The sequence below is a fragment of the Aplidium turbinatum genome, chromosome 6 (genome assembly GCF_918807975.1).
Source record: "Aplidium turbinatum chromosome 6, kaAplTurb1.1, whole genome shotgun sequence".
Taxonomy (NCBI): Eukaryota; Metazoa; Chordata; class Ascidiacea; order Aplousobranchia; family Polyclinidae; genus Aplidium; species Aplidium turbinatum.
The window spans coordinates 8,813,821-8,885,909 of record NC_137477.1 but is presented as its reverse complement, the minus strand read 5'-3'; the positions used below and the strand labels follow the sequence as shown (position 1 = coordinate 8,885,909).

The 72,089-nt window shown below is 38.0% G+C and overlaps 3 protein-coding genes and 1 long non-coding RNA gene across 5 annotated transcripts; 3 read left to right on the top strand and 1 right to left on the bottom strand.

The window, feature by feature from the left end:
- The first annotated feature begins 20,659 nt into the window (after nt 1–20,659).
- LOC145772675 (alpha-(1,6)-fucosyltransferase-like) lies at nt 20,660–31,148 on the top strand. 2 transcript variants are annotated; one of them, XM_082584544.1, is made up of 10 exons: nt 20,660–20,856; nt 21,148–21,254; nt 21,467–21,644; nt 22,455–22,563; nt 26,366–26,594; nt 27,367–27,483; nt 28,314–28,455; nt 29,348–29,530; nt 29,935–30,085; nt 30,338–31,148. In XM_082584544.1, exons 1-10 carry the CDS (start codon nt 20,708–20,710, stop codon nt 30,635–30,637), a joined length of 1,665 nt encoding a protein of 554 aa, XP_082440670.1. In that variant the 5' UTR covers nt 20,660–20,707; the 3' UTR covers nt 30,638–31,148. The 2 variants fall into 2 exon arrangements, with proteins under 2 accessions (XP_082440670.1, XP_082440672.1); XM_082584546.1 differs by having other exon boundaries at nt 20,664–20,756.
- A 1,785-nt stretch (nt 31,149–32,933) lies between these two features.
- On the top strand, nt 32,934–54,999 carry LOC145772722 (uncharacterized). The gene is made up of 8 exons (XM_082584595.1): nt 32,934–33,086; nt 34,338–34,490; nt 42,184–42,333; nt 47,658–47,825; nt 48,912–49,028; nt 51,393–51,479; nt 53,144–53,242; nt 53,956–54,999. The coding sequence occupies exons 1-8, from the start codon at nt 33,011–33,013 to the stop codon at nt 54,087–54,089; spliced, it is 984 nt and encodes a 327-aa protein (XP_082440721.1). The 5' UTR covers nt 32,934–33,010; the 3' UTR covers nt 54,090–54,999.
- LOC145772792 (uncharacterized) lies at nt 44,136–45,982 on the bottom strand. The gene is made up of 3 exons (XR_014289323.1): nt 45,865–45,982; nt 45,487–45,679; nt 44,136–44,765 (listed from the first exon to the last, which is right to left on the bottom strand). It is a non-coding gene; the product is annotated as an uncharacterized LOC145772792 (long non-coding RNA).
- A 14,442-nt stretch (nt 55,000–69,441) lies between the features above and the next one.
- LOC145771548 (vitamin D3 receptor-like) lies at nt 69,442–71,071 on the top strand. Its single transcript, XM_082583251.1, has 2 exons — nt 69,442–70,211; nt 70,323–71,071. Exons 1-2 carry the CDS (start codon nt 69,491–69,493, stop codon nt 71,069–71,071), a joined length of 1,470 nt encoding a protein of 489 aa, XP_082439377.1. The 5' UTR covers nt 69,442–69,490.
- The last annotated feature ends 1,018 nt before the right edge of the window (nt 71,072–72,089 follow it).

Genomic DNA, 72,089 nt, shown 5'->3' with positions numbered 1-72,089 from the left:
ATGGTTAGGGTTAGAGAAACCTGCGGAAAAATGTTTGCGGAAACTGCGATGAGCGAGGGTTAGCGTTAGGGTAAGGGTTACGGTAAGCGGAAACTGCGATCAGCGACTTCGGCTTTGTGCTATCTTTCTCTCGATCTTTTCATGGGGAAAATTTAAAAATGTTTGCGGAAACTGCATTCAGCGACTTCCGCTTTTTTTAATTTTTTCTCTCGATCTTTTCACGGTACGAACTGTTCAGGGTACAAACTATGTTGCATTCGATGACAACGAAGTCATCCCATGCCGATGTCGTACCCCCGATGTCGTCCCATCATACATCGGGACGTGCAATCATTCACGCCGTCAGAAAAAGCTTCATATGCAGTGGGCTGTTGGATTTCAGCTCAAGCGTCAATGCCCATGTCGTACCCTGTGAGTGATTATGAATAACGTTGCCGAAAATCAGTTCAGTTCAGTTGTTTTTTTTATTTCTGACCATCATATCAAAACAATACACATCAACAATCAACATAGCAAAGGTCAAGAAAAATTTAGAAGCGACAAAACGCGAACGTTAAAACGTGCTTGTGATCGAAGTAAGTTATTGAGTTGAAAAAAATTTGGCACGGTCGCAACACCTTCAGAAAAATTTAAGATATAAATGGAAAATAAAAAAATAAAAAATGTTACAAAACAAATAAACATATATAGGCTATAACTTTATTAGCCTACATAACTTTAGCTGATATATTGAAGATTTGTATGGACAGTTGCTATGAAGATCGGCCATGGTGCGTTATCAAGAGTGCTGATGGTCGTAAGGGGAACACGTCTTGATGCGTTTAGCTCATAGCAAAGAGCAAGGCAGGCAAAGAAAACCCCACAAAGAAATCCTACCACGGGCAAAGCCATTTCAAGCGCAACGCACCAGGCCTTGCACGACTCACAAAATAGATAGGCTATAACTTGACGACATGAAACAATGACAAAAAACAAATAAAACAAACTAGCAAAAAACAACATCATCATCTTGCGGAAATTCAATTATACCCAGGGAAGTTATGTCTTAAAGATATCAAGCGTGCTTTGATAAAAGTTGCGTTGATAAAGCGATAATTTTAGACGCCTGTCAGCTAAACTCGCCACTTCCACACCGATCCAACGTTGGCTAACGTTGAATTAATGCAAAAATGACAGTCATCGCCAGCTGGGATGTAGGTAGTGGTATGTCCCAGTAATATGATAAATTTGGGTTACCGTAGGCTATGTTTTACACGTTAAACCATATTAAAGTGACAAAAAATATCCAATTTGGCATATTACGTTAAAAAAAATAGATAAACAATCAGACAATAGCATGACGATCCAGTCCAAGATATTGAAATAAAACAACTGGTTGGAACACATGGCCACCGCTTCACCGAAAGATGGAGATTGGTCAAAAAGGATGGAAAAACTTCTGCAGACTCTGTAGAACTTCTGTGGACAAAAAACACAAGAACCAGAAGGCCAGTAGGAGTACTTACAATCTTACTATTTAGCTAATAAATCTACACACATTGGCTAATCATTGCTGGGCAATAAAAAAATAAAAATAAATAAAAAATATTAGTATGTTTGGTGCATGATGTAATACTTAGATGGGATTATTTCAAGGAAGATTTAGCTTGTTTATTTTTGATAGACTTGATATTTGCTGGGAATACGCTTTATTACTGAAGCGTAGGCGACAAAAGCAAAATTGCAATAGTAGGCTATAAAATTTGAAATATTTATTGTGGTGTTTGTTATGTTATTCTTTCAGTTTGGTCCAGTTTGTAAAATGAGTTGATAACCAAACAAAAAAGGAAGTGGCTACACTTACGGCGCCGTAAATACAGCCGTTTCATGCCTTTTTTTTAATATTTACGTCGCTTTTACTGCGCATGCGCGCTGTTGCTGCGTCTGCGCTCTTGCTGTGTTTTTTTTTTTTCTTTTTTCACCTTCTCTTTCTAAGCGTAACACATGAAAAAACGTGCTTATATAAGTTCTAAATGCAACTGTTTTTGCCAAGTGAATCTGTGGCTCGTGCGATCTTTGTCTGGCTCGAACTCAAAAGGTATGAGTTCAATTCCACCAGTGGTGATTTTTTTTGAACTAAATTCTAACCCGCTGTGACTCAATCGTTAGGCTACGCATTTTTATGGCCGTTTTGAGTTCTGACCATCACAACGAAAAACAGTATATGGCAAACATAGCAGAGGTCTAGAAAAAGGTAGAAGCGACAAAACGCGGAGGTTATAGCGTGTATGATACCAAAGCAGGACAATCAGTTTGAAATGTGGCATGGTCGTAACCGTGGCATTGTCGTAACATCTTTAACAATTTTTTTTAAATTTAAAACAAAGAGAAAAAAAGGCTAGTGAGTTTTTTTTCTTTAACAATTAAAATGAGTAAAAAAAATCTAAATTTATAAAATTTTTAAGTGCTACGACGGTGCCATATTTTAAATTGATTGTCCTGCTTTGCTATCATACACGCTATAACGTCCGCGTTTTGTCGCTTCTACCTTTTTCTATTCCTTTGTTGTGTTTGTCATATAATGTTTTATCGTTGTGATGGTCAGAACTAAAAACAAACTAAACTGAACGACCACAAAAATGCGTAAGCCTTGCGATTGAGTCACTTCGGGTTAGAATTAAGTTCCAAAAAAAAAATACCTTTTGGTGGAATCGAACTCATATCCTTGCGAGTACGAGCCAAACAAAGATCGCACGCGCCTCTGATTCACTTGGCAAAAAACAATTGAATTTAGAAGTTTATTTTGTTGCTGACGAGTGCAGAGTTCTGCACAACCGAGTGTACAGTTTGTTTATATGTTATTATTTCTCTGAAATAACTGCCCCTACTGTTCATTTTTCTTTGTATAAGTAATAATGAGTTGAACAATATTGTAACCAGTATAACAGTAATGATGAATTTAACAATAGAGTAGGCTACATTTGAAACAAACATTTGAAACAAACATTTGAAACAAACATAAGGAAAAGGCAGTGGCTATTTGACCGGTCATGACGTCACTAGGCTATACAGTCACTTTTTTTTCTTTTTTTCTTTCAAAGCAAAAGACGAGAAGCGCGCATATAAGTTCTAAATCCAACCGTTTCATTCAACTCGATACTTGGCGCGTGCGATACGTCGCCGGCTTTTGTTCTAGAGGGACTGAGTTCGATACTACCCGGAAGTGTTCCTTTTTTTATTTATTTTTTTTTTACTAAATTTTGACACAAAGTGCATTTTTGTAGTCAATTTTAAATTTGAGTTGACTACAGCCCAATTTTTTATGTCTGTTCAAATGTGAGTAATAAAGTTAGAGTTTTTTTAATTTGCTGGAATTTGAGAATTTCTCTGGGTAATTTTCCGTTTGTGGCCGTGCTAACTACTGATATATAGCCTACTACATAATTTTTCATTCAGACACGTTTTAAACCTTTCAAGGTTTTGCCACAGGTCTTTTCCCGTTCATTAACGTGCTGGTAGGCAGTGCCGGATTAACTATAGTAGCAGATGTAGCAGCTGCTACGGGCCCCGCGCTTCACAAGGCCCCGCGCTAGGTGAGCAAAACAATGTTTTTTGCAAAAACCGTCGAACATAGTTGGTAAGTAATTTTTGGCTTGCAAACTGGAATGACATGGGAGAATATTAAAGTTGTAGGATTAAATTACTTAGTCCCAACGGCTTATCCCTTCCTAATTACTGTAAACTTCAAAAACCGGTAATTTCCGCTGGAGGCAACTGCCTGATCGAGTGCCACGAGCCCACTATACTACCGGTAGTTGTTTGAAAGATTATTCGACTGTACTGTACACCAGTGAGAAGAGTATCAATCTTTCCGATTGCCTAGGACAGAGTTACTACAACGGGTCCAACATGAGCGGAAAATATAACGGAGTAGGCCTACAGGCACTTGTCAAAAAAAAAATGGTGCTATTGCAGAATATGTTCCATGCTATGCTCAATTGCTCATTCATTGAATTTAGTTGGTGTATGCGCTGCACAATCGTGTCCAAAAACAGTTCAGTTCTTTGACTTCGTTGAAAATATCTAAGTTATGTAGGCTATTCTTTGCTGTTTCAACACACCGGTGGTCCGTTCTGGACTGTTCAGGTGGTGGAGTGCTAAAGAAGCTCTCTGAAACACGATGGTCCGGAAGAGTTGATGCCATTAACGTAATTAAAAAACGTTTTTATTTCAAAAAGGAGGCACTGGAGAAACTTTCAAATGACCAACTGCAAAAGGCAGAATGTCGACAGCAGGCAAATGGACTCCTTGAGAAAATGGAGTTGCTCGAAATTGGAATCTTAGTGGCTTTTTGAAATAGCTTACCCGATCGCTTCCAGGAAAGTCAAACCTCTCTTCAAACAAAGCGGCAAAATCTCAACATTGCTTCAGCGTTGTGTGCCTCTTTGGCAGGATCCTTACAGACTTTCAGAGAACAATTTGCTAAGTTTGAGTCAGAGGCGCAGAAGCTGACTCAAGTGTCGGATTACCGACCAACAAGCACAAGAAGAATTGTCCAAAATCGAAGGCAAGATCAGAGTGTAGGCAGTGGCCGTTCAGTTTCAGATGCAATGGATATCAACTAAAGACAGATTCCCGGTGGAAGTGTTCCTTGCAGTATTGGACAGCTTACAATCTGCGCTGGAGCAAGGCATACACCAATTCGTAAAGCTATCGATTAATGATTGCTCCTCTCCAGAACTCAACTATTTCACTTCGATTAAAGAAAACAATATTGACACCACGTTTCCTAACATTGACAATTTGTTACGCATTTATCTATGTATGATGGTAACTAATTGCACTGGAGAGAGATCACTTTCAAAATTAAAGTTGATTAAAAACTAGCCTATCTGCGAAACACGATGGGGCAAGAGCGGCTACACTACAGTCAGGGTTGGAAGTAACGACTAGTTGTCGCTATTCGATAGCGTTATTCGTTGCCTTCTGAATATCGAATGCTTATACCCATTCCTTTTAAAAATAAATATCGAATGCGCGTTATTCACTGCTTTTTTATGCAAGCAACGAAATCATTATTCGTTTTTCACTAATCGATATTTAGGAGAACTGCTGAATCATTTTTTGTTGTTCACTTACTTCGTCGTCAAAACGAATTTACGAGATTTAGTTTTCGGATTACTATCCGACCTAGTCCCCTTCCGATTTTCGAACTTTAAAGGATTAAGGAAATTTTTGCGGCAACACAGTTCAGAAAAACCATGCCAGTGAGAGTCGTTAACAGTGTTGCCAACCTTGTTATCCCTCAAGTTTGGGCTTGTTTTTTTCGAGTTTGCGTACCTTTTTTTCAGTTTGCGGGTTGCTAGTTTTTTGGCCAGTCAAACTTTTTTTAACTTGTTTCTGACACTGAAATTGCGAGGTTTTTATTGTAGTCAACATTGTATCCCTTCTTTTCAAGATAATTATTTCTTGGAATGGCGTAAACAAATGTCATTCTTGAAATAAACATGATGTAGGCTATGGACTGCAAAGGTTGTATTGAAAATTTTGAACTGCTAAACTGCGTGCTTTATGCTAATTGGTATTAGTTGTAAATTATTGGAATTGATTTGCCTATTTTGGGCTTTTTTTTTAGATTCAATTGCTTGTTTTCAAAAAACAACCTGGCATCACTGGTCTTTAAATACGCAAATGCAATATTTTTAGTAATTGCTAATCATTGCTTTTTTTAAGTATCGATAGCGGAAAGTCATTGCTTTTTTGGACACTATCGAATAGTGAAATAGTCATTGCTTTTTGACTATAACGACTTCCAACCCTGACTACAGTATAATCACAAAATGTCAAATCTATAAAATATTCAATTACTTCCCAGTCATTATCGGTACATCAAATCAATCTGCTACTGGCCCCGCACTTGGTTAATCCGGCACTGCTGGTAGGTCTATATCGATTTTTGTAGTTAGTATCTTTTTCGTCCCGGACGCGTTAATGACGAAAAATAAAATGATTGATTGATTGAAGTGACCGTGTTTGCCGAACGAAGCATTACATTTTTGCTCTCAACAAGTTAGTTATATATAATGTTTCTTTTAAAAAAATGGTAATGGTATGTAAATGTAATGCAACTCAAATTAAAAATTGACTACAAAAATGCACTTCGGGTCAAAATTTAGTTAAAAAAATAAAAAGGAACGCTTCCGGGTAGTATCGAACTCAGTCCCTCCAGAATAGGAGCCGGCGACGTATCGCACGCGATACGTATCGAGTTATCGTAAATGAAATGGTCAGATTACAACTTATATACGCGCTTCTCGTCTTTTGCTTTGAAAGAGAAAAAGAAAAAAAGTGACTGTATAATGACGTAATGACGGTCAAATAGTGTTTCAGATTCAAAGACCGGCGCCGGTCAAATAGCCATTGCCAAAGGAAAAGGTGGCCATCAACCATCAAATGAGATAAAATATTGTTTTATAAAAAAAAAACTCTGAATGTAAAAATTTCAAACCATGTAGAACAAGATAGGAAATTAATGAACAGAAATTTCTTAGAAATAACTTCAGGAAAGAAAAAGATAAAAATCTGAAGGCAGTTTAATGCCAAATATTAGCAAAGAACACCATCATCAAATTTTCAAGAAAACAAATCCATTAGCCAACCTTTGGAACACTGCATAACATGCTGTTCTATTTTAGGCCTAGACTATAACTGTTTCTATTTTTAGCCAATATTAAACGACACAAGAGTTGCATCATGTACACCTTGAGCAGTGTTGTACGCGTCAATAAAATAAATTGACGGCGTCAGCGTCAGCGCGAATCGCCTAAAAACTTTACGGCGTAAAGTATTGCGTAAGCTCCTAAAGAAAATGACGGCGTCAGCGTCAGCGCTAATTTCTAGCGCTATTTTAGCCAGGGTCTCACAAAACGGAAGTATTGCAACTAAGTTTAGGCGAACAATGGCTATAAATAAAGAGCAGGTTTTATGTTTTGAGACGGTATTGTAATTAGTTGCTTAGCTTATTAGTTATTTACTTGTAGAAACACAAGCATTTCAAAACGTTTGTCTGACAATCTGCTGCGTTTGGGACGCATGATGTCCTTTCCAAGTGAAAACATGCGTTCCACAGTAGCGCTGAATGGTACTGGTGTGTTGTATGTCAAGAACAAGTCTTGAAAACGTTTACTCGGAAAGGGATCACTGTTCCAAGCGTGCTGTGATGGTTTAGCATATATAAATCTTTTAACGAGGTCCACTGCACCAACATCGCTGTTTTCAAGGGTAGGCTATAGAGCTCTTGAAATAATGTATTTTCAACTTCCGCGATGACATTCATTGATTTTCCTCTTTCTCTCTTTGATCCCTCCTTCTCGATACTGCTCACGATATGAGTGATCACCATTTGGCGAACTTCTTCCGCTTGTATTTTCCAGGTAGCCATTCCAACCAACGCGAAAACGGGTAATTCGAATGAGTCGCGATGGCCAGAATACATTGTGAAACTCTGATTGTGAAATGAGATTTTCCATGAAAACAAAAAATGACGCATAGCGCTTGACGCTTAAAATCGGACAAATAGTTGACGGCGCTATCACTTCCGTCAACTAAAAAATAAATTGACGGCGCTAGCCTCAGCGTCAACAAAAAGTTGACGCCGTCAAATGACGCCGTCAAATTGACGGCGTCAACGTACAACACTGACCTTGAGTTAGAAACCTAGGTAGACCCAAACAATACGATAAATAAAGTGTCATTGTTGACAATTCCTGGTAAAAAGCATCTTTGCCAAACAAAAAGTATGGTGAAGCCAGATTACCATGCACAGTTAAGAAAGGTTACTCACACAAGAAAATAAGTTAGTGATTGTCTACTGCCGAAGCTTTATCTGTTTGAAGAAAGGCTACAGACAACGGGTCTGCTACTATTCGGTGAGTCCGATTCGGTGAGTTCGATTTGGTGAGTTCCTAACCTCTAACCCCTAACCCTAACCCCAAACCCCTAACCCTAAAACGGCAATGATAATTAGGTTACGGTACCCGATAATTAAAAAAAAAAATTGAAAAAATCCCCCGTTAAGGGATCGGACTCACCGAATCGGACCATTCCGACAGACAACCCTCCCCAGTGCTCACTTTACACACTGGACTGGAACTGGTTGAAAGATCAATTTGATTTCCAATAACAGAGACAAGAAATGATTTATGAGCGGATTGATTGATTGAATCTTTATCCTCGGACTGGGAAAGCTTCTTGCAGAGCTTAATCCTGGCAGTTTCGCATACTTGTAGAGGCTTTGAATCACTGACGCAGGCCCGGTCACCGAGATTGACAGAGTGAAGTTTCCGATTGTTGAAGTCTTGTTGCCGGGGAACTATTCCATCCATTAGATGCCGCTGAATGGAGAGCAGTCCTTAACGTGCGTTGCTCAAGCGCACACCCCGAGAGTCGAACCAGCGCCGCTTGATCTTGAAGCTTCTTCGTTCCAGAAGTGACGCGCTAACCAATTGAGCTATCGGGGCGGCGGAAGACGGAATAATGAAAATTATCATCATGATTTATTTTAGGAAAGACCATAACATTTCAATCATGCAAAAACAAGCGTTTATTTAAAAACTTTGTTGGATATTTCTCCATGTGTTGGTGTTTTAAAATAAAACCCTAATTTGAACTGAACAAAATTTACGAGATTTTTATTGAAACAGAAATGTTTCGTTGGGAAAATTTCCATCATCAATTTACGCAGCAACTTGGGATGCGGAAACAAAAGAGTTCTGCTATATCCTTAGAAAATTTCTTGCCCAATATGATCAAAACTAACCCAAGGTTGGGCCAATTTTGTTAAAAAAAGGCAGAAAAAATAAACCAAAAACCTTGTGATTGTGCATGCAAACTAACAATAAAATGATAGGTTATGCATAAGTTTTAATACGCATTGTGTTCATTGTGTCATTGTGTTCTTTAAAACATTGTGCAGAGATTTCGAACGTTATGCAGAGTTGCAGACACTCCGATTACTCAACAACGTTTTTGTTGAGGTAAAGTTTTCAAATTAAAACTGCTTTCAGTTTGGTTCTCCTCCAGGACTTTGACGAGTTCTCCTGAGCATATGACCTTTGAAATAAGATTTATATGCTGTTTTTCACAGATAATCTGTAGCCTACTATTTGCAGGGGTTTTCGGTAGGCTATTATTTGTATTAAATGTTTATTCCCCCCTGATGACAGCAGAACCGCTGCTGGCGTAAAAAAGCTTCGATGGCAACAGACGTAACGCAAATGAGTCTCAATAATTTCTTTATTTGTGAGTTCGAATTGAATTTAGAACGCAAAAGTTTTAAACTATAGCGTTTTCAGAATGAATAGATTTTTTGAATTTATTTTATGCTGTTATCATTATTATTATTATGTGTGAAACTTGTTTGTGCGGCTGTATATAAAGCACTTTCAAAAAAAGGAAAAAGCAAGCAGTTACGTAATTAAAAATGGGCAAATTCCGACAACATGTTTACGAACTGAGGTTGAAATTCCGTTGCAGAGGTGAACTGAGGATACAACGTTTTGTTAAGGCGGAGATTGAAAGCGATGAATAGCCATTGAACAGCATCACCCGGTAAAGCTGCGGGTGAGAGGTTATTTAAGTAGAAAATCATTTATCAAAATTATATTTGTGCACAACAAGTGAGTTTTTTTTAGAAACATAAATGTTATGGGAGAATTATATTTTGTATATTTTGTAGAACGTTAAAAACAATGGAAAAGCTTCGTACGGTAGCAGCTAATTATGAGCTGGATGAAAAGAAAAACAAATGAATATGTTACCCAACAAATAGACAATGATAAAAAGTCTGATTAACAATTAATCTCAGAAAATAAAGATATTTTGGATATATAGCAAGAAGCAACTCGTTGGAAAGTTTTACGTTGCTGTAAGGGAAACAAACAAAGGGACGACAAGAAATGAAATATTTTGACAATATTAAGCAAATTACCGGAATAAAAAATATGCCAGAAGTAGGCTACTAGCAACAAAAAAAATGGAGGGAGTTCATATGCGACGTCACAGTTGATCAAATATGATTAATATGTTAAAGAAGAAGTAGCTAATCGTCACGTCAAGTGGCCTGTTAATTTTGTATTTCAAATAAAAAAAAGCTGTTCAAAAAGAAAAGTAGACTATTTGTTTGATGAAGTTGTTAAATTGAGTCCTGAAAGTAAAGAAAACTCTTCTTCTTCAACAGATTGATCATGTTTGATCAGCTGTGATCTCCCTTATGAACTGCCTCCATTTTGTTCTGTCTTTTGTTTTTATTAGAGCTTCCGGCATGCTTTTTATTCCGATAATTTGCCTAATATTGTCAAAATATTTCATTGTTTGTCGTCCTTTTGTTCATTCGCCTTGCACCTTCCCAGTCAACATTGAATTTTCCAACGAGTTGCTTCTTGCCATGTGTCATAAATATCTCAATTTTTCGTTTATTTGTTGGGAAACAAATTCATTTGTTTTTTTTTTCCATCGAGCTGATGCGTAGCCTAATTGTCTTCTGTGACACCACATTTCAAAACTTTTTAACTTTTAATGTCACATTTTTGTATGTCCAAATTTCACATCCATATGTGGCAATTGGGAAAACGAGAGTTCGCAGCAATCTTAACTTTGTGTTTTTACCAATTGACCTCTGTTTCCACACAGTTGTAAGTGATGTCACAGCTGATTTTGCCATAGCAATTCGCCTTCTAATTTCCGTGCTTTCATCAGTTATGACTAGGGCCATTTTTATTTTGACCTAAAAAAAAATTTTGACTTTATTTTTATCAAATTTTCACTTTATTTTGACCTAACAAAATTGCTTATTTGTAGAAACCACAATTCTTTCTTGAATTGATGCCAGTTACTCAAACATAATATTTTGTTGATTTCAGACCCAATTGATTTCAGACCCGAAGGCTAGTTTCGTAGATTACAACAGTCAAACTTGCTTATATCGAAAACATTTTGTATTGTATTATAGGACATAGTAGCCTACAGTCGACTATCATGCGATAACGCTTTAGCATTTATTGGGACTGTCTTCGGCAGTGTTAACATCTAGGTTTTTTAAACGTAATCTAGATGAAGCTAAAAAAAAGACCAGAATAAACCAATAGTGAAGCAGAAATAAACTAAAAAATAAACTAACATACAATACTGATGACAAATCGCATTACGATAGGCCTACATGAAGCTAAACAAAAAAGACCAGAATAAGTCAAATTGAAGCAGAAATAAACTAAAAGAATAAACCAACATACAATACTGATGACAAACCGCATTACGCCTAGGGATGGTAAAAGTATTCCATCGCGTCCTCTGGGCTTGCCATCTTTTTCCCAATTCTTCCTATCAACCCTGAAGAAGGTTTGTAGGACTGCTGGATTGACCATTGCATGGAAGTCGTTTAACACAGTGATGCAAGAGGTGCTCTCCGCCATGCCGTTAAGCACCCTTACACACTGCTCGATTTCGTGGTTCGAATGTCACATAACATTGGTTAAGACGTGCCGTACCTTACCTCGCCTGGGCCTATGACAGCTTTGGTCTGTCCCTTAACCAACAATTTCAATGGATAAGTCAATAGACCTGGCTTATTTTTTTCAAACTTGAGATTGCAAAGAGCCTATACTACCTGCCTTCGCATAAAAAGCACGTGCAACAAGATCGAAGCAGCGACAAAAAAAACTCCTTCCTCTAGACAGTGGTCGGCAACCTGCGGCTCCGGAGCCGCATGCGGCTTTTTAGCTCCTCTGAAGCGGCTCCCTCCAGATTTGACATGATTTGGTATAGCCTATGCGTTCGACTGTAATAAAAAAAAAAAAAAACGTCATCAAAACGTTGTTTACTAGTTGTGCAAGATGATGCAGCAATGAGCCAACTCTGATCGAGTGATACTCTATCAGAAAATAAGACTTTTTTTGCAAGTTTGTTATTCAAGTTTTGACTTTATCAGGTCAGTTTACAGCTTTTGGCGTAAACACTGAACAGCATACCTTTTTTTATCAGTAGCCATGCACAAATAAAAAAGAGAAAAGTTTTAGGCGAAAACAGAGATATTACTCAGCTTAGACAATTGGACATAAACATGAACTTTGCATTCAATGCAAATGATGTTGGCATATCTGCATGCTTAATAGCCTATGTGGGAAAAAATCCCAAAATAAATGACTTCAAAAGGCACTGTCACAACAGCCATAGAGCATTAATTTTGCTGCACATTATCCCATTTTGAAGATTAGTTAAAGTAGTCAGTATTGGAACTTATGCAAAGATCGGAGCAGAGTAAGGAAGCTTTCAATAAATGGATAACAGCCCCATGCCACACCAATGCTGCTAGTTTTGTGGCAGCTCAATAGATTGTTAAGCAAGGAAAGCCGTACACAGATAGAGATGACGGCATTAAAAAGAATTGTTCGGTAGCAAAGAAACTGTGGTCTGATCTACTTGAAATACATATAGGCCTATTACGTTTTGTGGCTCTCAGCTGGTCATATCTGCCAAAATATGTAACAGAATCGCTCTTTTGTTAAAAAAGGTTGCCGACCACTGCTCTAGAACAAACACAACTAAAGGACTTGCAAAAGTGATTCTCGCTTCAGTCTGACTCCAACTGACGTCATAATCAGCGTGTTGCGCAATGCAATCCGCCATTACAGAAACGTGGCCAAAAATACAAGCGCGTGGAAAACCATAGTTTTGATAATTTTTATTGAGATAAATATAGCCTTAAAATGTAAGGGCGAGGTTGGTATTTATAGATTGAAACATGCTCTTTCAGATAAAGTGCGGTCAAAGTCATCGTGCAGTTGCACTTTAAGTATTCTAACTTGACCACATTAAATAAACTCAGCTCTGTACAGAAACTGTTTAGCCTACTGGCTAGAATCAAAGTACCGTAGTTTTAACTTTGTTTTTGTCATTTGCGGATTCAATTCATACGCTCAGGTGTTTGCATGCTCGGATCATTTGTTTAATACTGCTTGCTCACAACGGTAAACCATATATCTCCGTGGGAAAGTTGTAGGATAAAATTTCCAAATCCTTCGTCTGTATGCGATGACCGAAAGAAACACTCTTCTGAAAAAGTCTTTTCACGAATTCTATTTCAAGAGAGCACAGCAACACGGGCTGTTATAAAAATAGCACGGAACACGGTACGCACTAACGCACAAAACAACTTGTCATCACAAGACAGATTTCTGGATAAAGAACGGAAATTTCGTCTAGCTAGTACGCAAAGCAAAATTGTTTAATATCTGACCAGCTTTCTCATCGACAATCTACAAAATGACGAAACTCATTGCTGCATTTTAAACGCACACAACTCGCCCCTGTGACGTAACAGTCAATTGGTATGTTGAGTAATTTCACATGAGGTGAATTTGGATTATGCAATATTTCATAATTCACACGAGTTAAATCTGGCTGATGCAATATTTCATAATTCAAAATGATGTAAGAGTTCCTCGTTTACAGAAATATTCCATGACGTAGACGCCGGGTAAATTATGACGTTAAAGGTTTTATGTTTTATCAGGGGAACGATTGTCCGTAACTCTGCTCTTCTGTGGCTTCACCCTGTCTCTGACAGTAGCCTAATCCTGAGATTAAAAACGCAGCTCTACTTTGTACTGTTTAGTGTTTACTGGGCTAGCTGCCTTTTAAAGCTAAAACTTTTTTATTTACTTCTTATTTTTTATGTTGCTCCGTTTCATATTGACAGTCTGTGATCACACACTGCGTTGAGGGCTGGTTGATACTCCATCCAGGTTTACGAGTCATTGTGGTTTTGACCTGTTGGCGTACTTTCTAAATCCTAAATCCCTTGAGGTACCGGTAGTGAACTGGGCGAACTCTACTTTATAGGCTACATATTGTTCATCTAAAATTCTAAAGAATGCCAAAGGGGGCATCGGCTCGATAACATTGCGTTTTTTTTAAGCCTCCTAGTAGGAGAGGATGAAAGTGGCAGCATAATGGTTGATGCTTTGGCTTTAATTTAACAAAAATTTTTTTTCATAACTCATAAGAATATTGAAAAAAGACATGTTTTAAATATTACGTCATTTTGGCTCAACTTACCTACCCCACGTGGTAAGTTGAGCCGGGGTGTGAGGAAAGTTGAGCCACTTATTTAAGTTCAATAACAAAAGCTGTAACGATGGTAGCTACATTTTATATGTAGGCTACCTACATATAAAATGCTATGCAATACACATGTTCACGAAATTATTGCCCAGCTATTTGTCCGAATTGTAACATGGACTGTGACGCAATGGTGACGTCATCATTGCGATGCACTGTCATGCTTGAGCGACAATTTCTCATTATTTTTTCTCTATTCACTAACTCGTGTTTTCGCTGCTTTGCGAAACGTGGTTCGGCCTTTTACGATGTGATGATGATGATGGCGTATGAGCGATCTTTCCAGGCTAGATTGGAGGGCAGGAAATCTTCAGCCACTCAGCAGTCTCGTCGTCCAGGACCCTCAAACCATGCGCACCGTGTGGAGGCCGGTGGGTTAGGCAGTGGTGGATGACATGGTCTGCGGTCTATTCCGTGGCACCACACTCGCATTCTGATGAAGGAGTCAGGCCCCACTTGTGCATGTCCGAACGAAAGCGGCCGACGCCAGTTCGCAGGCGGCTAAGCCTGACCCACGCAAGCCTTGCGAGGGACATCCCTGGTGGACGGGGATCGGCGTCGGGTATGAAGTCACGGAGCGTGGAGGTGTGATTTTGCCACTCCGTGTTCCACATGTGGTTCGTCCAGTGTGCCGCACTTAAACCAAGTTCTTCTGCGCTCTCAAGTACGATGTGATAAATCTATCGGACGGACGCAGCCTATTAGAGTGTGCAATGATTATTCCACTTCACAATTGATCCAGTCTCTTGTTGACAATATGTAATCTTCACTCAACACATGTGGAACTTGAGTTGAAAGTAAGAAAGAAGACAGGTTGGGTAGCAGTTTACATAGCTGCTACTAGTGGTCACAGCGGTAAACCACAATCTCTGCGTGGGAAAATTGTAACATAAGATTTCCGGATCCGTTCGTCTGTATGTAATGACCGAAAAGAAACACTCCTCTGAAACGTCTATTCGAGAATTGTATTTCTGTAAAATTAGCCCGCGGCTATCGAAAATGGGATGCAACGCCATACACCACTAAAACTTGTCACTACAGAACAGATTACTTGGATAAAGACAGAATTTTTGTCCAGCTAGCAAGCACTAAGCAAACAGCTAAATGTGCAACTAACTCTCAAGCAACCATTTCACGAATGACCAGAATAGATATCAATATCTCAAACTCACGTACGCAGTACTGTGACGTAATAGTGAAAAACATTGTCACGCAATTCAAACAGGTGTTCAAAGGTGATGATGCAATATTTCATGTTTAAACAGGTTTGACACAAGTCTTACGAACGATGGTGCAATTTTGGCTCATGTTTTAGGAATTTCCATGACGTAAGATTCAGTAGACCTGAACGGTTTTATATGACGTTTGATTTGTACAGAGATTGGCCGTAACAACCAGGAAGAAAGAACAACACGTGAAAGGATAAATTTATTTTGTTGTGACAGATCGACTGGAAATTGCGCACTTTCCAGCCGACAAATCTGCCACTTTTTCGTTGATTAAACGTCAACAGACGTTGAATCAATGTAGTACTAGCAGATTGTGTTAACTGAGCTGCAGAACAGAAAATAAAACGATGAATTAATACACAATCCTGATTAAATAAACCTCCAAATGTGGAGTTTCTAAATCAATTTCTGTTGTCTGTCAGATCTAAACTTATTCCATATGCCACTGATCAAGAGAGCATGGAAACCGGAATTTCTGCTGACGGCAGAAAGTTTCTCCAAGTGGTCGTGTGAGGAAGCTTTAACAACATCCTCTTGAAGAAAAGCACACTCATCGTCTGCTTTAAAGACAACCCAGCAAACATTGTACCTCGGCCCAACGTAGTGTGACAGTTGGTAAAATAGTGCTCCTCCGTTGACCCAACGTATCTTGCACCATTCGTCGCAGTTGAGCCAACTTATTTTAAAATCGTTGGGCTAACGTAAAAAAATTGAGGGGTTACCTTAGTTCGCCCGCAAATAATGACGTTGGCCCAACGTTCTGTACAACTGCACACCAACATTGGCAAGAACGAATTCCTAATTCCAAGTTTTTTTTGTATTTTCATTGTCCCATTACAATTGTAAAAGGAATACCATGAAGCAGACTTAAACAACTCTTCGAAGGTATATTCAATTAAAATATTTCAAAAGTTGGCAAAACTACACTACCCTCAGCCAACCCGAACAACCGTCAGCCAACGTTGGGCCAAGGAAAAATGTTTACTGGGAAAGGACAACTTTTCCTCGGACTCTCCAAGCACTTTTCTTAAAAAGTTGGCCTCAATCTTTCCATCTTCATTGAAGCATTCGATTTTACCAATGTAATGCACAGATCGGGTTTTCCCTTGCATGTTGCTAGTAGGCTGCAGGTTACACTACAAATAAATTTAAACTTCAATAGACCAATGGACAAATTATTTTTCCAGAGATTTAGACTATTAAAAAGTAAAATACACTTTGTTATCTATTTAATGACTACATATATCATCACTTAACACTGGAAGCTGAAGTGAGGTAAGTTGAGCCACCGGCTCGACTTACCTGTACATCACTGGCTCAACTTACCTCAAGGCCGCCATTAAAAGTTAAACGGGAATTTCTCCAGTCATATATGAGCTAGCAACCTCACTTTAACAGTTTCTGAATAAGCTAACATTAGTGATTACTGTTAGACATATCAATACTGGTGAATGCCACAGACATTTTGTACAACTCAAAAATTCTTTTTTTTCAAAAAGTTCAAAAATTTTTCCAAAATCACTAAAAACAGTTTTTCTGTCTTTCTACAAGACAAAGACCTATAAACTTTACAGAACAGCTCCATATGAGATAAAAGGTCAGGTAGGTGGCAGTAGAAAGTTGATGCGATTTTTATTTTTTGAGTTACAGGGGGTGGCTCAACTTACCCACTGGCTCAACTTACCTCACCTTCCCCTACGCTGTATTGTATATGTGTATGTTTTACTCGTCTGTTGTTTCGTCTACATTGCTTTTTCTAAGCACCAAAAATAAACTTTCTTATTTCTGACTATTTAGCATGGGTTGTTTTTCGGTTGGTCAAAAATAAAAACAAACTGAACAGTGTTTCATTTTAAAAAAGGTAAATATTGACGACTAGCCTACACCGATTGCTTGTAGCCTACTTGATTAAATGTAAGAGCACTTTACCTATAACAGCACAGCTAGTGCTAAGGGCTTCCTAAATAATATGCTAGAAAAATCCTGGAGTAAGTGTACATTAGTCATTCAAAATATTTTTTGTAGTCTACTGTTTAGAATTTTGTTTACATTTCTGTTTGTGATACATACCAAATATAAAAAAAAATATTGAAACGGCAATGATAAACGGTTGATAAAATAATATAGGGTGAAAATTTTCGCATTGCAGTAGAAAAATTTACTTTGGCACATCTGGCAACACAGCAACCATAATTTTCGTCTGCAACTATAGTAAAGGTGCCATTTCTTCCAGTGTTTTTTTTTAGGAATTGGGCTTGCCTAGCAGAGTTACCATATTGGCGTTTTTGGTTGGTTTTGAATCTTTATCCCCGGACTGACAAAGCCTTGATTAGTTATTCCTGGTAGTTTTGCGTACTTTCAGAGGCTCTTGATACAGGGCCAGTTACCAAGATTGACAGATTGAAGTTTTTCGATTTGTAAAGTGTTGTTACTGGGGAATTATTCCATTCACTAGGTGCTGCTGAATGAAGAATTGGAGAGCAGTGCTAAAATGTGTTGCTCAAGCGCCACAATGAGAGTTGAACTTTCGCCGCATGATCTTGAGCCGGGCGCGTAACCACTGAGTTAACGGGGCGGACGCCAAAATAATGCCAAATTTAAAAAAATTTGGGCTTTTTCAGTGCGTTTTGCAGGCTATTTTTAATTTTGTGTATGGCATTTTTGAAGATGTTTTCTTTCATTATAAAACACCTTGTTTTCTCTATGTGCAGTATACTCGGGTCGGTGTGCGTACTTAGTTACAACCATCAAGATAATTGCGTCCACTTAACAAATTTGTAACTATTTTGCAAATGAAAATAATTTGACAGAAAAAAAAAACTAACAGTATGTTTATCAATAATGTTATTACAACTTGTGTAAGTTTTATTAATTTACGCTAACCATGTGACTTGTTTTTTGCTTTTCAAATTACGTTTTTAGAAAAAATCCGTTTTTGTCAAATAAATAAATAAAAGCGGCATGACTTTCAAGCGGTCATGAAAATAAATATGTCAACAAGAAGTGCTTTTATCAGCGTCTGGGTGTTCTTGCTGTGACCGTATTATTTACCGCATGTTTTTCACGGCTTGTTTTATTAGGCGGATCGCACAGAGTTATTTTGCCAGAATGACAGCGAAGTTTGGACTTATTTTAGAATTAAAACAACAATCACAAATAGCACTATTGTAATTTTAATAGGCTACACACAACAATACCACCAAATTATTACACGCTTAAGATTATGAAAATATCTTTCTAATAAAAAAAATGACTGATTACGTTAACGCTGATTTCTTTTGCAAGGCTGTGTTGGTTGTCAAGAGCAAGTGTAAAGCAAGATAACCTATAATTGATTGATTAAATCTTTTTTCTTGACTGGGAAAGCTTCTTTAAAAGCTTAATCTTTGCAGTTTTGTATACTTGTAGAGGCTTTAAATCACTGACTCAAGATCGGTCACCAAGATTGACAAAGTGATGTTTCCGATTGTCGAAGTGTTTTTGTCGGGGATTTACTGCATTCATTAGATGCCGCTTAAATTTGGCATTTTTTAATTTGCATCTGGCATCCCTGTTTCTTGGTTTCAGAGTCCCAGGTTACAGTATGTGCTGATTGATTTTGTTTCATTTCAAACAAAATTTTATAACATAGCCTAAATAGGCTGCCATTTCTATCTAAAAGTTTTGTTTTTAACTCTAATTTAAGCGGATATTCAAATTTTAAAGATTCTAAAACAAAACTTTGTCACTATACTTTTCATCAAATCTTCTTATGACTTGATGATGATGATGATGATGTTCGCCCTTCGTTTCCGAAGATGGCCAATGAGACTGAGATCAAGTTTCTTTTTTCTTTTTTTAGTGTTGACTTTGGTCAGTGTAGGCTACATGAGTGCGGAGATGGCTGATGAGGCCTATCTGTGCGGTGAAACTTCTGCTGCAGGATGGACATTGGAAGGATGGTTGGCTAGGGCCAGGGTTGTTTGAGGCTCGGGCCTTGCGATGTTCTCGTTTTCTGACAGCAGATAGCGTACGGTGTTTCTCAGCTGATTCTGCGCCTTTATAAATAAGACTGCGCCATGTTGGTCGTTCTGCGGCTAAATCTTCCCACGAATCTACGTCGATGGCGAATTCTTTCATGGAAGCTTTTAAAGTGTCCTTAAAGCGTTTTCTTTGACCACCTACATGACGTTTGCCGTTAGTCAGTTCTCCGTAGAGCAGTTGTTTAGGAATGCGGTGGTTCGGCATCCGGTGGACATGGCCAGCCCATCTTATTTGTGCCTTTTTTACGAGGGTAAGAGTGCTGGGCATGTTTGCTTTACTGAGAACTTCGGTGTCTGGGACTTTGTCCTGCCATCGAATCTTGAGGAGCTTTCGGAGGCTTAGCCTAAGTGTCTTATGATGACTTACTGATGATTCAAAAGGATACGTAGTGTGATAAAATAATTTAAAAAAAATAGACAGTAGGCCTACCACTCTAAATCGGCAAATTCAAGTTCATTAAGTTAAAGCTTTCTTCTTGCAAGCATGGATTTTCCAGTAAGTAATCTTATTCAAATAGAATGATTTGATAAAATTGATTCTATTAAGATTATTTACTGAAGAAGCCACATTTGTGCGGCAAAAGCTCTAAACTTGAAATTGCCGATTCAGTGTGGTACAATATATTTTTTGCAATTATTTTATCACACTAAGCATCCCACTATACAAAACATTAGCCGTTGTACCATTGTGCAGTGTGCACCTCTATATCTCTGCATTACTGGACCATGCCACATAAGTTTTGTTGAGAATGACACTTAGGCTAAGTCTTAAAAAAAAAGATACCGCTGCCCTTGCGAAACACAGCAACCACATCATGATCTTAGAATAGATACCATATCCTAATGGTTTTAGTGCAACAGTGGTGGGCCTATTATCAGGACAAGCCGCTATTGCATGGATAGCTCACAATGGATCGCGAGTGGAGATCAGAACACTGCGTCATCAAGATAACACAACAGCGCTACCACTCGGCAAACGATATCAGTTAAATCAATCTGTTCAATGACGACATGTCGAAATCTCCACCGCAGGTTAAATGCTCGACTCCAACAAAACATTTATGAGAATGAGCTTTTTAAGAGTTAAGTGAGGCTTCCCGTGACGCACCGAGTATCATATTGAACGCCGGCCAGTAGAGTGAGGCACCACTCCACTGACCGCTACGCCACTCAATACTACCTAAAGTCTATTTGCACTATGGCAATTTTGTGAACTGGGTGCTTGTCTTTAGATTTTCTTTATTAAGTGCAACAGATAGTTTATTGGCTGTGAGTTGTTTTGCTGTCAAATCTACTGAAGAAATGAAACAATATGGACCAATACGGCTATACCATCTGAATAATTTCAAGTGTAGGCGTATTACTATAATAGAATGCTTACTGTTTGCATTTTCTGTGCTGATTATGTATATTTACTATATGTATGGACCAGAAGAAATGCCGTCTTACAAGTAAATTGAACACACTGAATTAGCAATTTTAGAAATATCAGTTTTGAGGTTACAAGCCATTGAGAACAAGTTAACAGTGACTTAAAAGAGAAATTACAAGGACTACACATCAATTCTTTTGCTCCTAATATTTTTTCAATTCAATTGATGACGGTTCATCAAACTTTGATATTTAAGCCAAGAGCGTAGTAACATCACAATTTTTGTTTGGAGGTAAATAAATCTCGCAAGTTACATGTTGCCCACAGTATAACATTTTATTTCAGTAACTAAAAGCGGCTTGTTTTACAGGGTCAAAGAAGTGGTGCCAGGGCACACTAAAGTGACTCGTGATAAAAAAAACATTGACAAAAAAGGCATCGATTATCCCAAAGAATCTTTTCAGTCAAACTTTTCAAGTGACCTTGTATTTCTTTTAATGCAGGCTTATGCCTTGTAGCCTAAATATATACTTTGTATCTTTGGAAACAGTTTTATTTTTGCTGTTTAGTCATTATGATACAGTTACATTTTTTGCTCTAACAAGTGTGCTTTGTATAAATGTCATGTGCAAAACAATATATAAAAAAAGATAACCAGCACTATAATATTGTCTTGAATTATGATTCAGTTGTGATTGAAAAGAGAAAGAAGTCAAAAATCAGTGAAAAGATGACTTATCTACGCTGGAAAGCACAATTGTTGCAGCAGTCTATCTGGAACTTACGTGATGCTATTAACAAGACAGTTCACATGAAAAAGAAAACTTTGCAGCACAAAGAACTTGCCAGTTTACTTTTAAAGTTTAAGTAAGTTGACTGTTAAATACCAAAGTATAAAATTGTGACAAAATGCAGTGTGTATAATGTTCATCCAAAGGTTAATGGAGTTGTATGTATTTCATATATGTAGAAAAGCACTAAATTTGTTATGTCAAAACAATCCCATTGCTGTCACTATATTATACAATATACATCTGGCACTCTGGCAGGGTTCCTGGCGGTTATCAGCTGCATAAGGGATGTTTTTTTATGTGGTTATGCATGTGTATGTGTAGCATTAAGGTTAGCTAAAGTTCTGTTTAAAACTTTGAATAGAGTCAGAACTACGACATTGGCTGGTGACATAGATATCCCAGAAAATCAGTCCTTTTTTACATTGTATCAATGTCTGCAGACGTCTTCAAAAGTCAACATAAAGTTTCGATTAGACTCATTTTATTTACAAATATGCTCTCTTCAGAGACTCATAGTATCTGCCATCCCTACCTCTAGGTATCGCTGGCTCACTTTACTAATCGATTTAATTTTGCATTCTTACTTATTATTATTACAGTAGCATTATTATACAGTAGCTAGTTGTGACTGGGTTTGCTGTCTATGAGAAATGTAAAACTGTTTTGTGCTTTATGATTTGTCATGAATATACACTTAGTAATGCATTGTGATCTCATCTCTCCATTTCTTTGCTAATGAAATATTGATCGAATCTTACTAATTTAGAGGTTCATCACATTCACACCACAGTGCCATATGCTGTTAGCCTACTCGATGTTTTAGATTCTTGTTTGGTATTTAATTTGAATGAAATTCACCTGTCACGGACAATACTTTTTTTAGTAACTGTCTAAATACTCTTGAAAAACTTCATTCTGAAAGGAGTAAAAAGAACTTGCAACTGCTAAAAGAACTTCAAAAAGTTGTGGAAAATTGCATTGCAAAATTGCAGGTAGCGAATATGATCCGAATTAATTTATCCTGCAATGAATGAATATTAGGGTGCGGCTGGTGCCCCATGATTTTCAAAACTGGAATTAATTGACCCTTACTTTTTTTTGGTGGGGAGGTTAGGGGTATAAAACAATCTGTTAAAATTTCAGGAAAAATAAACAATGTTTAGGGGTAGCAGGTCAGCCCCAAACTTTTGAACCCCCTTGCTCGCCCCGATAATCACGATTTTACAGTATCTACAGTTATACTTGGGCTAGAGAGTTGATTTATAGCTCAAAATGACCAGAAACCTCATATTTATATTAGTCTTTCTAACATTATATAGGTCTATATCCTTGAGAAATAAAGATAATGAGAAAAAACTATTTTTCTCTTGTACGACAAGAATTATTTGGCATTAATGGTATATAATATACATAAAATTTATTTAAAAAACTTGTTCTATAACCGTGTAAGTGTGTAACTAATACCTACTTTTAAAATAATTGCTAACTATTGTAATTTGCATATTTAATTTCAACAGAAACAAACATTCAACACATTGCAAGGTAAAGCAGTAAGGTAGTATTGCATTAATTTATAATGCTAGAAACCACGATGCTGATTTCAGATTTTTCTTTCTTTGATTTGGTAGCTGATGTCTGGCATTCTCAACCACTTGCAGGATATCTTGATGACGATCTTCTCTCTCTGCTGCCCCCAAAAAATCATGGCATAGCTTTACCCCTCTCTCGGCAGCATCGTTGACCACATGAAGACTTTGTACAGTAGTATTAGCTTTTTTGTACTGCTCATCTTCTGACAATTCTTTAATTGGTCGCGAGAGGAAGGTATGCCCAATCTTTAATGCCTCGAAAAACATCCACAAACCACTTCCAAAAAATTGTATCAAATCCATGGATTCTTCAGTAGGCATTCTGGGAAAACACGGCCTGCCAAAACCTGTTCCACATCGGTTGGAAGCAGTTGTGGATCTTACCGAGAGCAAACAATCAGCCATTTTCAGCTTCTCTTCGGGAGGGACATGTTGACTGAAAAGAGCCAATGGTACCAGTTCTTCTGTGAGATACCAAAGATGGTTTGCAAAGCCTCTGAGGGCAGAAGTAGCAAGCGTTTGGTCAATACGAACATAATGCAATAACGAGTTAATTAAACCAAGAGCATTCTTAGGTGCAGTGGCAGGATCAGTGGTTGTCAACCACCATGGAATGTAACAATAAACTACAAACTGGACAAATTGGTGGATTTTGGTCTGTTGCAGTGGTGTAACCACTTTTGCTTTGGGCAATTCCGTCACAATTTTAGAACTCATTAAGTCCATCTTCAAGCAATACAACAACTTCGACATCCAACGTGCTTTATGCATGGCACCTGGTTTACGAAATGCAAAGTTCTTGAAACACGAAATGCAAAGTTCTACATCGAAACAGTGACAGACTTCTGTTATCTGGGTGATCGGATAGATGGAAGTGGTGGATGTGAAGCAGCGGTGACAACAACGGCAAGATTGGGCTGGGCAAAGTTCAGGAAATGTGGGGAAATGTTGTATGGCAGAAAATTTTCACTAAGGATGAAAGGAAAAGTATATCGGAGCTGTGTGCGGCCTGCAATGCTATATGGTAGCAAGACATGGGTATTGAGAGAGAGTGAACTGGCAATCCTGAGAAGAACGGAAAGGTCAATGGTGAGAGCAATGTGTGGGGTGAAAACGAGAAGGGAAAAAAGGACTGAAGAATTGTTGGATATGCTAGAGATGAGAGAGACCATAGACCAACTGGCAAGGGCAAATGGAGTAAGATGGTATGGACATGTGATAAGGAGGGAGGAAGGAAGTTTTCTTAAAAAGGCACTAGATCTAAAGGTGGATGGGAAGAGGAAACGCGGTCGTCCAAGAAGAACGTGGAAACAACAAGTGAAGGATGAGTTTAAAAAAGTCGGACTGAAGGAGGAAGATGCAAGGGACAGGGTGAAATGGAGAAAAGGGATTAAGACAATTGCTGCGCGGAAACAATCGGCCACCCTCACTAGTGGGGAACAAACCGACGATGGATTATGATGATGATTGACTATCTCACTATCACCAAGATAAACCAGCGTCAAATGCACCAATTCTTTATAATCACCACGTACAAACGATTGTGTCAATGCATTGTTACATAGATCAATAATGCTATGCCTTCGATCCTGGAGATGAGTTGGTGTGATTGGAATATCCAAATTATCAACATCTCCATGAGTCAAAGAATCATAGTTTTCTTTGAATCTGGTAAATAATGTATCATGTATTGACTTTGGTAAATAAAATTTGTATACAGTATTATACCGTACCAAACCATTTCCAAAAATTTAGAAAAACGTTTCATAACTGAAAAATCACTACAGACGAAATCGGTTAATCGAATCACCTATTTGCCAGACGTTTTGATATGGAACACATAACTATGTAACAAACACTGCAAATCTGTTCAAACTTTTGCAAATCTATACCTGTCTGTCTCGTATAGGTAATCTTATCATCATCATCTTTCAGCCCTAACACAGTGATCAAGTTTTTTAACACAAAGATACCTGACTCTGTACTTACCTTTTAAATACCATGATATCAGGACTTTTAGAAACTTCTATGTTTAAACTATTCCATGAATGCGTTAGTTCAACTTCGCCTATGGTGTCTGCATGCAAACCACAGTAACTTTCGATTCAACTTCTTTTCAATAGATACACATGCTGCCGTTTGAGATCCTGAAACCACATAATCTATATGCCTAGTTGCTGAACTTGCTAAGAAATAATATTTCTCTTAGATACTGCATTTGTTACTGTATAATACATCTATTTATATTTCTGTTATAATATGCATACTGTTTCATATTTTATTGTTACTTACTACTCATAAAATATAGCCTTACAAGAATAATTCGTAATAATCTTATTAATCTGGTCTGCCTTCTGTAATTGTATAGATATTACTGTATTGAGTTAGCCTTTATTGAACTGTATTTTACTGAATTCTGATTATAAATGCCTGACTGAATTTTCTATTCTATATAATACTACCGGTATTAGAAGCCGTTGTGTCAAACACCATCCCTCCAACACACTCAGTGCAATTCCATTCCTTGAAATGTTCAATGGTAGCTTTTGAAATTGATTGTCCTGACTTTTGTGATTAGAACAAGTTTTTTAAATAAATTTTATGTATATTATATATCATTAATGCCAAATAATTCTTGCCGTACAAGAGAAAAATAGTTTTTTCTCATTATCTTTATTTCTCAAGGATATAGACCTATATAATGTTAGAAAGACTAATATAAATATGAGGTTTCTGGTCATTTTGAGCTGTAAATCAACTCTCTAGCCCAAGTATAACTGTAGATACTGTAAAATCGTGATTATTGGGGCGAGCGAGGGGGTTCAAAAGTTTGGGGCTGACCTGCTACCCCTAAACATTGTTTATTTTTTCTGAAATTTTAACAGATTGTTTTATACCCCTAACCTCCCCACCAAAAAAAAGTAAGGGTGAAACATCCATACAAGGGGCACCAGCCGCACCCTAATGAATATGGGTAATTAATGATTAGGCCTATATATAGTTATATACCATTACAAGTTTTTTTTGCAATTTAATTTTGAACGTTTGGCACAGCTTACTTGGACCTACCGGTGTTTTTCGCTGTTTATTAGCTGTTCCCCAGCTAATGATTTCATACTGTATTGTATACGACTGTACATTAGGCTGTAATAAAGCATACATAGTGTATTATCTGTTAATGTAACTATTTGCGTCTTCTTTGCAGAATCCACATAACTGCGCAAAAAATTTAGTATGCAGCATGAATTCCAGGTCTGGAATGGGGAGCGAAATGCATTTAGTGGCGGAGTGTGTGTTTGCAGCTCTGGGAACAGGACGCAACTTATTTATTGAAAGTTCGCAAGCTTTCTATAAGTCTATGCATTACGTTTTTGAAGCAATGACGCACTATCAATGCCCTTTCCCTAGTCTTACCGGTTCAGTCAAATGGGAAGGCAAGAAATTTTGTATTTTTTTAATTGGAGGTTGTTGATTATTGTTAAGGGCAGAATGTAACTTAGGCGTACTTGATTAAGTTTTCACTTAGATTCAACGTCGTTCTCAAACATTTTTTACCGAATATTTTTATTATTTTAGCTCTTTCAACATTGTTTGCTCTCACAGTTGTCTATTAGCTTAAAGCTCACACATCGCAGCCTACTAAAATTTAGCCCATATAAAGAGTTGATTAGTGGTGCCGCAGCTTGCAGAGCTTGAGAATAGCAAGAAGGTTTTTCAAAGCTCGAAGCTGCAGTTTTTTGCCTGACTCTTCAGGAGCTATTCGGATGACTCGAATTTGCCAAAATTTACATTCTGTTTTTCTTCTAACTAAAATTAATTTACCTCATTTAGGTTTAGTTTAGCCTACCTTATTCTGATGAAACGCTGCTGAAGAGAGTCAGACAAAAAACTGCAGCTTCGAGTTATGAAAAACCTCGCAATTTTCAAAAAATAATTAGCGCTTTGTTAATTAAATATCTTTGTTGCTTTTGTTATTCTGTTGTCTTATTTGCATTGTGTATGTTGTAAGGGTGGAAGCCTAACCAATTCTTCCCCAGTTGGATAGAGTGGTCATAAAATGTATTTAGAAACTACCAGTCAGCTTATCATGCGATTCCATTTACATATTGACGTAAATCATTCATATCTATATAATCCATGTAGATTGTGCTGCAACTAAGTGATTGAAGAAAGAGATTTTTAAATATCAAATGGCTCTTATTGCAGGCGAACTTTCACCTAATGATAATTACAGTCAATACACAACTGTAACTCTCTCGACGTGGTTCAGTGATCGTCCAAAAACAAAGTTCTTTGCTGCAACCATCCCTAAATCAATTCTAGGTGGGCATTTTGTTCATCTATAGGCTACTTATATTGTTGTAAGTTGCGTAATTAGGTAAAAACATGAAATCACATTTTTTCCACTACCAGAACAAAGATCTACAACTTCTGTAACTGCCCGTTTTATTTTGCAAATATGGTTCTTTTTATAAGGTATCTTCAAAATCAAAGTTTTCATCATCACATCATTGTCGGTTTTGTAGCTGAGTGGCGAGAATTCAGGTACAGTACAACTCTTAAAACACCCCAAGAGCATGCTTCTGCGTCTTTGGCAGTAGGCTTTATTTAGTCTAAAAATGTGTCTGAAGGTGGACACGAAGATTGGCTTCCTTGCCTTCCCGTTCACTTAATCTAAATCTTCAACCACCTGGCGCAAGCGTGAATATGACAAAAATGATTGCACAGCTCGTAACCGTCTCTGCTGGGTTTAGATATTTCTTCGATGACGAAACATTAAATGTTTCATGACGTAGAGACACCCTTTCAACACTAAAGTCAATTGTATTCAAGATAAAGGACATGGTACTGTTGATGCTTTGAACAAAACAGACAGCCCGATGTTTGTTCGCTCTGCTCTCAAAAAGAATTTCTGTGATTCACTGATTCTTGTTGAAATTTGATGTGGCCATCATTATTTTTGAATTTTCTAATCTGGCAACCGCCAACATAAAAACAGATTCCAGAAATCGCCACAGTGCTGTTTTGTTTGATTTTACTATACTATCACACATGTTAAGTTATTTTTGATTGCAAACAATATTACACTTTTTGTAGTTGTCTTTCTTGAAATCAATGCTTTTTTTAATGAAATTGTTTATTTCCTTCTACAGATCAATTGCAAGATATCCATGAGGACCCTGGTGCTTGGTGGACAGGGCAAATTATGAAATATTTGATAAAAGTACGACCAGTTTTTGCCGACCAAATAGAACGTATGAAGAAAGACGTTGGCTTTACTCATCCTATTGTTGGGTTAGAATATAGAATAAAGTTATATTCTGGTAATAAAAGGATACCTGTTATGCTATATGACTTCAAACATACGTGAGCTTTTAATGAAACCTTTTTTGACTTGAAAGCCAGTTCATGACAAGACTATATTTGTGCTCAAAGAAATATACTGAAGAAAGACTGTCACAGTGGTCCAATATTTGACACTTTGTTATGCAAACGAAAAAACGTTAAGGTCTATCAGCAACGGTCGATAGTTGAAATCCTGCTGTTCAAGTCAGCGCTCTTCAAGGCAGGTTTGTAGCCACCGAGAAGCTTTAGAGAGCATTCGCCCTTTACCCAAATTTTATATTGCACCCCCGAAAAAAAAAAGTTCTAATAATGCTATTACAACGTTTTAATGACATTGTATTACATGTTGGATGACGTTTTATAAATGTTCGGCTGCATTGAGTGATTATTATATTTTTTGTACAAACTTTTTGTTCTAAATATTAAAATGTTTGTCCCCCCTGAAGTTTCTTTTTATAGCTGCGTCACTGCTTCAAGAACTGCTTTCACTTTGAGGATTGAATAATTCACAGACAACAATTGAAGTAAAACTTTGCACTGGCAACCTGGTGACTGAGCCTGCATCAGTGGTGCAGTCCATCTACATTCTACAAGTATACAAAGGTGTCTGGTTCAAACGGTTTAAAGAAGGTTTTTTAATCGCAGCAGGTTATACCCCTTTAAGCAATTAAAGTTTATAAAGAAATTCAGTTTTTACAACGGGTGTTAATGATGCTTATTTTTCACAACTATCAGTGCTTTCATAAGCTAACATGTTGATTTTTTGTGACAAGGCAAATCCAATTTCTTAGTGACGTCACCTTTCAATATATTGCGTCTCTATCCTCAATCTTATTCTCAGTGTTCATGTGCGACGGACAGATAAGATAACCAGCGGAGAAGCGCAGTACTTTGATCTCTCAGAGTACATGCGACATGTAAAAGACTGGTATGATCGTTATGACATGAGAAATGGCGGAAGTTCAACGCGTCGGGTTTTTCTCGCGACTGACGTGGCTCCTCTCACCGTGGAAGCAAAGAAACGGTAAAAACACATTAAATTTTGTCTAGATAATTTTACATTGTGTTTATTTGTTATGTTTTTTGCTCTTTATTAGTAAGTTAAGGTAAAAGGCATTGAATGTTTTTCTCTGCAATAATTTGCACTGTGTTTATTGTTTAGCCTACTTGTTAGCCTATGTTGTTTGCCCTTTATTTGTATCTTACTCGCCAACGAAATGTTGCTTTAACTTATCGCCTATTTTTTGATACTCTTTGTTTTTCTGCATTGCTGTCGAATGAAGAATGCTTCAACAATTCTGCCCTGACGTAATGCGGTTTAGCCCCGCTGCTTCTAAAGTTATCTTCTACCTAATGTATGTTTCTGTTTTATGGAACGATGCGTCGCCATAAGCAGTCGAATATTATTTCCACTGCTATTCGTTTCAGCTATCCAGACTACACTTTCATTCATAATACGTACCAGGCCACGAACATTTTCTATGCGTTACGATATTCACACAAGGCTTTGGTTGCGGAGCTCGCCGATGTCACGATGCTAACAAAATGTGACTATTTTGTTGGTACCTTCTCTTCAAATGTACGGAATTTGCAACAGTGAAGTTACATTGAGGCTACATTTTTTAGCTGATGTTTTTATTTCGCGTGTAATTTGTATTTCAGCTAGCAGAATCCAAAAAATTGGATCATACGATATTTAATTTGGTAAAAGTCCTTGGTTGATTTATCGATATTGCCGCCTTTAGGTTACCGGTAAGATACTACTGTACTTTAAATCTAAGGTGGCTTTGTATGAAGATGTAGCTTTTACGTATTTTATATTTTCCTCTAGGTTGGAAGGCTCGTGTACGAGTTGATGCAAGCTGACGCCGACAGAACGATGGATGTAGTTTCCTTAGATCAGGTTTACCATTATCATATACATCCTGAGTGGGCTGTTGCTGTCATGGAGCACACCCGTAGACATGAAGGAGAGATATCACTTACTGTTGGAGACCGCATTCTCTTAGATATTACCACTTCCACGCAAAATTTTGGCTTTGGAAAAAATTACAAGACTGGTGATATTGGCAAGTTTCCAATGGTCAAAGTAAATCGAAGACCGCTTACTGCACCGTACATTGGGTTTTGACCGAACCACCTTGTCATTGACACGCCAATTCATATGGAACTACTGTATTATCAGTGGTTTAGTATCAATTGCGTAACCCCCCCCCCCAAAAAAAAACAACAACAGAAAAGTAACTTCAGTGACGATGTATTTACAAGATCGCCCCCCCCCCCCCCCTTTAAGGCTACGTACTGGATCCACCGCTGTCCCGTGATACCCTAACTGCAGAGCAGCTGCTGCGTTTAAAGATTATGCGCTCATTTTCAACGCTTTCATTCACACTTCTTTGCACCGACGACCTCCGCAGTTTGACACCAGTTTTGTCATTCTACAATAAGTGATTTCCCGAAACATTAAAATCACAGTAATCGGAACTTAACTAGCCGTGCCCCATGTCTTTATGAAACAAAATTTAGAGTGTTGAGTTTTTTCCTAAAATCCCACATCAGAAAACAAGCTGTTTGAAAATCAAAAATTATGAAAATATAGTACGATACATTCAATGATATTCAATTATTTAAAGTACGGTACAGTAGAACTCGGTTAATCCGGATTCGATTTGACCGGGGATTCCATCCGGATTAGGCGAAGATCCGGATTAACCGAGTTCTACTGTATTTATCTTTTTTGCTTGTCATTGAGCAGTTTTTTGTAGTAGGCCGTGTAGTATTTGTTGTTAGTTATCTACTATAGGCGTATTTATTTATATTTCAATATTTGTCTTATTTGTATATCGGAAGATGTGTCAATACAAGGAGACCTGCCGCAAATTGATTTGCACGGACTATGTAGCCTAGCAGCGTGTAGGCAGAATTTTCCCAATCAATTTTAATACTTGCTGTGCCGTAGTTTGAAAAGGTTATCCAGAGCGGTTTTGATGTGTATTCACATTTTTCATCCGTCACTATCTGATGTTAATTTGGCCGACAATGTACAAGACCTCAAAAACCGGATTAAGCAGCGTTTAGACAATGTTAAAAATTGACTTTTTACACTCCAGTGTAAACCATACTTTTCTTTGCAACAACATGAAAAAAATTACAGGTCCAAGCCTGAGATATTGTAGTTGCTCTGAAGCCGTTTGCTTAAAAAGAACGTAACAAAACGACAGATGAATATTGAATATTAGGCTTAAGCCTAGGCCTATATTCAGTAGGCTATTGTAACAGGTTTTGCTTAAAAATGAGATCTAGGCCTAAGTTAGCATGAGTCTATTAGAGATAAATGGTGAATACAGGCTTTTCTGAAAAAATAATCGTAATATGCTACCCGATGTAAAACAATGAAGGCTAGGCCTAATCTGATTGATATATTATAGTAATAGCCCACCGTAGCGGAATGAATCATCCGTGCATTGTTACAGCTCTCGGAGGAAATTGTCTAGGAAGCTAGTTCTTTAGTATGATAAATCATGGATTCATTCGAATCAGATGAGATACAACAATGCCATTTTCCTGCAATCACAGTAATTGCTGGTTCTTGTAGATGTGGCCCAGATAGAACCAATGTTTTATTTTGACTAGATGCAGTAGTTTTCGTAGGTTACTAGGCCGCCAGTAGAATAAAATCTCTATCGTGACAGGCTGCTGCATAACGGTTATGGTACTGTTTTATACAGGGATTCATAGTATAAGTATATGAATCCCTGGTTTCATGATTAGGTCTGTTTTTTTTTTTTTATTGGTTTACGAGGCTGCTGATGATTTGGACCTCTTTATAGTCTCTCCCTGTCACCTTGTTGTGCGAATTTAATTGTAAGGATTGTTGGTATTGTGGATAACGGTGGATCATAGGTTATTTCGCCAATAAACAAAGATAGTTTTCTTTTGACATTGTGAAGGTTTATGAGTTTTTAGACAACCATTTGTTGTAGCCTACGGATTAAAATCTATGAAAGTAGCTCCATTCGATTTTATACGAACGCTGCATGCATTCAAACATTTCGAACCATAGAAGAACATAGACCTAATCATAGGCCTGTCACACGTGTTCTTTTTGTACACATTAAGTGCCCTATAAGCATTGAGCAAAATATCTAAAGTTAAATCAGTTTATTTTGTTTAAATAGCGCCACACATAAACAAACAAGCAGAGCAAATGAATAGTAAAAACAATGCATTGAAAGTTATAGCTGTTGGTTAGGTTATGGCGCTATTGGGATAGTAGCGAAAGACTATAAGCGGTCATCTAGCCAGCAGCACCCCATAACAATAAATCTAACTCCACATTTATACACATAGGTGTATGAATGTGGAGTTAGATTAGGCCACTTAGGGCCTACATTAAAACTTCTTAATAGGCCTACATTGCAGAAAATTTCAACAAAGCAATAAATATTTAATAGGCCTACGAACTTCACATTATTCTCTAACTTTTGTCCGAATATATTCCATCATGAAACTGAAGTTGGCTTTTGTGTTGTTGGCTCTGTGTGCACTCGTTCCCTCTGCAATGCCACGGAACTTCAGAAGTAAGTCACCGTATGCAGTACCGTATTCAGTTCACGTAGCTTACAATATTGGTTATACTGTAGATATATTAAATTTCAGCAGAAAAAAACTAAAACGATTTTTCTTCTTCTGCTTTTGAGGAGACATTTATATTATCTGTGGAGTCTATCGTTACGAAAGCAAGCTTCGTGGCTAGGTTTATTTCAGCCCATAGGCTAAAGTTAATTAAAGTGCATGTTTTTACCGTTATGTTTTTTGAAAAACAAAAAAATATATGAAGATGAGTTGTTGAGTTTTTTTGACTGAACCAAAAAATAACGTTTCTATGAATGGAAGTAGAAACTTATAGTTTGTTCTTAACAACGGCTTACGTTCTCCTCATCAAAAAATAGGGGGGGGGGGAAACAAGCACCTTCTCGTGATCCCTCCCGTCGGTACCATATCTTCAAGAAAAAAAGATATGCGAAGCGAAGCTTGTCACACTCGAGCAAACCAGGTTCATACGCCATCATCAAAAATATAACGGTTTTTAGCTCGAATGTAGCCTATACTGATATAAGTAATTGCCAGCATTAACTTCAACTTTGCTCTTAGGACAGAGAAAACCTTGGACAGAAAAGATACTTTGGAATAGGTCTATACCAAAAATCCAAAACGGTGTTTGTTCTCGGTTGAATAACTACAACTTAACGCTTGAATAACAATATTTTGAAATTTACGCGAAAAAGATGATGCCCACGAGTATAGCCTACTTAATGGGCCAGCTACTTAAATTAACATTAAAAACCATAAATTGTGGTAGGCTACTCGAAAAGAAACAAACCATTTTACATTTTTTTTTAGTAAGTTATGAAATGAGCAGGTCTAGGTAATTGCTATAAAGATCGGCCACGGTGGGTTATCAAGAGTTTTGATGGTCGTGAGGGAAACACATCTTTATGCGATTAGCTCATCACGAAGAAGATTTTATTATATTCTAAATAGGTTTCCGATAGCGTACCTTTCGAATAGGCTTCAAACTTGTAGCCTACAAGCTTGACAATAGGCTACTGCATACCCGTTATAGGCTCACGACTAGGAAATCGTAAGATTTTATTTAGTAGGTCATTGCAAATTCGAAAACAAAATAAAGCTGTTAAAACATCACAAGATAAGCGCAGCATTATGCAAACAGAACTAAAAACTTTGTTGTTAAAAACTCAAAATCACTTTATCTGATGACAAACTGTTTTACTTTTCGTCAAATAAACTCGTGACTTATTTTTGTTCAGGGAACCGAGGGTATGGGTTGTGGAGGTGGCGATTACAAAGGCAATACCAAGCTAACTGTAAATGGTGCTTTACATCTAGCAAATGCTTTGGTGGATCTGATTTGGAAAACATAGACTCTAGCTGTACTAATTGTATTGCAGAAAAGTGCAAGGGTAAGATATTGTTTTCGGTGGATCAGTAAAACTTATTAATTGTTATTATTCGTTAAGTACGGGGGTAGGTGGGTAGGTGTTTTGGTAAGATGGACAGTAGAATAAGTTGAGCACGCACTGGTGTTAGAAGAGTTATTACAAAGCAAACAAAATTGTTATAACATCTAAACTAACTTAATTGACATTGCCCTTTAAATCACTCAAGGCTTGTAGTTTTATCTTTTTGCTGCTTTAAATTTTGAAAGACTTGGTGATTTGTGAAGTTATGTGTGTTTTTGAATTTTTCTGGACAATGTATGTTGGAAAAACATTTTACAAGATACGGTACCGTAATTTAACAACAAAACACAAAATATTATGTGATCTTGATCAGCAGGGCGGTTGAGAGGATGATTTAAGCCCGGTACCAATGAGATTCTAGAGCCTTAAATCAAGATACTTCCAAGAAAAACGCATCTTATTCAAAGAATAAGCGGTGGTTTCTTCAAGTTCCACGGATCCTTGGAAAGGTTACGGCCCCTAAAACCATCCCGGGCCAGGCCCAAAAGTACCCTCAAGACTCCCTTGTTAACGCTACTGCTGTTGATCAGACCCTGGTTCAGCTTTATTGTAAAGCTTTTTCCACCCATATGTGGCTTTATCAGTTCATAAACGTTATCAGAAAATGTAGCCAATACCTGATGAGGTCACGCTGTGTTGGCAAGAGCGTCATAGCAAATTTAGATTTATTGTGTTTCTACTATGCTTAATGCGGTTTCATGATATATGACGTCATATAACTATCCAAGGGACATTGATAAACCCGAAAAGTAGAAGATGTTTTACGAAAAGTTTGCTAAAAAAGTTTTATTTTAAAGATTTTAAAGTTTTATTTTAAACTTGTTTATGCAGGAGGTGCCTCTAACTACGATATTATATTTGTTTGTAGTTAAACAAAAAGCTTTCTGTAGGTAGTCACTGCTTGGGGAGACCCATATACTGGGTAGAGAAAACACACCAACCACCTTTTTTGCTTCTTATTATAGCCCTGATTGATTCATCTTCTTTCACAATCTAAAAAAAGTGTCTTACAAGATATACTTGACATTACATTGGCATGATGTGGTATTTGTCAGATAGCCTAGTTGCCAGTCGCTGTTTAAGTAATTATCGTCCTATGTTTCAATAAATTTTGAAATTTTCATATTCATCGAAAAACAACCTAACCTTTTTTTAAAGTTTTTTTTACCTTTTACCTGACATACATCCCAGAAATAGCGTAGGCTATACCTATATCACAAACCAGTTCTCGTACCCCATAAGGACTAAAAAGTAGTAGGCTAAACTAATGGTAGGCTATTTAGTTCAGTTGTTTTAATTTACAATTATTGCTATTATTTATAGTTGCTATTTCAATTCAGATGGTGGTTTAAAAGATTTGTAAACAGCTCACAGTTTCTTAAGCAATTTTATATCGATTCCTAAACGTAAGGGTTCAGTATCCATTTATTTCTGATTTCCTAAGTGCAGTTCTGTCCCCTTAGTGCTGCTAGCACCCTTCGTTAAGAACCCACCCAGATAGCCACTTCATCCGGTCCAGATCTCTACCAGTGGTCACAGCGGTAAACCATAATCTCTTCGTGGGAAAATTGTAACGTAAGATTCCCAAATCCGTTCGTCTGCATGCAATGACCCAAAAATAAACACACTTTCGAAACGTCTATTCAAAAGTGTATTCCAGTAAAATTAGCCCGAGGCTATCGAAATGACTGGTGCAACGCCGTACACCTAAAAACTGTCACTACAATACAAATTACTTGGATAAAAGACGGAACCTTTGTCCAGCTAGCAAGCACTAAGCCAACAGTTAAATGTGCGGCCAACTTTCAAACAATCATTTTACGAATGACCAGAATAGATAGCAATATCTCAAATTCACGTATGCAGTACTGTGACGCAATAATGAAAGACAATTATGAAGTCATTCCAACAGGTGTTTAAAGCTGATGTAATATTTCCTGTTTAAACAGGCCCAAACAGGCCCAAACAGGTTTGACACAATTCTTATGAACGCTGGTGCAATTTTGGCACATTTTCTAGCAACTTCCATGACGTAATATTCAGTAGACTTGAACGGTTTTATATGACGTTTGATTTGTACAGAGATTGGCCGTAACATAGCGGCCCCTAGTTATGACAGTCTAACATGGCATAACTAAAAAAGAATTGAAGGACAATCGTGAGCCAATGAATAAAACATACGATACACTAATTGTTTAAATCACTCACGTTTAAGTTAATACGCAAATACAAAGGGCATGCAAAGAATGAACAACAATACGGAATAATACACGACGATACATGAAATTGGTACCATAGGTACACGCTAAAATGACGCTATATACAATAGTTGCGATAATAACCGACTGTTCCGGGCTCAGACAAGGGTCGGCCACCGCAGACAAAACCAGGCTCAAACCCTAACACTTAGGTGTTCTTTACGGGGGCGAGGCACGAAATATCCCTCAACACGTAGTCTACTTTTACTTTCCCCGTACTCTCATCATAGTTGCAGACGGCAACTTTGGCTCTACGAACCACAGGCTTCCCTTTCCTAATTTGTGGAACTACCTCATGCACCCTCCCAAGTTGATACTTCCCACGTTTACCAATGTCTTGGAGAGAACCTACCACTACAAGTTGACCAGGCTCCAAATTCTCGGCCATTTTTAGCCATTTTTTCCGGCCCTGAAGACCTGGCAAGTAAAAATCGATCCATTTACTCCAAAACTGCTGAGAAAGTGACAAATTGAACCGATAATCCCTTCTTAATTGGTCACGATCATGTGGTTGCCCAACAGCACAGTATGGGTCTAAGTATGGGGTCAAAAGTGAGGCAGGGGTGATGACAGTAAAATCCCTAGGGTCGTCACTCAAAGGTACCAAAGGGCGTTCGTTCACGATCCGAACGGCACTGCCTGTGTACGTACGCAGTTCAATAAAATTGGGCTTACGAATTGAAGAGTCCAAAATGTGAAAAAAGTACTTGGTCATATCGGCCACGAAACCAAATCTACTCAGCCGAAATCCAGCCAAGAGATCTGCCAGAGGATTTAACAAATCAGGACGCGAAAACATTACCTCATTAACACAAGTTCCTCGAAATTCAGATTGTTTTAAAGCCTTCTTCCTTAAAGCAGCAGCTCTATCTGACGCCAAAACAAATTTGTTAGGTAAATCAATATCTTCCTTCAACGGTACAGGTATCTCAAATCGACCATCTTTCAACTCAATATTCGGTTCGACAAGTTCTCTAGCCAAAATATCATTGCGAGACAATTCACAGGTTTCATTTTGCAAAGTCAAATCCTGAATGACTTTATTCAGGTCTGCTATTTCCATATCACGAGACTCAATTTTACGCTGAAAGCCAGAGATGACATCCGACTCTGAAGACGTCTGCACTCTGCACACTTTAGCAACGCTTTCAACTAAGGGTGACTTACCACCACAAGCCAACCAACCGAGAGGAGTGAGTAAAGCATGCGGTTCACTGCGATTTTCACCAACACGTTCTTCTTTTGCCCACATCAAATAAGCGTTGTCGTTTCCAATCAGTACATCTACAGTACTACAATCATTCAAATGAAACATATTCACGTCATGAAAATGACGGAAACTACTTAAATCCTGCTTATGTGGTAAAGTCTTAACATCGTCAGCCCAAGCTGGGTTAACCACCGAAGTTATATCACAAAACAGTTCATCAGTCTCTAACGACTGGATGTTGAGTTTAACAAGTTCAGCACAAGTAGGTTTCTGACCAGCCAGAGTATCCATTTTAAACGACGCTTTATCATACGGTTTAAGACCAAGTTCGCACACCAAGTCACTCGAAACAAAGGTCAACTGCGAACCAGGATCATGCTGACAATACACCAACTTCGATTTGCCAGTCATTGGATTCAAAACACGAGCAGCAGTAACGCGGTTAAAGGCTGCTTTAACATTTCCAATCTTAACATTACGCACAGGAACTCTGGCACCAGCATCATCTTTACCGACCGAATCCAGAGAATCACGTGACGTCACATAAAAATCATGCAGAAGAAAATAGTGTTTCCTATCGTTGTTAGGCCCACACTGACGACAGTTGTTTGCATGATTACAGTCCTTAACCATATGCTGGCGCAAACAGTTCAAGCATTTTCCAGCTTTCACAATGACATCTCTCCGACCTTTAGGTGTCAAGCGCAAAAATTCTTTACAATTAGACAAAAAATGATATTCAACTTGACCACGTGATGAACAACAAAAACATGCCGGTATGTCACTACGTCTGGCCACACCGCCGCGCGGTGCGCCAACAGCAGTCGAGTACTGCGAACTCCCTGAAATCACATTATCATGGGGTTTTACCGACGTCTGCCTAACCGGACATGAAGGCAATTTTCCTTTGCCAAACTTTTTAAATTGCTGCGACTCACCAGAATCGCCCATTAGCATAATGCTAAAATCAGTCGACTTGCGCGTTTCCTCTCGTACTACAAATTCAAACAAACTCTGAAAGGTAGGTTCCTCAGTGCTACCATACTGATCACCTAAAAAGTCAAGATAACGCTGCTTAGCGTCAAACGGGAGTCGCTTAGCCAAATCCAAAACAAAACGTCCTTCTAATTTATCACGCTGACCATAAGCTTTCGCGTAAAGCAAACACTGCGACAATTCATCTTTAAACTCTTTCAAATCACTGGAAGAGATAGAAGTCAATTTGCTACCATAGCGATACTTTCTAATTTCTGGTTCTGCGAAAAGACCTCCACGAACTCCAAAACGTTGGGACAAGCGAGCTAATGACATTTCTATCCTGTCTTCCTCTGACAAGCCAGGAGTGTCGGAAACCAAATTAGCAATCGTTTGTGCAGCTGTTCTAACACAAGCTGCTTGCAACAAAGTCAAACGAGTTCCCTTAAAGGGCGAAGCTGCCATCAAGGCCATAACACGATTTTTAAAGAAGACAAATGGCATATTATTACCATCGTAACCAATCAAGGCCGCCTTATCGAAGAACGTCCTACTATTTTGGTATTCAAAAAAGCAATCCTGCTGTTGAGAACTCGATTTAGCGGGAGAAGACAAGCTATATCCCTTAAGGGGCTGAGTGGGCTCAGTCACATGCACAGCCTGATCACGATCCTCAAACACGTTAAAATCAGGAGACACGATACGCCTCTCACAACCACCCAAATTACGTGTAGCTGGGCGATCAGCAACTAGCGGCGCAGAAAACTTTGAAGGGGGCAAAGCATTACTGCTAATGGCGGCCCCGTGACCTGTACGCTCTGGGGGAGGAGTTCGGTTGTAATTTGCAGACCTTGGCTCTACAGCCTTCGGAAGACTCTTAGCCGCGGCCCTGAGACCTCCTGAAACAGCTTGAAAAGATGTGGATTGTACTGGTCCACTTACAGATTGAACAGGCGTCTGGAAAAGGTTATGTAAATTAAACTGTGATTGATGTTCACTTCTGGAATGCCTAGAAGATCCATTCTTAGAGCTACGCCGGGAGCCCACCTCTGATCGATATTCAGCTAATGCCACTTCCTTACGTTGTTCAGCCCTCAACTGAGCGTCTTTGAGTGCGAACTCAGCAGCTCTCGCTTCGGCTTTCGCGGCAGCCTCAGTTCGTACGGCCTCAGCTCTCGCGGCGGCCTCAGCAGCTCTCGCTTCGGCCTCAGCTCTCGCGGCAGCCTCAGCTCGTATGGCCTCAGCTCTCGCGGCAGCCTCAGTTCGTATGGCTTCAGCTCTCATGGCAGCTTCAGTTCGTATGGCCTCAGCTCTCATGGCAGCCTCAGCAGCTCTCGCTTCGGCTTCGGCTTGTATCTGGAGCTCCTCTCGTCTTAGCTGTAAGTTAATTTGTGCCACTATCCGTGACGAGCTCTCAGACATCCTAGTGCTTACATTTGAGGCGCTATCTTCAGGATGTATGTCAGCATCCAACCTATCTGAGAACTCACTTTCTTTTTGTTCGAAGTTATTTTTTAACGAGTTAAATTCGGGATCTACCCTATCACGAAGTTCTGCTAAGATTGCAGAGTTAAAAATTTTACTCAAGAGAGCATGGAAATGCCGTAATTCCTCTTCTAAAGTAGATAAGTTAGATCGAAAAATTAACAGTTCCTGCTTATCACTCAAAGAACCTAGGGCCACAGAAAGTTTCCCAATTTGAGTCAAAATATCCCGTCTAAGATGCCGGGCCTCTCGAACTGACTTAGCCTCATCGTTATTGGGTCCCTCCCCAGAATGGCCTGCCCGACCGCAAAGAACATCATCAGGCTTAAACTCAGTCGAGTCTACGGCGGTCGAGTCCTTGTCGCCACCGAGTGTAGACATATTAAATGTTGGGGCTAAATTAACAATTAAAAAAATTAAGTTACACAAACACACAAAATTATTAGGCTACAGTAGTTATAAAAAACTTAACTGCCAAGACCGTAAAAAATACAAAAAAGAATTTAAATGCACGATACCGTAGCTGTACGAGTATGTGAAGTCCAAACGTCCACAAAACTTGCTTGGATTCTTCCACTTGAATCTTCAAGCACAGATGGATTGCCTTTAATCTTCTTTCTTGCCAATAAATGTCAAAGTTATTTTTCTTCTGTACCAAACTGAGAAGAAATGTCTTTACTTTTTAGCTTAAAGTTCTTCAGTTGCCTACCGAGAAGAAATGTCTTTAATTTTCTTTGCTTCTTTAGACTACCAACCAATAAGATCTTCTTTTATTATTTCTTTGCTTCTAAGTGCTTCTTGGCCTACCAACTAACTAACTTCGTCTTTTATTTTTTATGGTCACAGCGGTAAACCATAATCTCTTCGTGGGAAAATTGTAACGTAAGATTCCCAAATCCGTTCGTCTGCATGCAATGACCCAAAAATAAACACACTTTCGAAACGTCTATTCAAAAGTGTATTCCAGTAAAATTAGCCCGAGGCTATCGAAATGACTGGTGCAACGCCGTACACCTAAAAACTGTCACTACAATACAAATTACTTGGATAAAAGACGGAACCTTTGTCCAGCTAGCAAGCACTAAGCCAACAGTTAAATGTGCGGCCAACTTTCAAACAATCATTTTACGAATGACCAGAATAGATAGCAATATCTCAAATTCACGTATGCAGTACTGTGACGCAATAATGAAAGACAATTATGAAGTCATTCCAACAGGTGTTTAAAGCTGATGTAATATTTCCTGTTTAAACAGGCCCAAACAGGTTTGACACAATTCTTATGAACGCTGGTGCAATTTTGGCACATTTTCTAGCAACTTCCATGACGTAATATTCAGTAGACTTGAACGGTTTTATATGACGTTTGATTTGTACAGAGATTGGCCGTAACAACCAGATCGGGTAGTCTACGGATCTGATCAGATCTCTACCAGATCCAGACCAGATAAAGTGGTTGTCTGGGGGCATGCCTTAGCGTGGGAAACCAAAGGTTTTGTTTTAAATATTTTTTTGTGAAATGCGAGAAGATAAATTTGGCAATTCATTCTTGCTTGACGAAAATTGTTTCGAAAACTAGTATTTTTATGTGAGTGTTTGGAGTATTATGTTACGATGATGTTTTCAAAAAATTCTGTTTTTGCAATTGCTAGCTAAAGTTGTTTTTATAAGCAGTTTAAAGTTTTATTTGTATTACTTTTTTTAGGGCAACAGGCGTTGACTTCTTCTCCCCAAAACTGGCTAGACTGTTTCAGTGAAACTTGGCAGGGTTCGTGCAATGCTACTTGCCCCGCATGGTCCTCGACCTACGACAATCGAAAAGCACCATGCATGACTTGTCTTAACGCCTGCAACCGTTAGTCATAAACTTGTTATAGATTTCTCTAAAGTTTAAAACCTATTGCTTTGTTTTTTAGATGTTTTGTGAAATACGTAGCTTACTATCTCAGTAAATAGTGCTTGTCCTAAATATCATATTTTAGCTAACAATTATTTCAAATTATTCTAAAAACTGAATGAGATTGTTTACCAAGCATTTAGTTAAATACGGTAATATAATATAGCCTAGGCTACGTTTTTCTGGTGCAAACTAAGCGGAACTATCACAAGATGTATGAGGTGATACGCTGCTTTTATTCGTACGTTTTGTCAACATCGAAATAAAAGCAGATTATCACCTCATACGTCTTGTCAATGCCGTTATAGCTCATTGAATTGGGTCAAACAAAAATTAACTATAAGTGCCGGTAGCCTATTAGGCTTTCATGTTGGTCATTGACTACCAATTGCAATTACAAATATTTTTTATAACTAACACTTCAATAAAAAAAAAAATACTTAGGCTATCGCATAACAAGTATCAAATTTCTTCTATAAAAAAGTTTGCGGTTGCCACAGTTCACATGATAGCTTAAATATTATTTAAACAAGGATGCCTTTCATCTTTTCATGCACCTGTTAGACCTCTGTGAATTTGTTTTGAAAGACAGTCGAAGACGTAATTGCTTTGAATTCTAAAAATAGTTAAGTTACAGTTTAGTGGAATACATGCTGAGCAATTTTTACGATTGGAAATTGACTCCTAAGCTCCTAAGTCATTGACATTACTTTCAGTGGCGGCTCGTGACCTTTGGTGATGGGGGTGCTGCAAATTTAGATGGCAAGTATGACATCATAATGTAACAGGAACAGACGAGCGCCGAAGGCGCGAGCTTCCTAGGGGCAGTGCCGGTCTTAGGGTTTTTCGGGCCCTGTGCGGAATATGCTTTTGCGGGCCCAATGACAATAATCCAATTCAGTGGCGTAGCTAGGTACTTTGAAAGGAGAGGGGCGGCGGTGGCGGCGTGATCGCCAAAGACGACAACCAGCGGCGGGGGGTCTGGGGGGCCTCCCCCAAAAAATTTTGAAAAATTACTTTGAATTTGGGACATTCTGAGAGCATGTTCAACAAAAATTTAGGTATGAATATTACTGTGAAATGGTGCTGTCCGGTGGCATAGCAAAAAGATAAGATCATGCTTTCTTTGGCATTTTTCGGAAATAAAGCTATGTCTCTACAGTATGTTGAGTCTGGATGCAACCTATTTCGTCCCCTGAAATCGTGTAACAAAATTAAATTTCGACTTATTTCGTCCCCTGAAAAGATCGAGAAATTTTGAAATGTTTGCGGCAACTCCGATCAGCGATTTCGGCTATGTCGTTTTTTTTTTCTCGATCTTTTCAGGGTACGAAATATTCAGGCGACGAAATAGGTTGAATTCGTTGAGTCTCTATGTTTTCTTGTTGCAAATTCCTTTGCTGAATTCACTTGTTGAATTTTTCCTTTGAAAATGACAAAATTACTGCATTTTCTGAGTAAATTGCGGGCCCCCTAATTTGCGGGCCCTGTGCGATCGCACGGTTTGCACATCCCAAAGACCGGCACTGCTAGGGGGGTCTGGGGGCATGCTCCCCCAGAAAATTTTGCACTTTTATATGCTCTAAAATGCCATTCCTGGTGTTTTCAGGACAAAAAATAAAAATTTTGAGCAGTTGAAAATGTGGACTTTTAGAACTTTGAAATAAAAAAATTGCTTTTTCTTAAAGGTTGGTGCAAAATAGGAAATCTGAAGTAATAGATGAGAACATTTTGCTCATAATATGAATATCAGTAAATCATTTTATTTTTTGTCATTAACGCATCCAAGACCAAAAAGATACTACTAACTACTGTACAACTACAATAGTCGATATAGGCCTACCAGCACGTTAATGAACGGGAAAAGGTGGCAAAACCTTGAAAGGTTTAAAACGTGCCTGAATAGAAAATCATGTAGTATAGGCTATGTCTAGTTAGCACGGCCACAAAACCCAAAAAACCAACAGTAAAAAATAAAACATAAACAAGCACAAATGTAGTAATGAATGACATCCTAATGAAAAGTGTTGTGGATTGAATTTGTCAGTTCCAATATTGATGTGGATGAGCACTCAGCAGTAATCATAATAATAATAAGATGGAGAAATAAAACCCAACATAAAAGAAACCCATCCTCAGGCAAAAGCCCGTTTCGATGTGGCCCAGGAGAGCAGATGTTGAGCTCTTTCTATGGTCAAACTGCACACCACACAGTAGCCTACGACGAGTCGACGATTGGGGTTTGAGATCCAGTTTAAGTTATTGTTTCTTGTCCTGGTGAGTGATGGAATGGATGAGCTGGTAGATGATGATGTCCTGATGGTGTTGATGAAGCTCTCATCTCCTTTGGTGTCGTGTTAGTTATGGAGTGTTGCGTTTGTTGTTAATATCTACAAACATAAAAGTACAGCACAAGCAGTCAACATTATTGTTAGGTAGGCCTAATCTTTTGTAAAGTAATTCGGATTTCAACTGGAATCTTTATAAGAATGCAAAAACAGCCTTTCTACGTTGTCTTTCTATTGCGTATCCGTTTTGTTTGCTTAAATGAACATTGCTTTAGTTTGTGGACAAAAAGTGACTTTGTATCACTCTATCTAATTGAAGAAGGAAATTTGTTCCATGTTTTTGCACCTGTGAATTCTATTGAATGCTGAGTTACAAGCGTTTTTGAGAAGTATGGAATGTTTAGAGAATCGTTATCATGGTTTCTTGTACACAGGCTGTGAACCTCTTTGACATATTTAAAACGGTTGGAGAAGCAATCTGGTAGTAAATTGTTGTGAAATTTAAACACAAAAACACCAATTTCCAGTTTGAACACAATTGCCCAATTGATACCGGGATCTTGCTACAACTATCATTGTTGGGGCAAAAAATATGATGAATTCAAAGCAGACTTTTTCTCCTAATTTACAAGTAACAAGGAAGTGTCCAACATGAGAGTGACAATCTAGCCTATACAATATACATTAGTTAAAATTATTTGCCGTATCATATATATAATATACATATAAGCACTGTTTTGTAAATAGTTACCAGTTTTAACAAATTCGATAGGCTTATTAATAGGCCTAACCCGAAACATTAGATTAATTAATCAGTACATACTTAACTTTAGGATGTCTTCTGAAGATTTGATTATGTGTGTCTGTGAATATATAAATACAAAAATGTTGCCATTGATTGTCCAGACATTTCTTTTTCCAAATTGGTGTTTTGCATCATTGACGAGTTGAACTCTCCGCTAAGTAGTGAGTTACTCAGTCAAGGCCATGGATGATCCAGCAAAGTTTTTCTTTTGCTGAAATACAAGATTTCTTGTGGATTGTCTGACAAATTTTATTATGATGGGTTATTTCATTACTATGAATAACAAATAAACAAACGACACAAAGTTCCTACAGTGGATGCTGCACATGCACTATAACTAGGGTGGATACAACTTAGGTAAACAGTGGGATAAACTACAAAACATAAGTTACTTACAAATAAACTGCTCCATATCAACTGGAACCAAGCTTATTTATAGACAAAATCCATTCTTCTTGTTTTCTTCTTGTTTTCTTTTGAGCAAAAAGGTAAATGACTTTGTCGTTAATGTCTGGGAGATAAAAAAAATTTTCTCCGTTGAAATGACGGCAAGAGCATTTAGTGATTACAGCCTTTCTTGATAGATGGTACTCCTCAGAAATGTTTTGATTCTTTTTAATGTTGAAAAGCAGCGTTCAGGCTCTGCTGTGGTCATAGAAATGGTCAGGGGGAATTTTATCAGTTTGGAAATTTCACTAAGAGCATCATTTAAATTACTTTTCTGAATAAATGTCACCAATTCAAATAACGCGGAATATTCATGCATGTCTGACCTGCTGCAGAATACTGCAAGTTCAGTTTCAAACTTTTCTTTTTCTATGATGATGGGATATGCTTCAACAGTTACTGCCACCTCATGTATGGGCAGTTTATTCTTAAAGCTATTGAAGCTTTTCTTGTTGAACAATTTTGCAGCTACTAATTGTTTGGGGAAGGAATATCTAGCCATTATGTCAACGCATATGCAGTCACACACCTCCTTCGCTTCAGCCATAAGTGTTTTTGAAGAATTCTCACAGTACTTTTGAGTTTCTTATCACAGAAATTGCACTTTTGAAATTGCTTATATATTCATGTACTTTCAACACATCAATATCTCGAGATTGCATTTGGTTGAAAATCACTTCAACATGAGGCATTATTTGATGAAACAGCTGCAACCAACACAGCAATTTTTGTAGGTAAGGTAATGCAAAATACCTGTTGCTTCTGAAATGGTATGATCAATGGTTGATGTTGAGTGTTGACTGTATTTCATCAAGGCAGAATTTTAAAGGTTCCAAATGTTCATGAACTTTATTAACTGTTCGTATATAAAAGTTCACATTGACAGCACCACGTTGCAGCCTCCCATGTCATGACCTATCCTTCTACCAGTCATCAACTTGCTGCACAAGTAGACTAGCACTTATAAACAATCAACACACAGCCTGAAAATAACAATGCAATGTGGAATTAATGTAAATATGGCAGACCCTGATCAGCAAAATGCTGATAAAAAATCTAGCCAATTAAGAAGTTGCGTTGTTCTTACAGTTACACCCCTAGATTTTTGACCTTAACTTATATCACAAATAAACAATGAACCTAGCTTAAATTTAATTAAGTAGGCTAAGAACGATAATGATAACCTAGTCTTAGCTTTATCGTTTAGTGCAGAAAGCAAAGCACATTAGTCTAACCATGTAACAGCATCAGTCGCAGCCACCTAACATTGTCCTTGAAAACGATGAAGTATACTTGCAACAATAGCTAGCCTGACAGGCAACTGCAAAATTTGCAGTTCGGAATTGTGCAGTTTTAAAGCAACCTCAGCCAAATATGACGTCGCCACTCCCGTTTGTTTTTCTTTTATAAGATCGCAACTGCAGAGCTTGCAGTTCAGAGCTTCCAAATATAAAACTTGAAAAATCATAATAATTTTTATAATTCAGAAATTATGAAACTTCTAGTCGGTAAGACCTATAGAGAAAATAAAAAAAACGTAAAATTAATAAAAAAAATAAATTCTGAAATGTGCAGGGGGTGCTGCAGTTCTGCAGTTTCTATAGACGAGCCGCCACTGATTACTTTATTGTAGCCTACGTCCCCAATACAGCAGTTATTGCTTTCTCTCGCTGCTCAATCGGTAGCGGTTTCCTCTAACAAAGCTTTACCGTACCTTGTGAAAATATATCACGTATTCTTAGGATGGAACAAAAAGGTCCCCATTCCACGTTGCAACTCGTTTGGTGATCCATGCAGCACATGTTATGGGGAGTCTGACTGTTACACGAAAGAAGAAGTTGGACAACTTTTTGAATCATTCTGTTTGGACTACATACGAATTTCTTGTAAATCTGAATCAGGAACTAAAGGTAAGCTATACATCTATAATCTGGAGTAGACAAGAAGCTATATTCCTACTGTAAATATTAACGACCTGTTTTAGCCTGATGCTGCAAGTTCGCGGTGGTAATAGCGAATTGCACCAGCTTTCGGAACACAGTTCCCTATAGTCAATAGTCATGTTCTATGACGAAACTTTCTACACAGCATTGTGTTTTGTTGAAATTGTCCCTCTTAAGGCCACTTGTTGGACCGCCCCTGCCAGCAGTGTAGGAAATTACATGCAGCCTACATGGCTACTACCGTAGCCTAAAGTCAACATAGGTTTATCAAGAGAATAAACCTATGTTTTTTTTTTGTTTTTTTTTTGTAACATTTTCTTTTTTTTTTATTTCCCCTTTATATCTTAAATTTTTCTGAAGGTGTTGCGACCGTGCCAAATTTCTTTCAAATCAATAACTTACTTCGGTCTCAAGCACGTTTTAACGTTCGCGTTTTGTCGCTTCTACCCTTTTCTCGACCTTTGCTATGTTGACGTGTATTGTTTTGATATGATGGTCAGAAATAAAAACAACTGAACTGAACTGAAGAGAAAAACGCAGATTACCCAAAAACTGATGCAAATGACGTAAGCCCCTGTAGTTTTAACTTAAAACATAAAGAGTTTCATTCGGCTGGGTCAATTTAAAAGTTTTGTACTTCAGGGGTGAGGTACCGTGATCTATCGTTATGCACCTAAAGCTATTGGCTATAGGCTACTGAAAAATTCCCAAATTGAAAACTAGTTTGTCTGTGTTTTATAACTATTAATAAATCAGTGAGCACTTTTGGTGTCTTAGTAAGTATAAAATTGACTAAAGAAACCCAATTAAAGTAAAAACGACAAGATCAATACACAACCAAAAGGTAGGCTAATGCTTAACTTTCTGGCAAGGGCTAATGCTTAACCTAGCCTACAGTTTAAAGGTTCACAGCAAGCGCCAAAGAAGAACTGAATATGCTTAGATTAATTACATATGCTATTTGTCCATATTCTTTTCAAGCATAAAAACGCTCTCTTTATTCTCCTATGGCCGAAACGTTTTTCCAATGACTTATCAGATAATTGTTTACAGGTTACAGCAACGCGTGCATCCTGCAGGCAATTCAAAGCCCCTGCTCCAGGTGTGATGCCAACACCACTGTCATGGTTCGACTATCTAACTGTGGTGGTTGCTTTGACGATTGCAAAGGTTAACCAATACCATAACACTAATAATTTTAAAAGTGTGACTGCCTAATTTTGCTATTGCTGTGCTCTGGCTGGGCTACGGTCAAGAAAAATCTTTATAGCTAATTCCAAATAAGCAAATAAACTCATGCTTAATGGAATCTGAGTGCAAACATCTGCAATAGTTACTGCTTAGCAAACATCCCATGTTGTAAGTATGTTACCAATCTTATAAGAGATAGTACCGTACTTTTCTACTCTGCGGTAGGCAGTGCTGTGTTAAACCCTTTGTGGGCCCCGGGGCCAGAATAATTTTGGGCCCTCTACCGTCAAGCAGACCTATAGTATTGTGTATACTTTCACTGCACCGATATGGAAAAGTGGTTCACTTCAATAGACTTTCTCACCAGTTTAGAAAACAACATAAGTGTCAGTAACCGCAAACACAGGTCTATCATTTTTCAGCTACACCTTTGCTGGAAATAAAAGCCAAAAGTGTTAACAATTTTTAATAAAAAAAATGTTGGCAATGGAGTATAGTCACGACGCGGTAATATCATCGTACCGCGCAGAATTTTGACTGTTTGAACTTTTCCGCTGTACCGCGCAGATAAAATCTGAGGATAAAACAAAAACTGCAAAAATTATTAATTTTCATTCAGATTTGGTCATCTGGTAACATTATTGTTTTTCACCATTTTTATGATTTATCTGGCAACACTACTTGTTCTGTCAACCGAGGTAAAAACATTGTGATTGTAGCCTAATTTGTAGGCCTAAACAAAAACAGTTTAAAGCGTTTTGAGAATCAAGTGTTCAATTATGTTTATTCAACATTATTTCCTTCCAAGGCAAAGCTTTCATTATTTTATGCAGACATTCAAGTTAATTAAAGTTTTTAGGGTATGGTAACCTTGGTTAGTGGCAAGAATAAACAGGTCACTTAATTGTGAAAGAATGATTTTTGTTTTGGATCAAAGCAATTTCAGTAGGCCACCATGCAACATGTGATATGTCAGGCCTATAAGGTATTTAAAGATAAGAGCAATTTCATGTGCAATTGTGCATATATTCAGAAAAAAGTAAATACAGAAGAACGTTTCTGCTGAAAGTACCCAGCATTCAATAATGGATAATAATAAGTGGTGAATGGTGGATAATAAGTGGTGTAAGTTATACAATTGCTGAAATAGGGCCTAATTTTTTTCCAAAATTTGCTTTTGTTAAATAGATTCCTTTGCATTTGATGTGCACTTGCGCAAATGCACTCTTATTTTTTGTGGTGCAGAGGCAGTGTGACATTTCGAGATGTTTTGCGTTGCAGTGTACGGGAAGACATGTGCAGTGCGGCAGCGGACAGGTTTTTCCTGCTCGCGACATCACTAGTTTAGATATTTATAATTACGGTATTATAAATGTTAAAAATGAAATGATAATAATTAAACTATCAGAAATGCTATTTTGCTTACACCTAACAATTTTTTGAAACAAAACGCTTTTGTTGATGAAAATATATTGAATATATATATACTGTATAGGTAAGTGAGTTCACAAAGGGCCCAACTGCATTTTTTTTTCATTTCACTTTTTGTGCTTTCAGATTTCTTTCAATCAAAAGAAATTGAATAACGGTATGTGAATTCGAAAAAGGGCCCTCTACTTTGTTTTTTTTTTCATTTCACTATTTGTGCTTTTCGATTTCTTTCAATGTCTTCTAAATTATACAAAAAAAAAACAGCCAAATTTTTCAAACATATCAGTAAACATATAAAAAATACCCTATCCATTATTCCATTGATTTATTTGAAATGGGCCCAACTACATCAATTACACTTCAACTTCTCCATATTTAGATATTATGCTTCTTACCAGTGTGTTTAAGCATATAATTATTATTATCGAAGTTTCACCACAAATGTAAATGACCAAAATAATTAAAACAGTTGTGCAAAAACACTTTGTGGCAATTAGGCTCTTCTTGAATTCACATATTCAATTGTATCCCACCTGTTATATATATGTTAAATACATTTCTGCAGATCATGTTACTAATGTTATCGCATTTTAACTTTCTTTCAAGATAGTACCGGTAATGGTGTTTTTAGAGATGTTTCAGTGTAGTAAAGGCCCAAATTTGAGATGCTTTAGTATAATAAGACCTAAATCACCTTCTTACTGGACAAGTACACGCAGTGAACTTTAGCAACTCAATTTTTTTTTTACTGATACGCAAAAGTCTATTATTTGTGGGCCCCCTGAGATGGTGGGCCCGGAGGCCGGGCCCCCCTTGGCCCCCCCCCCCCCTTAACACAGCACTGGCGGTAGGTTACCATCAAACAACTCAATTGGAATGTAAGGTATTTATTAATGTGTGTTGTTCTTTTAGCGGAAGACACTTGCAGACAGAGCTGTCAGAACAACTATCCCACAACGTTAGACTGTCCTTACTGCAATAATTTTTGCTCAATTCAACGTAAGTCGTCTGCTCGGTCAAATCATAATCTTTTATGCTGCGGAGTGGTAGGCCTATATTTTTTATTGACTTTTCACTACAGCCTTGCTGATGAAAAGTCTTAAAGGGATAGCCTACTAAAGGAAAAACCTGACTTGGCGATTATACACGTTCTTTGTGTTTAACATGCTACCATAAAACGATTTTCAACAAAATTTTGCCCCATTGCGGTCTGATCAGCATTCCGCGCGTGCTTTTGTCAGAGCTTTCAAAACGGGAATGGGCGTGATCAGCAAAGCGTGCGACTGTACAGTCTACGTCACTATCGGCTAGCAATCGGGCAATAGTCTTTACTGCGGGCGATTTAACTGTAGGCTATGTATGAATGTACATCAAAACATCAGATTTCAACATTAAAACATCAAACAGTTTGCTCAAAACACCACATCTGATGTTAAAACATCAGATGTGGTATCGTGGCTTTTGTTATTGCTGTCGATAGTGACGTATTCTCGAGCAGTGTTTCCACTTTTGGTCATTTTGAAAAAATTAAAAATAAATAAAACATTGGACTTTGGGCCTTTGCCAGTGCCATTGAAAACAATTTTTTTAGGTAAATTTTTTTGAAATGAGTTCTTGAATGTTCAGTTTATGCATTTTAATGCTTAATTCCCGTTTGAAAATTTCATTTAGTAGGCCTATGCCTTTAAAAGCAGAGATGGGCAAAGTAGCATATATCACCTATGAGTCAGATCTGGCTCGTATCGCTGATTGATAAGGCCGGTCAAACAGTTCGAATAGCATTGCTTGCACTAATCAACGCAATTCAAGAAGCCACGGCCAGGAGATCACCAGCAAATGTAGGCACAGCTTTTGACGCCAATCTGGTTGTTTGCGAACTCTTTAAAACTCTTTGGCCACAGGATGAAACGTTAGCTAACTCCCGCTTATAAGTGCCTAAATTAGATTTTATGCCGAGTGGTTTGGTTGGTGTGGTTTTGAATCTTTATCGTCTGACTGACAAAGGCTTAAATGTAGTAATGTTATGCAGAACTGCACTACACTTATTGTAACTGCCTGAACGCGATTTCTCTAAACACTTTGTATGCTACAAAGAAAAACAAAAAATATAGGCTGCCATTTTTTACATCAAACGATTAATTCTTGTAATTTTCTATTAGCTTTACACTACAGCGTATTACCATGTATTTTTAGTAAGCTATGCTATGCAATGCATGCTGCAGGCAAGATAGCCGATTATTTTAGCGGACGAGCCAATGTAGGCTGCTATATGATTGACAGTCGTTGATAGCTCATACGCTGTTTTGGGAAACCAATTCGAAAAATTCACATGACGATAAAGATCTCTGTGGTGCATTTTTTCGATATTTTTTACTCACTTTTAAAACCTATTGTTTTTGAAGTGAAATTGAGCTAACGCTAGGCCTACTCTTTGCTTTGCTGTGTGGCAAAAACAGCGACGATCTTCCTATATAGCCTAATCATCAACTTTATTTATTTTTGAGCCAAGCAATATAGGCTACCATCCTCAAACAACAAAGAACTATTGTCATTTTATCGGTGGTGTAATATAAACCAGGAAATGTGTAATATAGGCTACCATTAAAAGTTCCGGATTTATCAGATTCCATTCTATGATACTTTATGTGTTTTAAATCACGCAGAGGATAAAGCTACTTGTCAAGCGTCCAGTTCTGCGGCATGCGGTACCACTTGTGAAGTTTGCGATACATGCAAAGCAAACTGCAACGCAACTTCTCCCCGTAAGTGTTATCGTAGGGACATATAGGCTATCTAACAACCATGGCTGTGTAGTCGGATCTACAGTAGGCTAGAAGCTGGCGTGCTTTATCTCCCATTGAATTATGTACTTTTTACTACTTAGGGTACGTAGGCCTAGGGCCTACTGTTGCTCAAGTTACATTCAAATTACTTTAACCTGCACTTTCTTTTCGGGAAAGGGTCGAATGTGATTTTCTCGATGGAGCATTGACAAATTTCAATCAAAATTATATAGTTTTATATTAAAAGATGTTACCTTCTAGATCTCAACAACACTATAGCAGGACAAATATCTCAAAACGTAGCCTACATGGATCATGACCAAGCAATAAATTGAAAAAATAATCTATGCTAGCCAGGCTACTAAGGTTTTTTTTTTTATTTAAATTGTTTGTTTTTTCATTAGACAATGTTAATTTAAGTTACTTTCACATCATCTTAACACTTTCGCAAAAAATCAATTAAGTTATTATTAGTTTCTTTGAAATATGTTTATATTTTTGTTGTTTGTTTCTTGAGCAGTAAAGTTTTTAACTTTTTAGAGAATTTTAGTTTAATAGCAGGCTAGACCTTACCAAAAACTGGATCCAAAGTAGGCCTAAGTTAATTGAAGGCCAAAGTAGCTTAATGTCAAAGTAGGCCTGTTGTTACTATCTTGGGAAAATCATTTCTTAGAGTGATTTTTATTTTGCAGAAAACTTCGGCTTTCCCGACAACAACTGTGGATGCATTGAAAGCAAACCCCGCACTCCCTTTAGCCTTTTCGACTTAATTTTTGGTTACCTATATAGATATCCTACCAGGCGACCTTCGTTTTCGAAGGGGTAGCCTGCTTTGCAGCAGACCTGGCCAAGATTTTTAGAAAAGAGGAGCTGTAGTTATAAACACTTTTATAAACAATAAAGCGTATTTATCTTATTTAGCCAGAGCTATTTTGCCACATAAAACTTTGCCAATAGCCAGAAATAGGCATGATCTTGATCTTAAAGATCACAAGTGATCTTGAAGATTACTTTTATTTTGGTGGTCTTGATTTAAGATCACTTTTTTGTGTGATCTTGAAGCACAATAAGATCAAAATCACTCTAAGATTAAAGTTTACCAACTGGATAGAGGCATTTTGCTTAGAACACGTAGGCTACTGTACAAAGAAATTAGTGGCAATTACTTTACTAACATTAAGCTACTGTTAACATGACATGTGTCCAAGAAATGTCGATTTGAAGTTTCAATCTAATTTGGCCAGTGTTGCCGTTTCAAAGTTTAAAAAGTGTTATTGTGTTGATCATAATGAATAAGTCAACTTCCGTATATTTACGTTTTTACGCATATTGACGTATGATAAAAAATGATAAATAAAAAATGATAAAATAAAAAAACTTTGCTCACACTTCTGTTTTGTGAATTTTAAAAAAATATTTGTTTTCTTTAACCCGATTTTAGATATTTAAAAAGTTGAGAATGGTGGTGTTAAAAAAGTTGGACTCTATAGCCGACTTTGGTCACGTAAAGTGGTTTATTGCAGCAAATCAACCAGACCAAATTGTCTAGGGTCCACGTAGGCTACAAACAAATATATTAAGTGTGAAAACATAATAGGCCTATGCTGCCTCTTTTTTGTATGGCCTTGGTATTTTTGTTTGGAGCGGTTTATCTATCCGCAGACCTCTGAACGTTTTTGATAGCAGACAACGGTATCAAAGTTGCCAGATGGGTAAATGGTGCAATATATATTGATATAATCCAGTGAAAGTTGAAAATACTTAGTAACACGAATAAAAGCTTTCAATATGAACAACACAAAAACTTGATGAATAGGCCTATTGATGCAGTTTAAATGGTGTTTTTTTTGTTTTTTTTTTAAAAAGCATAAAACGCATAGCACTTTTGTGACTTTTTCGGTATTGTAGCCTAATTGTCCTCGGTCTTGGGTGTGGCGCTGCGATTCTACTCAAAACACGACAAAATTGATAGGCCTAGTGGCATCAGCCACTAATTTATTACAATTCTTAGAAAAGCGATCGATTAGCTAAAAGGTTGCAGATAACAACAGGTACAAGGCAAAAGCAATCGGTAGCAATACCAACTACCCAGTGATGGGCATTATCGGCGATAATTTATCGGCGATAATTATCGGCGATAAATTTTTATCGCTTATCGTTATCGCTTAATTATTTTTTCACTTATCGTTATCGCCAAAGGCAATATTTGATTATCGCCGATAATTAATCGCCGATAAATTTTAAGTGGAAAAGTGGAAAGACCATGAAAAGTAATATTTTTACTAGCCACCTAGTTCATGAAACTAAAATTAAAACCAGTTCTTCTTCAGTGCCTGAAGTGTGTGTGCACAGGTCGTTGTCATGGGAGGAGCACGCCCCCTGCAGCGACGGCCCTGACAACACAATAATTTTTAGAGGTGCAAATTGCAATGCAATGAAATGCATGCAACAAGTCTCTTGTTGTTTTGCTGCAATCGGCAATCTCAAGTGAATTTTACAATTAAAATGTAAGCGCACAGGCGGTACAGATTTCTTTGAAGCGAAGCGAAAGAAATTGGCAAGTGGTTTATGAAACTGTCGCAATACGAGGCCGCTTTTGCATCGGAAACTTGGTCTTTCGCGCCACCATCACTGAAACAAGTCATTGCAGAATATGATATTGCTTCAAGCATTTGACATGCAGACCGACATCACACTTTTTGCATCTTGTAGTAGTTTTTGCATGACAATAGGCGCATCGAGTTGCGTGGTAAAATTATGCTAAATACAGTATAACCTTTCCCATCCTACCTATGCTGCATAGCCGAGTGGTGAGAGCGCTGGAACGGCAATCGAAAGGGCAGGACACTGTCTTTCGCAGGACACTTAAAGGCATGCCTGAAAGTGGACAAGAAGATTGGCTTCCTTGCCTTCCCGTCTACTTAATTTAAATCTTCAACCACCGGGCGTAAGCCTGGATACGACGACGATTTACCTATGCGACATAGCCAACGCTCAATCAAATATCTTTATTCCCACTAATAATACAGTGCCTATATAGTAATTCTTATCTCAACAACTCAGCGTTCTGCCATTGCTTTAATGATGGTGTTCACAAAGAAAACAGAAAAAATTTATTTGCAATTATCAGTAAATTACGATAATTATGTTATTGTTCTTGAACAAACACGACTAATTTGACAAGCTTGATGGATTTCACAGTATGCAATTTTTACTACCAATAACGCTTAAGATTACTGATAAATTTTCAAGCATTTTGCGTTTTTTGGAATTTTTTCAATTATTGCTGACTTTGTTTTAAACAGCCCGTAGAAAGCAAAATACAAAGTTTGGAATTTTTTATGGTATTTTCATTTGATTTAATTATTTTGCCTACTGCACGTAAGCGGCAGTGTAACTCAATTGATAAAAGCATCCAACTGGTATCTGAAGGTATAATTATAAGCACGCAGTTACCTCAGTGGTTTGATTCTGGATCAAGAGATTGAAGATTCGATACCTACTGCCGCTGTTGCGATTCTATTCATGCATTACTTACAAAAAGGTTTGTCCCTTTACAGTATATTATGTTCGATTTTTCGTCATGTTGATGAAAACAGTTCGTGCTGCATGGGATGGGGCAGGGCTAATCAAGAAAAAAAAATTATCGTTATCGGCGATAATTTATCGTTATCGCTTAAGTTTTTTTTGATTTATCGTTTATCGTTATCGCTTTAGGCATTTTTCGTTTATCGATTATCGTTATCGCTTAACTGAAAAATGAGTTATCGCGCCCAACACTGCAACTACCTTTTACCAGGTTGCTTACGTAAATCTGATTATTTGAGGCAACGGAATTTAATTTTGCAACTCTTGTTTGAGGGACATCTTACTAAAGAATATTAGTGAATGCAGTGCCGGTTCGTCTATGAGGAAAGCTGTGTATTTTCATGATTTGAAATTATCAAAAGCTTTTTTTGAATTTTTTTTTTGGCTTATTTCATTGAGCATACAATCATCATTATCAGCCCAGCCTCATTAAGGGGTGGGCTACTGTAATTCTCCGCAACGATCAATCGTCCATTGTTCTTATTAGATTTAAAAAATCCTTGTTTGTCCATGTAAAAAGATTGCTTAAAATTTCCAGACCTGGTAAAAAAGTTTAAGAAAATTTAAGTTACGCCTATAGCGCGCCACATCCACAGTGAAAACTATGCTTGTGGGACGTGGACGCTGCAAGCGTACATCAACATGACAATGATGATAAAATAATACTTTCAGTCATAATGTTCATCAGCATAGGCTACTGTATAGCCTAACCCTTTTAAGCACGTTTCGAATTATGGTAATGTATTTTTGCAGCATCAATGATCTATTGCCTGCCTTAGTTGTAGAAGCTTTTGACGCTTGACCGGTTATCTGGATTAACAGAGTGAAGTTTCCGATTGTTGCCGAGACATTATTTTATTCGTCAGGTGTCGCTGAATGGAGAGCAATCTTTAGAATGCGTTGCTCAAGAGTCGAACCAGTGCAGCTTGATCTTGAAGCTTCTTCGTTCACAAAGTCACGCGCTAACCTACTGAGCTATCGGGGCTATTGTTATCATGAGCTTACATCAGTTATTATCAGCATCATGATATTGTAAAGAAGATTCTACATTTTTGAAAGAAGTGAAGGAAACGGCTAAATATAGGCTATAGCCTACATGGATTAAATTAGATAATAATAGTTTTGGTTAAGTTTTGCTGCTGTGGCACGAAACAGCTTAATCCGCTTTCAGAATTTGGCTCGACTACCACAAACCTAAGTTGTTTCAGACAGAACACAAAGGCGACTTGTCTTTGCTGAGCAACCCAACATCGGATTTGTACCTGCCGAATGACAACCCTTGCTTAGGCTACCATAGATAGTGCGGTTCCACAACAAGTGGAAGCGGGCGCTGCTGATCTGCGCCCTGACATTGTCCTGCAACGTTCTGACGGTGTCACTGTTGTATATGGCATCACTTGCAGGTTCGACTACGGTGCGGATTCCCTTCGAAAAGCTGCCGACCGGAAACACAAAAAGTGCGGCGAGTTGTGTCCACTCCGATAGCTCAGTTGGTTAGCGCATGACTTCTGGAACGAAGAAGCTTCAAGATCAAGCGGCGCTGGTTCGACTCTCGGGGTGTGCGCTTGAGCAACGCACGTTAAGGACTGCTCTCCATTCAGCGGCATCTAATGGATGGAGTAAAAACCCGGCAACAAGAGTTCAACAATCGGGAAACTTCACTCGGTCATTTTCGGTGAACAGGCTTGCGTCAGTGATTCAAAGCCACTACAAGTAGGCCTATGCGAAACTGCTGGGATTAAGCTTTCCAAGAAGCTTTCCCGGTCCCCAGGATAAAGATTTAATCAATCAATCATGTGTAGCCTAAACATAAAAAAAGACAGGAAGCCCCCTTGCAGAGACGTCTTGTCACTTCCGTTTGTCGTAGGCTCCCTCTGGAGCTATGCTCCGTTGAGCTCTTGGGCTTTGACGCCTTGTGTGTTCCTGCTCGTGGTGTAGCAGAGGTGGCTAGAAATGTGGCCTCTTTCGCAATTGAAGGTTTCCTCCGTGTCTGGAAAGCTTGAAACTCCAGGCTCACTCGTGGAGGGCTAAGTCATAGAAAAGACGACTTCAGGGATCAGAAACTCAGTTTTCCAACAGCAGATGCTTTACTGTAGCGCGCAAGATAGCAAACTTTACAACCTGCCAGTAATTGTGTGACGTCATATAGTATGTTGAATCCATCGTTCCACTGTCAATTTATCTGTAAACAGTGATGGGCATTATCGGCGATAATTATCGCCGATAAATTTTTATCGCCAATCGTTATCGCTCAATTATTTTTTCAGTTCTCGTTTATCGCTAAAGGCAATATTTGATTATTGCCGATCATAATCGTCGATAAATTTTATTTCGGATCAACACACAAGTGGAAAGACCATGAAAAGTAATATTTTTACTAGCCTTCTAATGAATGAAACTAAAATTGAAACCAGTTCTTCTTCAGTGCCTGAAGTGTGTGTGCACAGGTCGTTGTCAGGGGATGGGGCACGCCCCTCTGCATCGACGGCCCTGACAACACAATAATTTTTAGAGTTGCAAATTGCAATGAAATGCATGCAACAATAATATTCTCTTGTTGCTTTGCTGCAATCGGCAATCGCGAGTGAATTTTACAATTAAAATGTAAGCGCACAGGCAGAACAGCTTCCTTTGAAGCGAAGCGAAGCGAAAGAAATTGGCAAGTGGTTTGTGAAAGTGTCGCAATACGAGGCCGCTTTCAAATAAGCATTGCAGCAGAAAGAGAACTCTGATTGCGGCATCGTGTATTTTACCGCACTTTTCAAGATCAAGACTCTGGATAGTGGACTGGAGAGAGATCAGCAAGACTCTTCATGTTGATGAAAACAGTTCGTGCTGCATGGGATGAGGCAGCGCTAATCAAGAAAAAAAATTTATTGTTATCGGACATTATCGACGGTAATTTTATCGTTTATCGTTATCGCTTAACTTTTTTTGATTTATCGTTTGTCGTTATCGCTCTAGGCATTTTTGTTTATCGATTATCGTTATCGCATAACTGAAAAATAAGTTATCGCGCCCAACACTGTCTGTAAACAATTGTCATTTCATCAGCAAGCTGTAACCCAATGAAGAATACAATCATCAACAATAAAAAAATAATGAATGAATGAATAGCCTAGAAGTATTTATTGCATATTGTGAATGAACTCATATCATTCATCAATTACGTACCGTAATATCATTGACAACATTGGTTCTGTATTCTCATCTTTCAATATTTTGGCATAGCCTAGCACACATAGGCGTAGCCAGGGGGGGGGGGGGGGGGGGGGCGAAAGGGGCCATGGCTCTCCCCAAATTTTCCAAGTTTGGATTCCGAAGTTGAGCCCTTTGTTGAAAATGTAATAAAATTTGCAGAAATTTATAACGTTTTCCAAGACATCTGGCTATTAACACCCCCCAGGACTTGTTTTAGACACACAGAAAGGCACCAATAAATTTTGCAAATCGTCAATCGCGCAAACTTTACGCGATTTATGTTTCTTTGAACTAATTTGTGGAAGCAATTCCAGAATGGCTTACTCTCTTGGTTTTTGTGTAGTTTTTGAGTTTTTGTGTAGCTGAGTTTTTGGTGTTCTCTAATTTTAGCTGCAATTTTTGCCCGTTCGTGTGTAAGAGCTACCTTTAATAAGTTAATAGCTGTTTATCTGCTAATAAACTTCATACAAATTTTACCCTAAAAGTGCTTCCAGAAAGCGCTATAATCCATTATTTTAGTGCAATTTTTCAAAAATTTTTCGGGGAAACATGCCCCCGAACCCCCTAAAATTTGCGTGCCTTCGGCACGCTCTAACCCCCACCACTTTCATTGCTTCTCTTGCTCAACCCACTAACATATTCCACTGCACATCAAGTGGCGATGGCTTAAATCAAATACTTGTTCTCCACAATTCATCAAATATTTGGCCCCCCAAATTTTTTTTCTGGCTACGCCACTGATAGCACACACCGCCTTGTCTTGATATGCTGCTCTTTCCCGCTCCTATAAACCTCGCGTTTGCTTTCAACACATCGATGAACACGATCCCTTGATCAACTCGATGCAACCTCAAAATTTTCATACCACTTGGCCTATTTTATATTTTTCCTGGTAATGCAGCCTAGTCGTGTCTGCGCTTTGATCGCTAGTCCCCCCGACCCATCTGGGCGAATCAGCACCAACGCCAGGCCAGTGCGCACTAGTGCTCGTTGGTTCATTGTCTACGCTTCTCCAGTAGGTAAAGCCTGGGATATCTAAAGAAGGGGATGCGAAGGCTCACAGCGATTGCCTTATTCTTATGACGCTACCAGGGCGGTAGTTTGTAGCGCGTGAAACATGCGGTTCTTTTCACAATTGCAGAAAGTTTTGTCGTGCAGCTGATACAGTCAGCTACAGAAGACAGTTAGTAAATGTTAATTAGAGCATATTTGAAGAATAGCCTACTTGTTTTGAAAGACGGTTGAAAAGTTACCAGTAGCCTAAGCTGTTTTTTGTAATAAAGCCTTTGCAGTAGGCTAGTTGTAAAGGAAGTATACGGGTAGTTGAATTAACAAGTGACCATGCATAAGCATAGGTACAGTGAGTATCCAGGCCTGATGCTAATAGATCAATGCAAGTTATCAAGATTTATTAAACTACTACCGGTGCCAATTGTCATTTTACGATGAACAGAAGCCCTTCTATTGTCAGACGTAATAAAAACCTTTGTATCCCCTTTTTTAGATATCCCTGGGTAAAACATACAATATTGTTTGTTTGTTTGTTTTATCTTTATCCTGCATTGCGGGAAAGCGGACTTGAGCGCTATGCATCGGTGTACGCCTTCCGACGTACACCTGACCCACGCTGCAGCCGACGGCAATGTCTGTTTCCGGTTGTCTACTCTACTTATGACTTAAATTTGGTACTACCCATTACTCGAAATCGATCACTGGGTAGAGGCAATTATCGTGAAGCTTCTTGCCCAGAGAAACAACAGCAAGTGCGGGTGGCTGGAGTCGAACATGCAGGCTCTCGACTGCGAGCCCAACGCGCTAACCACTCGGCCACTGCTGCCGACATATTCCCACCTACCTATTTTTACACCACCTAATTGAGCCTTATCCAATTATCTAATTGAGCCTTATCCAACTACATCCAATTGCAGCAATAATAAAATCAAAAGTTTTAAAACTGTTCGGCCACACTAAAAGATCACAATTCGGAATCAGCAAAGTTTGCACAGAAGGCAAAGTAGAAGGAAAAAGAAAACGTGGCAGACAACCAAAACGATAGCAAGACAACATCCAATCATGGACCGGACTCAACTTGGCGACACTGGGCGAGTTGGCTCAAAATCGCCACTCTTGATAGCAATTAACCCATGCTGATGCGCAATCTGCTGCAGGCGGAGATGACGACTGATGATGAATTGAGCCTTCGCTCCAAATTTTATTTATGTTTCGTCTACCACAATACCACCAAAAACCTTTGTTAACATTAGTTGAGTAACCCCGGCATAGCCTACAGAAACGCATCCTGAGGACTGCTCTCAATTCAGCGCATCCAATGGATGGAATAATTCCCCGGCAACAAGACTTCAACAATCGAAAACTTCACTCTGTCAGTCTCGGTAGGCACTACATAGGACAGTTTTCCGTGCGAACCAGCTACCACCATTCATAGGCGTAGCCAGGGGGGGGCGAAAGGGGCCATGGCCCCCCCCAAATTTTCAAAGTTTGGGTTCCTTTGTTGAAAATATAATATAATTTGTATAAATTTATATCGTTTTCCAAGACATCTGGCTATTAACACCACCCAGGACTTGTTTTAGACACACAGAAAGACGCAAATAAATTTTTCAAATTGTAAATCGCGCAAAGTTTACGCGATTTACGCTTCTTTTAACTAATCTGTGGAAGCAATTTCAGAATCGCTTACTATGTTGGGCTTTTGTGTAGCTGAGTTTTTTGTGTTCTCTAACTTTAGCCGCAGATTTTGCCCGTTCGTGTGTAACAGCTACCTCTAATAAGTTAACAGCTGTTTATCTGCCTATAAATTTCATAAAAATATTACCCTGAAAGTGTTTCCAGAAAGCGCTATAATCCATTATTTTAGTGTAATTTTGCAAAAATTTTCCGGGGAAGCATGCCCCCGGACCCCCCTAGAATACGCGTGCCTTCGGCACGCTCTAACCCCCGCCAGCTTTATTGCTTCCCTTGTTTAACCCACCAGGATACGCCATTTCACATCAGGTGGCGATGTCTTAAATCAAACACTTTGTTGTTCTCTTCAATTGATCAAATATTTGGCCCCCCCCAAAAATTTTTTCTGGCTACGCCACTGCCACCATTGCGCCGCTGCGCATTGGTTAAGAAAGGTAGGACAATTTTCTATATAGGCCTAATAACTCATCTTGCACTCAGTTTAGTCGCAGAAGAAAAAAGAAGATTAGCAGAGGGTGGGAATCAAACCCACGCAATCGAAATGACTATTCCCTTGCCCTAACCTTAACCCATTAGGCCAGGCTGCTTGTGGCGACACATTCACTTAATTTTCTTTGTATCAAAAATCTTTCGAGTAGATCGGTCAGAATATCACGTGCTGAGTCTCATGACTGAAATCAGCTGATTCGCAAGGAAAACTGTCCTATGTTAAAGAGCCTATACCGTCAGTCTCGGTTAACACGCGGTAACTGTAGTGTTAACCATTATTTAAAATGTCCAAAATTTCTAACCCTCACGTTCAAGAGGGTAAACGTTATTTGAGTAAGATTTTTTGTGTTTATACATGTGTCTAGGCCCTACATGTTTTGAGGGGGTTGGAGCGAAACGTTTGGTCTAACTCCCCCTGTAACAACCGAATTTTGCTGGGTCTTTAACGGACCCTGCATCCAACAGTTGTGCTTTACTTTGTCCGACAAGAACGGCTACCAGATTAGGCCTCAATTGATTACGATACTGACTCAAGTTGACTAAAAGTTTATTCAGGTACACACGAAGACACTTACTTGCAATCCACACGCGATTAGTCAACCGTTATCAGTAAGAATTATTGATAAATGTGACCGTTCACCGCTCAAGACGAAAGACAAAAGAATGCTTTACGATAAATGAAACACAAAGATTCAAACTCATGCAGCTGGAGGTCACTAAAGCGTGAGCGCAAAACAAGAACATTAAAAATAAAAAAGGAATCTCTTCAATCGTTTCTACACCCCCTACTTAAGTTGTGCAAGGGCTTAAGTTGTGCACTCGATCTAACCATCCTACCCTAATTCAAAGACCTATTGTGCGTTGTTTGATTCTGCAATCATAATAAAAAACAAACTTAAAAAAGGCCTACTTTTTTTGAAAAGGTCTTGTGCACCGCAAAAATTAATTTAAAGAAAAAAAATTTGACTTCGATGGGCATCGAACCGTTGTTCTCACGAATATTAGGCAAAAGATGAAACCACTGAACTGCAAACAAGCCAATAAAAAATGCTTGCATTCACACGGTATTAATACAAACTTTCTGCGAAGTAACCTACAAATAAATTTACCGCACGCGGTAACAAATAATGGCTACACTTACCAAAATATGTAAATGAGACAGGAAGTTCGTAGGAAAAAAAAATTCGCGACTGGTCCTGCGTCAATGATTCAAAGTATTCTCTACAAGTATGCGAAACTGCCAGGATTAATCTCTGCAAAAATATTTCTCAGTCCGAGGATAAAGATTTAATCAAACCAAAATCAACTGCTCAAAGTCGGTATGTTAACCGCTTCATTATCCTCTTTTTACCCTTCATTTTATTCCAAGCAATAGTGAACTCCAATCGGTGACGTCATAATTCTCAAATAATTTTGAGATTTGAGTTTGAGAATGTGAGACTGTGCAAACGGTAAACACTAGAACCTGACCATAGAATCGACAGGAAATTTAGGAATGAAAGTATAGCGTGAGCTGCAAGCAGTGTTGTGCGGATATTGAAATTTGATAATCCAATCCAAAATTTTTTAGAAATATCCGAATCCCATCCTGATCCAAAAATAATAGGAAAAGCAATATCCAATCCAGATCCGAAAACTACGGTAGCATTATACGTACTTAAATAGCAGACATATGTTACACTTAACATTTTTTTCTTACCCTACCATCCTTGTCTCAATTGCAGCATAATGAATTTATACTGATATTAAAGTTGCTCTCAGCCTACCAGTAATCAATCTGAAACACAACAATAAACGACAATAACAAAACAAAGAAAATAGCAGTGTAAGCATGCACAGTTGCACACACTTATCAAAAGCATACTGTTTTTGAATATAATGATACAAATGTCATTATAAGATCAGTGTATAATAAATTGTCACTAATCACATGGATGGATGGTCGTTTATTTTTGTTTAGATGCGAAACGCCGAAACATACATAAAACAAAAACTGACAGTGTGCATCCAATGAGAGAGTGCGAAAGACCGTAGCCCTGAAGGTGTAGGAGGTCGTCGAGTCTGCACTCTCTCATACAAATAGTTATACGAAAGAAAGTATTGCGTATTTAAAAATTATAGCAAATTGACACAAAAAAGAAGGAAGGAAGAACAGAAAAAAACGAAAACAAATACAGATACTACAAAAAATAATAACAATTAACATAGTCAGGTAGTGGATGTCGTTTTTATAGCTCTTGATTATTGAAGAAGTGTTTTTTGCACACTTCCATGAACCATACAGAAATGTAAGTCATTCAGAAAACTATTCTTCCTCAGACCTAAACACAGAGTTGAGTACCGGTACAAGTAAAGCATCAAAAGTTGATAATGTGAATATAATCTAAAATGTCAAGTCAAAAGCATAATAATATAGCCTACTGCAAAGCAGATCTACTATGGCAAACTTTTTAGCTTCTGCTGGGCACCGGCCAGCACTTTCTAGTACCGAGGTAGGCTACTTTCATCAACCTCTTAGCGTGGCGTGCCTGCCTTAGGGCCTTTGCTTAGTTGCTGGTTTGCTTCTGAAGTTCTGCTGACTGCGACAGACAGAGTGACAGACTGCGAGCACCTTACATCGGTATCAGACTAGTGCTGCCAGATCTACGGAGCCTAGCTTCCCTGAAACGAAGAACAGCAACTACATGGAATTTATGTCATTCAGTTTATTAAAACGTAACTAAACAAAGTTAAACAGATTCAGATTCGGATAATCCGGCTCCGGATCCAGCTTGGGAAAAATTGAATCCAATCCAATCCGGATCCGAAAAATTTCTTCAAATCCGGCAGGATCAGACTCCAAAAATCCGGATCCTGAACAACACTGGCTGCAAGTAAAAAAAAGGGTGAGTTTCGAAAAAGAAAACCATTACATAATCATAAAGGAAGAAAAAGAAGCATGAGCTGTAAGCAGAGGTGGGCACCCGCTACTTTTAACCCTTAAACGCCTATGTGTTTCACCAACCGTTATTATCTATCTGGGTCTCAAATGACCCGGCCTGTTAAAGGCCATTGCTTTATCTTTCAATTTGTACATCTTTCTTTAATATGGTTATTGGTTATGAAACAAATCACCGTGTTGCAAGTTCACTATTACACACTCCATGAAGCAAAACACTTCGAAAAGAACTACTGTAACAAAATTTGCAATAATTGCAAATGTGACGTTTTTTTTTGTGCAAAAATAATCGAATTTAAGATCAACACTGCAATTTTTCAGTTTTTGTATGCCACATAAAACCTATGATAAAATTTAAAAAAAAAATTTACCACAGAGCATTACACCTTTAAAATGAGCTAGGGTCTACTGGGATAATATGGGTAGGATTTTGGCCATTTTTTTTTAAATCTGGTAAAATCATAACAGATGAAGTAATATTTAAAAAAAATTTGCAATGTAACATTTGATATGTGTAGAATATGTCATATTTATGATATTCAAAAATATTCACTTATATAACTTGTAGGCCTATCATTTTGAACCTGCATTTTGGTACCCATTTTAGCCAGGCCTCGGGGTAAAATGGGTATATCATTCATATACTCAGTATTACTCGTTTTATTGTTGTATTACAGAAAAATAAAGAGCATGGAAAAAAAATCACAAACACAAGCATACACAATAATAGGCTACAGTAACAAGTTATTTAACATCAAATATCAACACAAACAGTCAAATACCGTACTGCCATACAAACGACAAAAAGTTTATTGGTGGCATTGGCTGCAAATGTAATCTGTGTCTATGTTAAAATCAGGAGGAAGACAAGGGAGTAGGGACACAGCTTCATTCATCACACACATCACATGCAACCCATTTTTTTATTTTTTAAAGTATCCATCTCCCACTGGCTATTACATGTGATGCAATGAGTTATATTATCCTCTGACTCTTCCGATTGATCACTGGAACAAGCTTCATTCGACTTCTGTTTCCTTGCCACTGCAATTTTTTTTTTCTTTCTTTTTTCTTCCATAAATAGGTGTTTTGCAGCAGTATCTACAGTCAATACTTCCCCAGTCTTGGCCTGTACTCGTTTTCTCTTCCTTTTGGAGTTGGCTAGAGCACTTTGCATTTCAGCAGATGCAGAAGGAGTAATTGCATTAATGATGGATTGTCGAAGCAGCTTTCTTGGAGACTGAGATGGTTGCTGAAGAAGATTCAACTCTTGAGTGCTGTTAACAATTCAAGGCTGTACTTTAGTAAGATCAAATGGATGGAGCCCACTTCCCACAAATCTTCAAAATCACTTCCTACAAATCTTTTTGTAGGTCCGTGGCATTTCTTCCAGCAAAGCATCATTAGCATACCCATTTTACCCCGTGTTCTACAAATACTGGTTTCCAAGTAAACTGTGCATGGAAAGCAAAACAAAATTGACAGAAAGATGGCCTGACACCTTCTAAATGTGATTAATTAATACAATATTTTGATGCTTACCTTTGAAATTTCCAAGCAGCATAGAAGTTTCAAACAATACCCAAATAAGCGTCTTGCACAAAAAATACTTCAAAATCAATAATGGCTTAATTAAACTCTTCTTCTCACTCTTTTTTGTGCTAAATTATAACTGTTGGTATAAATCACTACCACTGAAAGCAGCTCTACATTTTAACAACAACAAATGATGCAACCATTAAAATAATATATCGTGATTCCCCTAAACACAAATTTTTGGAAAAAATAACCCGAAACACAAATTTCAAATAAAACAGGCTAATGTTTGTTTAAACTCAAAAACTGAAATGGCTCAAGTAAGAAGATTGCTATCCCAACTTCTGCACTAATAATTAGACCAAAACCGCTTTTCAGATTTCACCAATCAGCAAATATTTCACCTAGGTCCAAAACCCTGTCCCTAATAAAATTGAAAACTTTCTGACCGTCTGCACTAACTTTGCGGTTAAATCTCTTCTGGTGAACCTAGAATTGCCATTGAAACATCAATAAAATTGGAAAATAATACTCTAGCTCCATGTGGCAAATAAAAGTTCAAAACAGCAACCGCTAGACGGTAAAATTCGCGTTTTGAGCAATTTTACCATTGCACAAGAGCGGCCTTGCTTTTTGATCTGGTCATGGAAAAGGTAAGGAAGTGTAATGAAGAGTAGCCTTTGCCTAGGATGCAGATATAATTCAGATTATATGCATTAAAGAATGTAGAAACTTATTTAAACATGTATATATATAGTATACAGGCTAGTGTGGGCCGTGGGGGTGTTTAGAGCCGGAGGCAAATTTGCAAATGTCAGTCAATCAATGGTTTATTTGTCAGTAACAGGAACATAGTACATGTTTGAAATATGCAAAATGTCCCGGATCATTTAAATCCGGACATCTCCATTTTCCCAGCATGTGACGTAATATCTGTTGCATCCATGCTGCCCCTTAAAGGCAACAAATGGCAATGCACTAACTATGATGCCATAGTACGTCTCGCGCGGACTCGTCGCGCAGAGCGAGTCAAAATATTTGAAGACTTTGTTAAATCATTTAATTTCTCCGTGTTGTTTTTGTGTTTTTTATGCTGCAGGGTTCGATCTTAGCACTGATCCTCTGGCCAATGTCTAGTGCGAGTTAACCGCGGACCAGTACAAATCGTTTCGCACTGGTCCGACTGTCCAGTGCGAAAATATCATTGTATTATGTCATTTGATCGTTTAGAGTGAGTGGTTCTCGTTGCGCTTCTCTTTAAACAACAAAACACGTGATCTGTGCGTGTTAAACCGTAAGAAAAAGGCAATCGCAACATCACATGTTAAATCGTAAGAAAAAAGCAATTGCAACATCACATGACGGTATTAAATTGTAAGAAAAACTAAGCTGTAGTCAAGGCTCCGGGCTGACCACATAACAGATCTTCTGACCATCCTGCAATAACATACCTTAGGTAGGCTATATACTTATTTATTCATCGTACCATTTTTGCTGCTCATTTTCAAGGTGTTGACCGATAGTTGTGGTATATTTAAGAGATTCATCAATGTATAAATTCAACTGTAACTTTTTATGAAAAGTAAATTACCTTTCCTAGAAAAAGAATCATTATGTCCCTTAAGAAAAATGATGGAACTACTGATCAAAGTAATGTTTCGTTAAATGAAATAGTAATGGATAAAAATCAGGAAGCTTCATGTTCATCACAGCCAATCAAGATTTGTGTGGTCTGCAAGGACACTGCAACTGGTTTGCATTTTGGTGTAATGAGTTGTGAAGGTTGCAAAGGATTTTTTCGTCGTTCAATTAAAAAGAATGCTAAATTCAAATGCTGTCTTGATAATAAGTGTGAAGTAAGCAAAGAAAAGCGCAAGAATTGTCAAGCATGTCGTTTTAATGCCTGTGAGGCTGCTGGAATGAAGTCTTCGTTAGTTTTAAGTGATGAAGATGTCAACAAGAAGCGTAACTTAATAAAGGTAAATCGCGAAAAACGACTTGAACACCAAAGACTGAAAAAGGACATGGAAGAACAGCAAAGACTGAAAAAGCTAAAGGAAATAGGTTCAACAAACAAAAGTGATGTTAGAATGACCATGGAAGAAAAGCTGTTGCTTGAAAATTTACTGAAAGGACACCAAGATAGTTATGATTTTGCTTATCAGGAATATGAAACTTTTAGAGGAAAAGAAAAAATTTCTTCACCTAGTCAGACTAGTGATTGTGTTCAAACAAATCTTGCTTGGCTTGTAGCTTCTTCATCTAAAAGTGCTGAGATTCAATCCCAATATCAAGCAATGCAAGATACTCCTTCTTGCTCAAGGAAAGAAACATTTCCAAGAAAGCAGAGAGAACTTCAGCCTACAACATCTCAATCCCATGATCATTTGGATGTGTTCAGTTCACTGCATGGCACTACTTCTTCTGTACAACCTCATGGTAAAGGCGATAATGATGATGATGCTGGTGGTGAAAACAAAGACGATGATGGTGAAAACAAAGCCAATGCTTCCAATGAGAAGGGTGTGGCTGAAAAGTCGGATGTTTTAGGATACAAAGAGCTTTTTAACACACAGGATGCATCAGAAATTGGCAGTGCAGCATTAGCAGAAGAAACAGTTGAACATAATGAAAACTGCTTGAATGTGCCTATTGCAGAAGAGGACAATGCTTCTTTTACATACTTAAAAGATCTACTTAGAAGTCAAGGATTCTCTATGTCTCTTGTGCAAGATGCTAATTCTCAGAAACTTTTACAGCACTTTTGTGACATTATGACTTGGGGCATTCGAAAAGTGATAGAGTTTTGTAAAAGCATACCTGAATTCAGCACACTGTCTTTAGCTGATCAGATAGTGCTACTTAGGGGAGGGTGTCTTGAGATGCTAGTTCTTCGGTCTTACTTTGCATTTTCTTCTGATGAAAATAAATACATGTCTGACAAATTTCAGTACCAACCAAGTGATTTTCTTCAAGCAGGAGCAAGTCAAGAATTTGTTGAGAAATACAACAATCTTCACCTAAAAATGAGAAAGCTAAACCTTGTTGTAGAAGAGATTTGCCTTCTCTTAGCTCTGGTTTTATTTTCTCCTGATCGTGTGGGCTTAGAAGACAAATTGGAAGTTGAAAAAATGCAAGATAATGTTGCAAAGACATTGTATGCATACGAGCAGACACACAAGCCTGTAAAAAAGGCTCGTACAATGTATTGTGAATTACTTTTAATTCTTCCAATTCTCCGAACAATCAATATGTTGTTCTCTTCCACACTGGTTAGTCTCCAGGAGTCAAATGAAAGTGACATGAATCCCTTAATACTAGAAGTGAACAGCTCTTCAAATAATGAATAGTAAATTAAATGTGTTCTAATCTGTGCAGAAAATTGCTTGCGAAGCACACTCTTAGTCTTATTTTTCAAATTCATCTCAGTTTTCTGCCCCCACCAGAGCATCATTTATCAAAAAATGGATCGTTCAAGCAGTATAGAACATGCTGAAGTTAATGCCATCAATGCATACTATGTTAGTCATATGACACCATGAAAGTATCTTGCAAATGATGCTTCTTGCTCTTACAACCTAATCTACAATCCCTGACATTTGTAATTAAGCACTTAGTTATTTTATTGTTCTTTATTTTATTGATAAACTAGGTATCCTACTTTTGCTTGATGTTTCTTTCTTGTGGTAATTTTTTTGTACATTTCATTTATGTAACTATATAGTATCCATACCAGTATTATACTAATCACCCAAAAAACTTTGACAGCCTGTGTAGTGTGTTACCCTTATTGGGATCTTCAGAAGGTTTAAAAAAAATGTTAAATCGGTACCTACACTCGAAAAAAGTAGAAACTTTTATTAACCTTGTCCACAATAAGAACCGCATAAAAATACCTGTATTATGAATGACCAGTAATAATGGAACTGCAAATTGGTGTCAGGAGAACAAGTGTAGGTGAAATTGATCGATTGAGATAAACTATGTTTGATTCAAGCTTTAACTGAGAAAAAGTTAATCAAACTACTTGCATATAGGCCTAGATTTTTTTCAATGCAATCATGATCTACCGCAGTGTATGCATTTACTGTATATCACATTGCAGTATCATGCCCTAAACACTTACCCTGCGGCCTGCATAGATAAGATTGTAGGGAAGGTAATCTACAATTCTACATATGATGTCCATTCAACAGAAAAATGGAGGGCCTATTGCTAAAACTTTATAGCTCCTATTCTTCAACACTTCTCGGTCGTTTTGGACACATCTTCTAGGCAAAAAATTGGTTTTGCCTAGTTTTGTGATCTAGCTACAGCACTTAATTTTTATGAGATCTTATTTTTGCACAGTGCCACCAGTACAAGTGT

Coding starts and splice junctions, on each gene's coding strand:
- LOC145772675 (XM_082584544.1), top strand. CDS start 20,708: ATGAAACAATATGGACCAATACGGCTATACCATCTGAATAATTTCAAG. Junction 22,564..26,365: donor ATTGCATTGCAAAATTGCAG/GTAGCGAATATG, acceptor TCTTCTTTGCAG/AATCCACATAACTGCGCAAA. Junction 27,484..28,313: donor CATCCCTAAATCAATTCTAG/GTGGGCATTTTG, acceptor TTCCTTCTACAG/ATCAATTGCAAGATATCCAT.
- LOC145772722 (XM_082584595.1), top strand. CDS start 33,011: ATGAAACTGAAGTTGGCTTTTGTGTTGTTGGCTCTGTGTGCACTCGTT. Junction 47,826..48,911: donor ATCTGAATCAGGAACTAAAG/GTAAGCTATACA, acceptor AATTGTTTACAG/GTTACAGCAACGCGTGCATC. Junction 51,480..53,143: donor TAATTTTTGCTCAATTCAAC/GTAAGTCGTCTG, acceptor TAAATCACGCAG/AGGATAAAGCTACTTGTCAA.
- LOC145771548 (XM_082583251.1), top strand. CDS start 69,491: ATGAGTTGTGAAGGTTGCAAAGGATTTTTTCGTCGTTCAATTAAAAAG. Junction 70,212..70,322: donor TGAAAACAAAGACGATGATG/GTGAAAACAAAG, acceptor TTGGCAGTGCAG/CATTAGCAGAAGAAACAGTT.